At 51.6% G+C, this 68,421-nt stretch overlaps 4 protein-coding genes across 5 annotated transcripts; 2 read left to right on the plus strand and 2 right to left on the minus strand.

The window, feature by feature from the left end:
• Positions 1–1,610: 1,610 nt before the first annotated feature.
• CIAPIN1 (cytokine induced apoptosis inhibitor 1) lies at positions 1,611–16,985 on the minus strand. 2 transcript variants are annotated; one of them, XM_045806860.2, is made up of 9 exons: positions 16,844–16,985; positions 12,235–12,417; positions 11,420–11,572; positions 10,047–10,123; positions 8,440–8,608; positions 6,988–7,061; positions 6,072–6,187; positions 3,085–3,166; positions 1,611–2,571 (listed from the first exon to the last, which is right to left on the minus strand). In XM_045806860.2, exons 2-9 carry the CDS (start codon positions 12,389–12,391, stop codon positions 2,461–2,463), a joined length of 939 nt encoding a protein of 312 aa, XP_045662816.2. In that variant the 5' UTR covers positions 12,392–12,417; positions 16,844–16,985; the 3' UTR covers positions 1,611–2,460. The 2 variants fall into 2 exon arrangements, with proteins under 2 accessions (XP_045662816.2, XP_087726585.1); XM_087870459.1 differs by lacking the exon at positions 16,844–16,985 and adding an exon at positions 14,962–15,168.
• On the plus strand, positions 16,954–29,440 carry COQ9 (coenzyme Q9). Its single transcript, XM_045806858.2, has 9 exons — positions 16,954–17,087; positions 19,635–19,803; positions 20,910–21,045; positions 24,446–24,588; positions 24,872–24,956; positions 26,452–26,556; positions 27,905–28,060; positions 28,374–28,427; positions 28,748–29,440. The coding sequence occupies exons 1-9, from the start codon at positions 17,009–17,011 to the stop codon at positions 28,781–28,783; spliced, it is 963 nt and encodes a 320-aa protein (XP_045662814.2). The 5' UTR covers positions 16,954–17,008; the 3' UTR covers positions 28,784–29,440.
• Positions 29,441–31,073: 1,633 nt separating this feature from the next.
• POLR2C (RNA polymerase II subunit C) lies at positions 31,074–43,781 on the plus strand. The gene is made up of 9 exons (XM_045806861.2): positions 31,074–31,236; positions 31,423–31,472; positions 34,130–34,198; positions 34,345–34,397; positions 41,161–41,289; positions 41,720–41,771; positions 41,995–42,163; positions 42,295–42,369; positions 42,802–43,781. The coding sequence occupies exons 1-9, from the start codon at positions 31,151–31,153 to the stop codon at positions 42,944–42,946; spliced, it is 828 nt and encodes a 275-aa protein (XP_045662817.1). The 5' UTR covers positions 31,074–31,150; the 3' UTR covers positions 42,947–43,781.
• A 321-nt stretch (positions 43,782–44,102) lies between these two features.
• DOK4 (docking protein 4) lies at positions 44,103–51,851 on the minus strand. The gene is made up of 9 exons (XM_045806859.2): positions 51,759–51,851; positions 50,967–51,201; positions 47,419–47,526; positions 47,146–47,260; positions 46,746–46,865; positions 46,458–46,647; positions 45,616–45,754; positions 45,318–45,441; positions 44,103–45,202 (listed from the first exon to the last, which is right to left on the minus strand). The coding sequence occupies exons 2-9, from the start codon at positions 51,030–51,032 to the stop codon at positions 45,084–45,086; spliced, it is 981 nt and encodes a 326-aa protein (XP_045662815.2). The 5' UTR covers positions 51,033–51,201; positions 51,759–51,851; the 3' UTR covers positions 44,103–45,083.
• Between the last annotated feature and the right edge of the window lie 16,570 nt (positions 51,852–68,421).

A 68,421-nucleotide genomic window follows, 5' to 3' on the forward strand; every position in this document is an offset into this window, starting at 1 on the left:
GCTCATGAGGCTTCTCTGTGGGATTCTTCCTTCAGCCCCACTCTGCGTGCTGGAACCCCATGACAACCGAGAAAAGTGTGGTTTGCTCTGCTGTCCATCCCACTTTGGGCTTTAGAGTGACTTCAGGAAGAGAGGGAAGTTCTAAGCAAAAGACCTTATTGTGTTTAAAAAAAAAAACTAAGACTCTCCAGCCCTATCTCGGACTGGTGACTGACCCAGGACGGCCAAGGGCATCAGTCACGTGTAACTTTAAAGGTCCTCAGCTGGTGGCAGGTCACTTTCTGTCTCGCCCAGTGTTCTCAAATGTAAATTGAGGCTGCAGTCAGTGACCTGAGACTGTTTTTGGCTCTACAACCTCCCCTCAGAAATGCTGTCTTCCACAGTCACAGGGCGTGAAGACGAGCGGTCCCCTCCGGTGTCTGCTCGCTGTGCCGAGCTCCGAGGACAGATGTGTGCCACCGACTGGCAAGGCCTCTCTCCGGCCTGCTGGCCCAGCGCTGAGCCCTCATGGCGGTGGCCCGGCAGCTGCCAGCACGGGACCTTCAACTATGACAGGACATAGTGTCATCCTTTTGGCCAGCAGTGACAGGAATGCAGAACAAGAATCCATTCAGCAAGGACTGGTTGCATTTGCCCTGGGCTCTGCTAAACCCAACGCAGGAAGCTCTTTGGTTCAGAATCTCTTGTCCTCAACCTGAAGGTTAGAGACTTTTGTCCTTCACCTTATTGGTTATAAATATTAATGTGAAATCTAGTCTGGGGCTGAATTAGTTTGCTCTTGTGGCCTAACAGATACCCAGATCTAGGGGCTTCAGACCATACACATTTACCCTTGCGGATTCTGTGGGTCAGGACTCCAGCCAAAGCGAGGCTGGGCCCCCGGCCCAGGGTCTCCCAGCTGCAGGGCTGAGGGCCTTCTTCTCCCGGCTTGCTGGCAGGGGCTGTTCTCAGCTCCAGGAGGCCCCTCCAGGACCTTCTCTCCACGTGGCAGCTTTAGAAGGCCAGCAGAGAAACCCTTGGTTCTCCAGTTCTTTTAAAGGACCACCTGATGAGGGCAGCCCACCCAGGGTAAGCTCCCTTTTAACTGGAGGTCCATCAGGGACTTGAATTACATCTGCCAAATCCTTTTACTTTTGCCACCTGACATAACCTAATCCCAGCGGTGATGTCCCGTCATACTCACAGGCCCTGCTCAAACTCAGGGGCAGGGGATGATAACGAGGGGTTGGCCCTGGGGGTCATCTTAGAACCCTGCTGACCACAGGGGCTTTGAAGTCTTAGCCACACCCAGAAAGCCCACCAGCAGGGACCAAGATAAGCAAAAGCCGACTTAGAGAATCAAGTCTCAAGGACAAATACCAATGAACACTTCCATTTACTGGTAAAATATACCAATCCTGGTCTCTCTCTCTCTTTGTAAGTAATCTCTATGCCCCACATGGCGCTCAAGCTCAGAACCCCGAGATCAAGGGTCACGTGTTCTACTGACTGAGCCAGCCAGGCACGCCCTTCCCACCCAAATCCTGGTCTCTTAAATCCATACAATCTCTCCCAACTGCTTGGCAAGATCAATTCCAAGTCTGTGAGTGAGAAACAAACAGAATGAGAGGTCCCCTGGTCAGAGAGATTTATTGTTGGTTCAGATTTCTGTCCTGCTTTCCTTTAAATTCTTATCAACCTGGCCTCTTCTCAGGTAGGTGGAGAGAGGCGCTGATCCTTAGGTGTAGGACTGGCCCCACTGGTGTGACACCAGGTCTCTTCAACAAAGAAAGTTTTGTGGTCCAAGCCGCACTCAGATGGCTGCGTCGGACGTCACACACACAAACCTGCCGCTCTCCACAGTGGGTACGCTGAAGGTCACAACTTTAATAACTGGATGAACAGGAACCACGAGACAGGTATAATACAGCAGAACAGGGGTGCGGTGGGACGGAAGGGACAGAGGGACACGAAGTATGATCACGGCAACCAATGGGTGATTCCTTTGATGCCCTTAGGAGGCCGTGAGACACGCGACTCACGTTACCAACCGCTGCCGTGTTGAGGAGACTGCCGCCTCTGGAAGACAGCTCGTGGCACTAGTGCTGAGCTGGAAGTGGGGTGGGGGCCCTCTCTGTCACAGAACGCTAGTACTCCAGGGTGTCTGGGCTCCGAGTGACGGGTCAGCACTGTGATGCTGGCAGAGCGGCCTCTTCAGGACGTGCTCCCTCACACGAGGTGGAGAAACAGGTCCCCCCACTGGGGAGGAACCAGGGCCCGTGACACTTAGGTCTTTGGATAGCAGCACCGCACACCACTGCACCCCAGAGCCCGCTGCACTGCGTGGCCCGAGCACACTCCCTGCAAATGGATTTCAAGCAGAGAGCGAGCAAGTGCAGAGGAGGGGCGAGGAGCCGCAGTGGTGGGATGGGAGGGGTGGAGGTGGCCGGAGGAGCAGATGTGCGCCGCGGCGGGTCCCTCCTAGGCATCACTGAGGTTGCTGGGGCTCAGGAGCACCTGCTCCCCAGGTTTGAAGGCTGGCATCCCGAGGTAGGGGCAGCTGGCACAGCGGAAAGCGTCGCCCAGGTAGCACTGTCGAGAGAAGAGCCGATCACACAGGGAAGCTGGGTGTCCGTGCGTCCCAGATACACGGGCAAGAGAGGGACCCCTCGGTTCGTAACATGGCCACGGTGGCCTGATGGAAATGGTTGGGTGCATATGTGGGTCCAACCGAAACCCAAATACGAAGAGGTTTTAAGAGCTCTGGTTTTATGAAAAACAGTGGTCTCAAGAAGTCCCTTAGGAGGCCGTGTTTCTATATTCTCAGCCATTCAAATCATAGCGAGCTCAGCCAAATGTCTGAATGGCATCAGGCCACTACGTGGAAGGACAGGGCCAAAAATAAAGGACAGGAGCCCCCCCCCCCCCCAGGCACAAGCACACTAACCCCCTCTCAGGGGATGACCTCTCTCCTACATACACATTCTCACATATTTGCCCATTATTAAAAAATTTGGGCAGTAACCGGAGCTAGTGTCTGTTGGGCTCAGGATGAGGCCCAGTCCCACCGGGGGTTTTGTATTGAGTAATGATCCAGATATTTACATTTCCACAGGCTGACTTGGGCTGGGAGCTCGCCTGATCCCTTGACTTCTCTTTTTCCAGTTCTTCTGCGAGGCCACAGGTGCTGGGGGAAAATCAAGAGCTTGTGAGTGAGATGTGCCATCACCCAGGCGCTCCAAGTCCTTGGCAGAGTGCAAACGTGCTCTGAAACTGCTCCCTTTATACCAGGACGGCTTAACTCAAACACCCGCGGGGCCAGGCTGACAAGGTAAGCGCGCGAGGCTGTTAGGGAGACAGAGTGGTGGGCAACGGGAGACCCGGGGGGAGATGCCCTGTCTACACAGGCTGGCCACTCCTCGGCTTCAGCTGGGTAATGCTGTGGGGACAAGCAGACCCCACGTTAACCGTTTTCCGAAGCTAAGGACAGAAAAAATTTCGATTTTTACTTGAAATCTGATTTGTGAATGCTGGCAACCTTCATACTTAAAAAAACACTCGTGATTCAGCAAGCCCACACACCACCGGTTAACTTTTCACCACCCTTTCCGTCCATAAAATGAATGCAAAAATACCAACACTGAGGTTTCCAGGTTACGAGGACAGACTGAATGCAGGCGTCTACTTTACTTTCTCTCGAGGTCCCACCGAAACTTCAGGAAAGACCTAACCCGCAAAGACAGGGACTGTGGGAAGGGAGACAGCGGCAATTCAGCGCTGGAAACCGCAGCAGAGGGAGGGAAAGAGGTGACTCCGACTGAGGGGAGCCAAAGTCCGAGCAGGCGGTGAGGTAGCCACCGCCGAGCAGGCTGACTCTCCACCCACATCACACCCCAAAACCTCCAGAAGGAAGAGGTGGCACTGGAAAAACCCTTCTCTGAAAAATCTAACCACCCCAAAGGGAAAAAAGACCCAAAGATGCTGACTTTGCAGTGTCCCCCACAGGCCCATTCAGGCTCCCCTCACTAAGCATGGTCAACGAATCCCAGCGCTAAGCTCAGGGCTCCCAGCTTTCTGTCCTCCCCTCTTAATCATAGAGACGATGGAGCTTCCTGGGAGGTAGAAGTCCTCCTAAAAGAAAAAAGCAAGTTAGGGGCACCTGGGTGGCTCAGTCAGTGTCTGCCTTCAGCTCCTGGGGTCCTGGGATTGAGCCCCTCGGTGGGCTCCCTGCTCAGTGGGGAGTCTGCTTCTCCCTCTTCCTCTGCCCCTCCCCCTTCATGCTCTTGCGCTCTCTCGCTTGCTCACTCTTCCTATCAATAAAATCTTTAAAAAAAAAAAAAAGAAAGAAAACAGCAAGTTGGAAGAAACAGAGACTATGCAGGGAGGAAGAAAGCCACAAAGAACTCTCACGAACCTCAAGGGAAAAGAGAAGAGATCACACCCGCAAAATAAAAAGAGGGTGCCAACCAAAAAAAAAAAAAAATCATGGAAATTAAAAACACGACAGTAGAAATAAAGTAACTCACAGAAATTTTGGAGGATAAACCTCCAGAAATTTCCCAGAAAGTAGAGCATAAAGAAATAAAGAAAATGATAGGGCCAATTAAAGAGGCCCAACGTCTGAGAACAGGCCACAGACAGAAAAAGCAAAGAGAGAAGACAAAACTCACATACAAAATTCAAGAATATTTCCCACGACTACGGGTATGACTTCTAGACTGAAAAGTGGCATCGAGTGGCTAGTGAAAAAGATACGAACAGACCTGTATTCAAGACATATTATAAAATGATACCAGGGATAAAGAAGATTCTACAAACTTCCAAAATGGGACAAGAGGTCTTACAGAAAGGATCAAGAAACAGAATGGCCTCAGATACCTTCATCACAATCACTGGAAAAAAGACAGAAATGTCTTCAAAATCATGTAAGAAAATTATTTCCAACCTAGATTTCTATACCCAAATGACCAATCATTTATGAGAATAGAAAAAAGACCATTTAGCCATACAAAGTCTGAAAACAAACCTAAAACACAAAACCTGCCTCTCAAGTCACCTTTCTAAAGCAGCTACTGGAGAATGGACTCCACCAAAGTGCGAGAGAAAACCAAGAAAGCAGCTGGGGCTACAAGAGCCAGAAGAGCTAATGTAAGTCAGGAGGGGGGCCCTGAGTGGAACAGTGGGGGGGGGGACCCCCAGATCTCAGCTCTGCCGTGGACAGAGTCACATGAGCGCACTGGAGCAGGGGCCCGGGAGACAGATGGGCTTACAGCTGCCACTGTCACAAATCAAGCCACCGTCATACCATTCCTTGTCCCTGAGCACAGGCAGACCAGCCCAGACCCTGTCCCTGGCTTATCTTGACCACGTGCTGCTAACACTCAGCTTTCCTGTCCCTCCCCGCCCTGCTGATCTGCTGAGGACACGGCTGCTCTGCAGACCTCCCGGGGGGCTTATAGCAGAACAGCCCGAGCAGCTCACACCCTCTGACCACACTTCTGCTGGCCACCCAGTTACCGCGTCACACTACAGCCCTGCCTGGTGTTCCCTCTGCGCATGCCCTGGGTGTCCCAGAGCTCTCCCACGACTCTCCCCGCTGACTTCCCGGAAGGGAATCTGGGAGATCCTCAAAGAGCTCAGCCCAGAAGGCCCTGCTGACCTTAACTTTCACTGGGAGGCTTCACGGATGCAGGGTACTGACCTTTCCTTGCCTCACCAGCTTTGGGCCTCCTACTCCGTTCTTCACAACTCAAGAATTTATCATTTGGAGCTTCAAACTAAGTGGTAAACCATCAAATAAGCCAAAAAGGATTAACACGAACTTGGGAGGATGGTAACCTTCGTGGGGAAAGGGAGCAAGATGCTGCCAAGGAAGCATGGAGAGGTGACGTCTGAGATACTAGTCATGTTTCTGATTCTTAACCTGGGTCATCAGTACACAGCTGTTCATTTCTATTAGTCTTTAAAGCATACCTGATGAATATACATTTCACAATAAAATAAATAGTTCAATAATAGTCAAGTACTATGATTCCTTGAGACTCAGAAGCCATTAGAAGCAGCCCACAGACTCTGCTTATGCTAACACTTACCAGTTCTTGCAGGCTTTCCTCTTTTTCCCTTCTCCACATGAAGGAGCCCGCAGGGAAGCTGGATCCGGCTTCTTAAAATCTTCTGGATCCAGCAGCTCGTCTGAGTCAATAAGATCCTAGAGAGCGTTCGAAGAAGTTAGTGACACGGTCACGGTCTCTGCTGCCAGAAGGCTGAGTAAAGGGCTGTGGTAGCGGGTTTCTACGGCCCAGGTAGAGAGGGTACCCACTGACCTACTCTGGGCTGATAATCACATTCAAGCCGACCACCACCGTGAACTATGTCCACACAAGATGCACTAGGTTGTGAGGGGCCTGGGAAGGAATTTACGACGTGTAGAGAATGTGAGAGAGTGTGTGGTGGGGGAGGGAGCAGGAAGAACAAAAAGAGAGGTGTTGTATCTATTAATCCGCATATATGAAGAGCTGTCATGTGAAAAAGGGAATAAAATATTTTCTGTATAATTCCAGAGAGAAAGGCAAATAACGATATGTACATTTGTGTAATTCTTGGATAAACATGTGGACAGTTCATCTGTAGATTTTATGAGGACATGAACCCTAACCTGTTTTGCTATCACTGTAACTTCAGCAATTGCAGAAACGAAGAGCTGTGTAACAGACAGTATTGATCAAAGATGGACAAGTACTGCTTTTAAGACAGTGTGCAATGACTTGCCCACACCAAGGAGCCAGTAACATATTTTAGCTGACAAACTCTTTTCAGGCTCACACATGCCCACCAGAATCTTTAACATATCACAGGAAGTGAGAACGAGAAAATCTGTGGGGAAAAGCAATGCCAAAAAAATGTTAAAATGCCACCGATGCAGAGTTTCCTTCTAAATCAAAACTGCCAGCCCCAGGCAGAGCCGCGACGCCGCACAGGAAGGAGTCCACGGACCGCAGGCCGACTCACCACGCTCTCGTCCTCCATGTCGTTGGCGGACAGGGTCCAGAGCTTGGCCGCGGCAGGGTCCACGGCAGGCTTCACTGCGTCCGAGCAATAAAAGAAAAAGAGCTCGGTCAAAGCAGTGGAAACAAACCACAGGCCTGTGTGCGTGCTTTCTCCCGAGGCTCTGTGGGGAGCACACGGATGGGCAGTCAGGACGCTTGGGTCCGCGGCCCTGCTCCACCGCTGGGAGGAGGCATGGCCTGGGGCCCGTCGCTTCGCAGACAGACGCCAGGATCTCGAAGCCCCTGCTCTGCGGCAGATCCTGAGCTAAGTGGCTCATATGCGCTGTGTGATTAAGTCCTGCTAAGCCCCTTTTAAGGTGATAGGTGCCGTCCGAACTTCACAGATGAGGAAACGGGCTCCGACGCTTAGCCACAGCGACAGAGCCACACACGGGAGTCTGTCCGCCGTGCTCGACCTCCCCCACACTGCTCTGTCCTCATCTTAGTTTCCGTCCCTAGAAGCGGGGGCCGGTCGTCCTCCCTAGACCTACTGCGGGAGAGCGCAAGACTAAGTGGGAAAGTGGGCCACAGCTTCTGCCTCATGTGAACCTGTCACGGACAAGAAAACCGGCCCGGAGCCAGGGACAGCGGGTGACACAAACCAGAGGCCGACGCGACCCTCACCCCTCCCGACCCTGTCTGTGCAGGGAAGGCCCTGAGAGCTGAGCCCAGAGTCAGCATGGGCGGGCCCTCGGACGGGCCTTGGGGCCCAGCGCATCCTTGAAGGTCACCGTTGCCCGTGGAGGCTCAGACCGTCCCCCGGGCAAACTGCTCCTCCGAGCCCTTCCTGCCCATTCCGGAAGCATGAACCCAAAGGCTGGGATTCCAGCGGATTTCTTCAAGAGTGCAGCCGGCCAGCCAAGGCAGAGCAGTGTGAATGCACCTGCACATTCTGCCGGTTTCTCTCAATCCAGGCGTCAGGAAACAGTGATGAGGGGCAGGGGTGGCAAAGGGCAGGTGCAACTTTCTGAGAAGATATATTTTTACAAGTAGCTTAAGCTCCTCAAAGTAAGAAAAGCTGACTTTACTGGCACAGAAAGGACATCAGGGCAGAGGGGCAGGCCACTCTTACCAACCACGACCACCACTGGGAGATCTCCTGAGGACGAATGTCGTTAATTCTGGGGCATGGAAAGCTAAACCATGTGGCTCAGGCCTCTAGAGTCTGGGGGCTTCAGTGTCTTCCGGTGCAGGAGGGGCTGAGCGAGGTTAACAGCTATGCGTTATTTCACATTTGGATCTGAATATGCCCGGGACAACAGAACTTAAACATTCTTCCATTTGGAAATGACAGAAATGAAGGAAGGACTAATCCTCTGGAGACATCACCGCCTCTATCTAGGTCTCTGGTTCAATGTCAAAGATGTCCTTCTAGGCCCACCTGGACAGAATGATGTCCCCGGGCCAGTCTTACCTGGAGGAGAAGTCTTCTTGGCAAGAGAAAGCTTCAGCTGACTAGAGGAACCCACTTCAAAGTTGGGTTTTTTGCCTGTGACGTACAGAGAGAGCAAGCTGTCGCTTTGGTAATCCAGGTGTTCGTGGACAGACTGAATCTCTTCGGGGCTCAAGGACTCCCGCTGCAGCTACAATTCAAGACATCAAAAGCACACACTCTTTACACAAAATGATGTGGTACTATGTCCACCTACACAGGCGAAAAATACTCGTTTCTGTGTTATTAAGCATCTAACAGCAGGGGATGACAGATGTCACCTCGTGCCTCACGGTCAGTTTCTCGGTGATCTGTACCCTAGAGTATCCTTTGGTCTATGTGCTTACTTTGAGCCAAGCCTCTGGAAAGTTTTAAAATGTTTACCAAATCGCTGTCTCTGAGGTGCCGGGCACCGTGCAGTCATTCCGCGGGTTGAAGTGATGACGAATGCCCAGCGGAGTCAGACGCGAACAGCACTAAGCCTACAGCAGGGAAGCACGCCCGCGATAAACAGCGGAATGAGGGCGAGAAAACCAGAGGGAGGGAAAGATTTTCTCGAGAAGAAGTAGCAGACGCTAAAGGTAGAAAAAAAATGGGGGAGTGCGACCTCTGTGTCCAACAACTACCGAATGGTTAAATAAACCGCAGCCCCCATAGCTCTCAATGTAGTTACGTCGTTAAGAAGAGCGAGGGGCGATGCGCTGAGGGGGATGACGTGGAAGATACTGAAAGGTGGGAGAAAATGCTACTGACTGAACAACGGATACATACGACCTCATTTACCTTAAAAAAGTATCTGTCAGTCTCTCTCCCTGTCTCTCTCTCTCTCACATACACACACCGGTAAATACAGAAAAGGGTCTGAGCAGCCACACACAAAAAATGTGCTGGTGGTTTCCTCTGGGGGAGGGAAGTGTGAGGAAGGCCTGGAATGTCACTTTCTAATTCTATGTTCTTCAGTATTAATTGAATTTGTATGAGCATTCTCTTAGATTAAAAAATGGAAAACCCTACACGAAAATGAAAAATAAGAAAGAGTGGGCATAAAGAAACTGAGGCCCTAGGTCATGCTGCAGATCAGTGGTATAACATTTATCATGGCGTCGCGCTTACCTCTCACACACGGAAGTTTCAACATCAAAGAAGGAGGCAGAAATAGAAACACCTCTGTTTAATCTAAATATTTTTACTGAATTGTCAGAAATGGGATCGTCTCTCCCAAGCCACTCCAGCCTCCACCAAGTATCTGAGAACGATTCAGCTGCCCACGTTTTACCTGGGCCTAAGATCTGTGTCAGTAAGGGACCTGTGTGGCTCTCTCCCTGCCACCGCGGGCAGCACCACTACCCCAGTACCAAGACCACAACGTACCCCAACCCCCTGGGCCCCAGCGGAGTCTCTTCAAAGGAGAGTTGTTCCAGAGGTTCTGTCCTTTGAGGCACCCCGTATCCTACACACAAAGCTCTTCCCGGTGCACCTCACCTTCAGGGCGCTCCTCCCCCGATTCTCTCTAGATGGACGGACAGAGATCCTGGGTGTCGTCACCCGAGCTTTCAATTCCCAGCAAAGAAGGTGGCCGACCAACATACCTCTTTCACTTCCACGAGACCAGAAAGAGTCAGGGCCGAGCACAGCTTAGAGGTCGTCCTCACTCTGCTGTTGTTAACTGCCAAGAGGAAAACCCCAATTAGTGGCTTTATGGGTCAAAGCAGGAAAAATCATAAAGGCTCCATCCTGTTTGGGTCAGGCAGCCATAAAACAGTAATGGTGATGGTATTTTAATTTGACAGATCCCTTCGGTTGTTGAAAGTGCTCTCACCTATGCCCTTAAGCGTCATGTAATAATTCCATTGTTACTGTTCCGTATCACTCCGGGCTCCTTGGAAGGACCTTCCCGGGGTTGTCGGACACTGAGTGAGAAGGAAGGTGAGGCACTAACTGTAAAGCACACGAGTGTTCTCTCTGCACTGTTTGGACAGAGAGATGCTAGGTGCGGCCGCCCACGGCCCACGCTCCCAACGCAGAACGCTGGTGTCCGCGGTCCACATGACCCCCTTTACGCATTTCAAAATACTTTCATTTTCTGACTGTATTTACAGATCAAGTCATCACATATGGATGGAAAAGGTTACAAGTTCAGAATGGCCTGGCTCTTTGGCAGCTTCACCATCGAGCAAAAAAGAGGTTTTCATTTCCTGGATCCCACCCTCAGTTTCACATGATTCAGTAATTACGACTCATCACTCTCAGACTTCCAGACGTCTAACTTTTTATTTTGAAGTCACTATAGATGCACAGGAAGTTTACAAAAGAAGGACCCTTCGCCCCCTTCTCCCCATGGGAACACCTTGCACAAGTGCGGCACGCTAGGAAGACCAGGGAACGGTCACCGAGGGTCCACAGGGCTACCGAGACCTCACCGGTTTCACAGGCACTTGTGTGTGTGTGCACGGCTGCGTGTGAGCATTCCCACAGTCATGAGGAGCCCTCCTGTGACCGCTTTCCAGCCTCGCGCACCTCCCGCCTTCCCCTCCGAACAATCATCAGTGTGGCCCCCCTAGAACTCCGTTATTCCCAGAATGTTATATGCACAGCATCACGCAGCATGCATGCCTTTGGGACTGGCTGTTTTCTCCTCGGCATGATCCAAGTTGTTGCACCAATGAGTGGCTCGTTCCGTTTCCTTGTGACGGTTTTCCGCGGTACAGATGTAACACAGTTGAACCATCCGGCCCGTTAAAGGACCCAGCCAGGTTCCGCTAGGCAGTTTCCTTCTATTTTACTACCTACCGGGTGGGTCAAAGATCACATTCCCTCAGATGCGTTGCTTCAGATTTTTACGATCATTTACCACCAAGGAGGAGGACCTCCGAATGGCAGCTCCTGCTCCGAGAGATGCAGCGAACACACCTGAAGATTCGAGGCTGTTAAATTCCAATCTTCCAAACGAAGATTTCCTTACCTACAGCTGTCTCTACTGGCTCCCTCAGAAAAAGACATCCGCCAGGCCGCAGGATCCGAGCCATCTCAGCCAAAATCTCAGCGCTGTGCAGAGCCGTACTGCCAGGAACTACACCCGACAGAATGACGTCAAAGCTAGATTCTTTGTGGGCAGCTGAAAAGGAGGCAGATTCTGGTCAGCAATCACCCAGGCCCCAGAAGCAATCTGCCCAGCCCTTCCCAAGACCCCGGAGAGGCTCTGGGGCTGGCCTGGAAAGAAGGAAGAGCTACCCGTCCAGGAAATGCTATTACACCACCGTACTAGCAAGACGGGCAATGAAGCTGCTGCTGTCCCTCGGTCTTCTTCATTCCATATCCTTTTACACGTTCAGGAAAAGAAGTATAAAAGAACGATGGCTGAAGAGTACGCTTTTTAAAAAAATGTGGACTATCAGGGCGCCTGGGTGGCTCAGTCGGTTAAGCGGCTGCCTTCGGCTTGGGTCATGATCTCAGGGTCCTGGGATCGAGCCCCGCATCGGGCTCCCTGCTCCATGGGGAGTCTGCTTCTCCCTCAGCCGCTCCCCCTGCTTGTCCTCACTCTTTCTTTCAAATAAATAAAGTCTTTAAAAAAATGTGGACTATCTAATAAGAAATAACATACTTATATAAATCGACTACACTCTTAGGTCCACTGTGTCTCAACTGAAAGACAACAGGGTGTCTGCCCACTGCCGTCGTGCGCCACCCAGAACAAAAACTCAGATATCAAGGAACCATGTTCCTTGCACTCCCATCAACCCCCGCAGCCCTGTAAAGACAACGTGGGTAGGTACTTACATTGCAACAGCTGGTTGATGTTTTCCACAGACACTTGGCCCTCATCACCAGTTAATGTTTGAAGCTTATCCACCAGATCTTTCAGAGCCTCCAAGGGGGATGACTTATCCCAGACCACAGCCACAGACTGGCCAGCTGAGATCCCAAAATCTGCCATTCCTGCCTTGCTGATGGACCTAAAACCTACAGGCCAGAGAAGAGCCAGGACTGAGCAGAGACATGAGGTACCAGCAAACACGATTAGAATCACCACCTAATTCCGACCCCCCCACCACGGCATGCTGACCACATTAGGACATCTTCCTGTGGACACTAGAGGGACTGAAATAATGATCCCATTATTATCTCAAGGATCCGTAACCCCCACGTTCTCAAACGAGGCAGGCTGCTTCCTTGAAGAGAGTCCTGACTTGGCAATCAAGTAAGGAGGCTGAAGGAGAAAGATTATTTCTGCTTTGATTGGGACAACTCAGCTTGAACAGAATATAAAACACACAGGACATTAACTAGGCAAAAGTATGACTCAGCAAAGAAGACAAATAAATTGGCAGACATGATGCAACCATGAGCTTAATGTTTTTTTAAGAAAGAGACAACATATTTAAACTTGGTGAATTGGATAGTGATATTTTCCCTCTCAGCAAAATATGGAAATTCAATCCCATTGAATCTGCAATGATCAATAGTATTACCCAGGCTGTTCGAAGCACCTTACATACATTATCCCAACTGAACCTCAGCACAACCTTAAACTCGGTATTATTCCCATTTTACAGACAGAAAACCGAAGCCATTGGCTTTGCCAGGTCACACAACTAGTAAATGTGGGATAAAGCAAGACCTAGAATTTGAGTCCGAATCCATGTGACTGTAAAGCTCAGGCTTTTAACCTACGGAGATCCCTCGCCCACCGCCACCACCATGGGTCAACTTTCTCTTCCACTTGATACAGAGAGGGGTATAGAATGTGCTCACGATGCAATCAGGTCAGGCGATAGCATTCTGCTTAGCTCCTCCTTTCTTTCTTCAGCATTAATGTCATTAAGTTCCCGACTCACAATAGCTCTAATAAATGGCACAAAGGCAGGAGCCATGGTAGGTCAAGCAGGGGTCAGTGTTGTGCTGAACACGTCCATCTTTGGCAGGAGTTGCTAACCCTGGCACGAGGATGCCACCAGATACTCTGGGGCTGAATTTAAGCCATGTCTGTTACCCCCTTCCTTCTTCAAAAATATTCACTTCAGATGACTGGCTTCTCTGCCTACAGAAGATGGTCAAGTTAGCTAGTCATCCTTAAATACTATCGTACTTTGATTTTGTCACTCAATTGCTAAAGAAGTTTCCTTTCTAGAGAGAAACCAAAACTCATTTTTCTGGAAACAGGTCCTCCATGATCTGGCTCCGTCTATATTTCCCACCTCTCCAAAGTGAATCCGTCCTTGTTCTATGAAAAACCTCCGCCTTTTTTGCTTCAATCATACCTTTTATCTATTTGCTTCCATGTAGGATGCCCACTCTTTTATTATCCTGACCTGACTTCAAGCCCCAGTGAAAGGATACCAAGTGTTATCATATAAGCAGGACTCCTTAGTCACTGGATTGTTTTTAAATCCTGAAAAAGCACACAATCAAGAACTGAAACTTTTAAGCTTTTAACTCTCACATGACGTTGCAGGAGAACTCCCACAAATCTTTAAGGTAAGCAACTTGGGATCGATGTCCCATTTAAGAACCAGCCAGGGAAGACAGGAATATGGATTGCTGGGCATTAAGTTATAAGAAATAAAGGACTGGTTTCTAGAATATTGGTACAGGTTCTCCCCTGGGACAACAGAAAGGGACAAGCTCCCTGCCCACCACCACCAACTACAACCTCGCACTGGACTCACAGAAAAACCATCATTAAAGAAAGAAGGAGCAAAAGGTTACTTGTTAGCCAGAGAAAAACAAAATGCCAGGTGTCTAGACCTTTCTGGCAACTTGCTGGAGGCCGTCTTATCGAGCACACATTTTGAATACAGATGAAACGGGGTACCGTCTACCACTGGATCCTCTACTTAGGAACTCCATGACCACGGGTCAGTTATTAGCCTCTCTCTTTTCTTATCAATAAAGTAGGAATAATCATCTCATGTTTTGCCAGGCTGCTGTAAAAATGAGATAAAAATATGCAAAAGCACTCAGCAGGGCCTGGCACACAGTGCTCAACGAAATAATGTTCTGAGGGAACTCCGAGTTCTTGGATGGCCAGTTTATTTGCCTTTGCTTCAAAGAGTCCCTATAAAACCTATTCTTTCTCCTAAGCCATGCCTGCTGAGGACTCCCTAGGGAGAGATGTGAAGCTTCTTTTTCACTGTTAGAATTACAGTGTAAGAGCTGCACTTGATGACATCAGAGACACCACTCCCGTGGGACTGTGTCAGTACATTACAAGAATGTAAAATGCCTTGTGTCCCACATCCCCCCAAACTAATCTTCTACGGCGAGAGGAAGCTCATAAAATGCACTTATTAAACATTAACCCTCAAAACACAGACAGCCACCACTCGCGGTCGGCATCTTCTGAATAAAACGGGAGACAGGGCTCTTCTAAGTATCTAAAAGCCAAAGGATGCTACTGTTCACCATCGGAGTTCTGTGTTGTTGGCAGTCTGTCTTTTTAAAAAACAAAGGAAAAAGACGTCTGGCGCCTGAGGGACAGAGTTAGAAGTGTGACTCAGAGCCTACTTTCACATATAAAAAGAGGAGAAGTTGAAGAAGTCATTGTCACTTCTGGGTCTTGTTTGTTAGCCACCTCTCCGGAGCTCACTGCTGCAGCCACGCGCCCAAGGGAAAGCAGAGGTCTGCACGTATCTTCTGGAGAGGCATTTGTTTATTTCTCAAGTACCCAATAAACATCAAATCGTAGGCAGTTGGCTCCTCTTCACGATGAAGGGGGCCAAAAGAAAAAAAAAATAAGATTGAAATTTGCGTATCAGTTCAAACCAAGGATCAAATCTTTTTGAGTCAGGTACATAAAAAGAATTCTGAGAATACTGAACGTTATCAGAAAAGAAAATTTTAACTGACTCGAGCACACATAGAAAAAAAGGTGATAATCAACAAGGAAACAAAAAACTCAAAGAAAAAGAAATGGAAGACTGTCTCCAGGCAATTAGGTGTGTGTGTCAAGAATTGAGGGTTTCAGGAAGGATACCCCAGAGCTAGAATTTCCACAGGAAAGGCTCATTTGAAGATGGGCGGATAGAACTCAAAAAACAAAACCTCATGGGCAGATCAATAGTGTTTTAATGAAATCCAGAGATGTGGATCTGGAATTTTAACATTTGGGGAGTAGGTTTGGCTTAGGAGGGCTTCCCCCACACCAAGGAAGAAGAGGGCAAGATGTTTTGAAAAGACTACAGTTGATAAGGGTTGTGCAAAACAGATACAAAGACAAGGGTCTAACTGCAAACACAAAATTTACGGAATGACATGCTTAGCTCCTGACATCAGTTCTCCCTAATCCCAAAATCATTTAGTTCTCCCTATTAATATGGAAGCCTTCCCTGATGACAGATACCACAGTGAGGCACTCTGCATTTACACTTCAGTTTAGTGCCTAGTCCGTGACCTCCCTGAGTCACTCAGAGATTAGCACTCAATGTCAGAATGAACAACACCGGCCTTTCTCAAACTTCAGATCCTACAAATCCTAGATGGTTCTTTTGATCTGGCAAGTTCGGGAAATTTTCAATTAAACTGTTAAGAAGAAAACAGGCCCCAAATGAAGTCACTTGTGCTAAGCCCACATTAGCACCAAACAGAAACTAATACCTAACCTAACTGCAGTTTCAACCTTCTCCGGGAACATAATCTTAAGAGATCAGTCTGGAATTTTCTGGTCAGCCTTAGTAAGGTAACTGCCTAACAGACCCCGTCTGTCCCCCAAAGGAAGGTGACCTTGCCTGAAATAATCCTTTTCTTCCCTTTATGACTTCCCCGTCTCACCCCCCTCTGCCTTTAAAAAACCCTTTTTTTACTGTAGCTCTTTGGCGCTCCTCTCTACTTAGGTGGGATGCTTCCCAATTCATGTAGTTCAGTAAAGCCAACTAGATCTTTAAAAGTTAGCCGGTTAAATGTTTGTTATTTAACAACACCAACTCCACACTTTGGAGGTTCTGGCAAGTCACTGGCTCAAAATTACAACCTGAGGGTTCAGGTACCCCCAGAGACCGAGACTTCAGCTCCCCTAGTGTTTGAGACAAGGGGCTGAGGCCCAAGGTCACAACGGCTGGGTGTTAGCAGAAGCAGATCTCAGACCCCGGTCGTGAAGGCTCTACCCACTCAGCGAGCCGTCTCCAGGGCTTCAGATCGATTCCGGCAGCGCGGGAGACGAGGCAGCCCGGGAAGGGCAAGAAGCCACAGCGCCAGGAGCCCGGGACACGCAGGGCCGACCAGTCCCCTACATCGGCTTTCCCCGGCAAAAGCCGGCCGTGCTCCCTAGGGAGGTGGTCATGGTTCGGTGCCCACCGAGGGACGGGGCTGGGAATAGGAAACAAGAGGCTCTAGGGACAAGGGTGGGACGGTTGGGCAGATCGGGCTCCTGGGCCGCATGCACAACGCTCACCTGCCTCCCGGGGCTCGCTCCCGGCTTCTCCGGTGCCGCCGGCTTCCCACCTCGCGCCTCTCGCGAGAAGAGGAGGCCGCGGGACCGCGGGCAGGGCGGAAGTGGCCTCGCGGAGCTCCTGGGGGTGCTCGTCGCGTCACAGTCGGCGGCGTGCCCGCTTCTAAGATGGCGGCGGCGGTGGCTTCGGTGTCCGGCGCGCTCGGCAGGGCGGGCTGGAGGCTCCTGCAGCTACGGTGCCTGCCCGGTGAGGGGGCGACCGAGCCGGGGAGCGGGGAGGAGGAGGGAGGGGGCAAGAAGCCGACTGGGCTGGGTGCGGGGCGGAAGAGGCCGTCGTGGCGTTCCGCGAGCAAGGTGACGTGAAGGGCATTGGCGCGGAGCCGCCGTCGTCCTGGACTCTGAGGGGCCGCCTGGCTGATTTCTGCCTCCATTCTCGAAATGTGATGGGCAAAGAGTAGCGGAGCAGGGCCTGTCACTCCCATTTAATGGAGCCCCAGAGAGAGCTGTGGGTGCCCAAGGTCACACAGCTGGGCAGTTGCAGACTGGTAGACCCGGACCGAGCCTTTTAATAACTCTGTTGCCAAGGCCCTGGGCAGGGCCACTCTGGGGACGGAGTTGGAAACAGCCACAGAGAGCTCCTAAGACAGTTATTTCCTCACCACTTCAATAATTCTATGATTATTCCCACAACAGAGTCCGTGTCTTCGTTTGTACATCCGAGTTCTTAAACTATAGAGGTCTACTTTAGAAGAGGTTACTTTATGTTGCTACTATAAATGGAAAACCAGTGTCAGCATACGTAAATAGAATGAACACATTGATGCATTAACATAAATATATAATTGATGAAATAATAAATAATTTCCTGCATTTCATCAGAAATCTTCTTGTGAACCTCAGTGGTTCCACAGTCGTGCTTTGGGACCTCTCCTATCCTTTTCAAAGTTCTAAGAGTATTCCATTTTTTTGGTACGAATACTAAAATATTGGTATTTTTACACAAACTGTTCTGTGTTTAGGTTCATTGTTCCCTGAGTTAGTACATAGATAAAGAAAGAAAGAAAGATCTTTTGTTTTTATACAAAACTCCGAACTATATGCGTTTAGTTAAAGTAATGCCTATGACCCAGCAGAGCGACTCCTAGGTATGTACCCAAGAGAAATGAAAGCATATGTCCACCAAAAGGTTTGGAGAAGTACATTTATAGGAACTTTATTCATGATAGACAAGGCTGAAACAACCCCGGTGCTCATCAACAGAATAGTGTTTAATGAAATACTACTCAGCAATAAGAAATAACAATCAATTTCTGCAAAACTACGAATCTGCCTAAAAAAGAGTGTGCAAAAAAAGTTTTACACAAAAGATATACTGTATGATTCTATTTAGATGAAATTCTAGGACAGACTAAACTAGGATGAAAATTTCACAACAGTGTTAGTGGGGAGTGACTGGGAAAGAGCATGAGGGAACTTTCTGGGGTGCTAATCTCTAGCTAGGGGTTCGAGTTGTGCAAGTGTATACCTTTGTTAAATCTCAGAATTGGCACAGATAAGATTTGTGCACTTAATTGTATATAACTGTCACCTCAATAAAAGAACAGTAAATAAATATTGGACTCTGGTTAATGGTATGCATGTCAGAATGTGTAGAGTGGAAGAATACTGGGAGTTGCTACAAATGCATCAAAAATAAGCTGGATTAAAAAAAATAAGCTAGAGGGGCGCCTGGGTGGCACAGCGGTTAAGCGTCTGCCTTCGGCTCAGGGCGTGGTCCCGGCGTTATGGGATCGAGCCCCACATCAGGCTCCTCTGCTATGAGCCTGCTTCTTCCTCTCCCACTCCCCCTGCTTGTGTTCCCTCTCTCGCTGGCTGTCTCTATCTCGGTCCAATAAATAAATAAAAATCTTAAAAAAAAAATAAGCTGGATTGATGCATGAAAAGCTGATAGATCTGTAAACCTAGGTGGATGTACAGGTGTTCATGTCATAGTTCTTTCAACTTGTATGAATTTTTTTATGATGGGGTACCTGGGTGGCTTAGTCGTTTGAGCATCTGACTCTTGATCTCAGCTCAGGTCTGTCTTTCTTTTCTTTTCTTTTTAATATTTTATTTATTTATTTGAGAGAGAGAGAGGGAGAACACAAAGGGAGAGTGAGAGAGAGAGAGAAGCAGATTCCCTGTTGAGCAGAGAGCAAAGTGGGACTCAATCCCAGGACCCTGGGATCATGACCTGAGCTGAAGGCGGATGCTTAACTGACTGAGCCACCCAGGCCTCTCAGCCCAGGTCTTGATCTCAGGGTCGTGAGTTCGAGCCATGCAGGACCCGTCTGAAGATACCATATAAACGCTGGGAGTCAGTACTCAGACCTTCTAATTTCTAGTCCAGTGCTCTTGCTATGATATAAATATATAACATTTTCAGATCACTTTCACATTTTGATTGGGCTTCACAACACTCCCATTGAGCAAACAGATTATTACTCTTAATTTGCATATTTAAAAATCATGCTCATTGGGGTGTAGTGGTTTGTCCATTAACACAGTTAACAAATGATAGCAGCTGGCCTAGGAGCCAGGTCTTCTGTTACCTGGCTCATGATTTTGCCACCACATCACATCACAAGGTTGCCAACTTACCCAAAATTTTTGTTTGGGACTCAGCAGTTGGATAAGTGGCTCTGGAGTAGACTCAGCCCTACTTTTCCTCTCCCCCATCCCTTGCACCATTCCGGGTTTCAAAGACTCTTCTCTGGTAAGTGTCCCAGACTGACCAGCCCAGTTTTTGTTTCAGTGTCCCGTTGCCAATCAGCTGTGGTGTCATGTGCCTTCCATGCTTCAGTCATGCAGCTAAAGTCTTCAGATGAGCAGAAGCAACGACCTCCCTCATCTTTTTCTCAGCAACGTTCTGAGACACACGAGGCAGAAGAACCTAGTCCAGAATCTTCTCGTTCACCCCCCAGGTATGCACCAGAACCCCCATTCATCTGTTTCTGGCCATTTTGCATGCTTGGGTATATCCGTCCTTCCTTTCCTTCCTCTCTCCTCTTTATCCCCGTTTTCACTTTCCATAATTTTCGAGGCTATCTATGAAAGGAATCTATGGGGTTTTTTTGAAAATTGTGCCTGTTAACTCTAAAATATCTAAACAGTACAAAGAAATTCAGAAAAATAAAGCAAAAATGACCAGAAATCACAAACCCAGAAATAACGGTAATGTTTTTGTGAGTATCCTTTTAGACATTTTTCTAAATATATCCCATGTATAAATCTGTATGTAATAAGTAAGTAATTACACTATACATGCCATTCCAGAACCTGCTTTTTCCCTCAACAATACATTTTTAATGTTTTCTCAGTCTGTATGATTGTAGTGGTTGCATAATATTCCAGTAAATGGCAGTATTATAATTTATTTAACCTATTTTTTACCGATGAATATTTAGATTTCCTTCACTGGTGTAAAAATATAATACGATTCTCTCTCAGCGGTGGGAGTACTGAATCAAAGGATGTGCACATTTAGCATTTTGTTACATACATGGGGCCAAATTACCATCTAGGATGAAGATAAATTTACACTTCCATTACGTGTTTTTCTTCGTAATCCTGCCACTGAGAAGTTCCTCTAGCGCTGGAATTAGGGTGTTCCTGTCATTTTTCTGGTCTCCCAATTAAAGTACTTTTCATTTCAATTCAGCAGATATGTTTTTAGGATCTACTTTGCGCCAGGCCCTGGAGTTAGCATGTGGTACAAATACAGATAAACAGTGTGCTAAGGGCTTAAACAGAGAAATCCAGGGTGCCGTGGGAGCCTTCCCATGACGTGGCCTCGCTCCCTGGATCCCTTCTCTCAGCCACTATATGAGAGGAGAAAGATGATAGCATTTTTGTCCTGTCGGCGTGGAAATAGCAGCACTGGCACAGAAGTAAATGTCTTCCCAGCTTGTGCTCAGAGGCGGCACCGAGCCTCCGGGTTCCGGTCAAGCACATCGCGCCTGTGGGGCCGCAGCGGCGAGACGAGGTGTGCTGGGCGCCGTGGCCATGTCTCTCTTGGTGTGGGGGTCAGGTACACAGATCAGGGCGGCGAGGAGGAGGAGGACCACGAGAGTGAGGAGCAGCTGCAGCACCGCATCCTGACGGCAGCCCTGGACTTCGTGCCTGCGCACGGGTGGACAGCAGAGGCGATCGCGGAAGGAGCCCAGGTGTGTGTGGGACAGGGTGCGCAGCCTGACCGGGACCAGCCGGAGCAGACGGCCTCCCGGCGGCGAGCCCCTCACCGCTACAGGATTTTGCGGGGGGAGGTGGTTTTTTCCCCAATAGGGTGAAATGGCTTTATTTTTTAGCTTGGAAAGATTATACCACGGAGTTGGTTCCTGCGAGCTGGGTTCTAGAGGCAGCCCGTTCGGCAAGCATTGCCAATGATCACAACAACCACATCTCATTGCCCCTAAAATGGCAGTGCTTGTAAGAAGCACCGTTATGTTGGGCATCACTAGAGAAGAAAAAATGCTACTTAGGACACATTTTCAACTGAATAATTCACACTGATTGTTTAAATTGAAAAAATAGGGGGGCATCTGGGTGGCTCAGTCGGTTAAGCACCCGACTGTTGGTTTCGGCTCAGGGCATGATCTCAGGGTCATGAGATTGAGCCCCAGGTTGGGCTCCCCGCTGAGCCAGGAGTGTGCTTGAGATTCTCTCCCTCTCCCTTTGTTCCCCCCAACCCCGCCTCCCCTTCAAATAAATAAATAAATCTTAAAAAAATAAAAAATAGGGGACAGCTGGCTGGCTCAGTTGGTAGAGCATGCGACTCTTGATCTTGGGGTTGTGAGTTTGAGCCCCATGTTGGGTGTCAAGATTACTTCCAAATAAAAATTAAAAAAAAAAATGATAAAATAGGTGCATCTTAGAACTGATGAAATCTGGTGTTTGAAAACTCTCAAGAAGGCACCATTTAAGAGACCAACACACCTGATTTTTCTCAGTACACTCCTCCTGCACTGGGACAGATGGCTGCTTTAGGCTAAGCTGTAGGCTTGTGTTGAGGCTGTGGTGTAGAGAATTGTCAAGCAGAGCCAGACTGCCCTGCGAGAGCTCCGTAAGAACAGAGAGCAAAGGAACTCCAGATTCACTTCTCCCAAGCTTGCAGGAAAGGTGGGATGGAAGGATGAGCATGTTTGAGCACCGGCCAGAAGAACACAGAAACAAGGGTGAGGTAAGGTACAAGAGAAAGTGGCAAAGTCAGAAGTGCAAAGTCCCTTGTTGGTTGAGAACTAAGAGATCCAGAAAATGAGTGGCAGGACTGGTCTTAGGTGGATTAGGGGTGAGGTTGGAGAAGACAGCTGCAAGTTTAGTTTCTAGAATGTTCAGGGAGATCCCTGGAGTCAGCTTCTGTTCTCTGTGAAGTAGGAGCGGTTGTCTCATGAACCTGAACTTGGGAAAGGGTAGGAGGAGACAAGATTTGAGGGTGGCAGAGAATGTTCGGAAGAATCATTACAGGAAGTGGTGGAACAAGTAGAAGACAGAAATATAACAGGATTGTTTGGAAAAATCTTATACTGAATTACTCTATGGGTAACTGGTCTTTTTCACTCTGTATGTCTTCATTCGTGGTGGCTGCATAATACCCATTGTGTTTACTTGGCCTTGATTGATGAACATTGGGGTTGTTTCCAATTTTTTCATATTCTGAACCTATTTGTACAACACATTTAGGTGCATTTGGCGAAGTGGAGTTGCTGTTTCGGGGAGCGTATCCGCCAGGGGACAGAGACCACACCAGTTATTCAGATAGAATTTAATACAAAGAATGGTGAGCTAGGTGGAAAGTTGGTAACCGGGTCACTGGCAGCAGAAGAAGAACCCTCTAGGGTGTTATGGGGCCTGCAGCTGCAGGAAGTGGCTCCCACCTCCAGGGCTAAGGGGACGGAGGGAAAAAGTGGAATTGTTACAACGAGAAGCTCGAAGGAGAGCCCCTGTGGAGGCGGAACTCCCGCTGCCTCTGCTGGCGCTGCTGTCTCTAAGCTCAGAGAGAGGGTCTGGGGCAGGGGAGGGCGGTGGCTGGCCGGAACCAGTCCTGCGGGGGCCGCCAGAGGGGCAGCCCGACTCCGCCGCAGCCACCGGAGGAAGTACGGCGGCCGTGGTGAAGCATGTGGTGAAGCAGTGTGGCTGGGGAGATGCCCACAGGAGCCACTAGCAGACAGGGAAGATGACGGGAAGGGCCAAGTCCCTTCCTCCCTCCATGGAGCCGGGGGTGTGGCTGGTGGAGCTCCAGCCCCTGTGTCAGGAAGCTGAGGGCGGCCTTGGGGCTGAGACAGTAACTCTCTACATCCAGAGAGCATGTGTGTATATATGTATTTAAATATTTGTTTATTTAATCCCTCCACCCAGCATGGGGCTTGAATCCACACCCCCAAGCTCAAGAGTGGCACGCTCTACCCCCTGAGCCAGCTGTGCCCAAGCATGTGTATTTTTGAGGGTCTTGTCGCACACATGGTAGAAGCAGCATAGCCTGGTGGTGAAGAGCTCTGAGCCTCAGTTGCCTTGTCTGTAGAGTGGGGTGAGGATGACGCCCAGCAGCTGGAGCTGCTGCGAGGCCGCGGTGAGATGGTGTGTGTCGTGTGCTTGGCGGAGTGCCTGACACAGCACACGGGCCCCGTTAGTACTGATGCCGCTGTGCGTCTGGTGTGAAGCCTGCCAAATTGCCTTCTGGAAAGGCCGTGTAAACACAGGCACTGTCTCCACTCGCAACACTGGGGATCAGAGTGAATCCTTTTTTTTATTCTCTGCCCTCCGTCCCTGGTGCCGTCAGGGTTCTGTCTCTAGTCGATGCTCAATGACTGCTGTACAGCAAGACTAGCAGAGGGTCTTCATGGCTGTGTGAACTCCTTGACTCATTAGAGAAAATGTTTTTTGGTTTTTGTTTTTTATAACAACTGAGAAGCCTAATTTCCAGGAAATTTAGGTTAGGTGAATTGGCGAGGAAGAGCTGAGTGCTCTTCCCAGCCCCTTTTTTTGTATTAGGGCTCTAGGTTGTAAGTGTCAGAACTCAGTTTTGACTGGCTCAGGCAGGAAAGGGAGCGTTTGGGCTCATTTCATAACAGAAAAGTCTGGAAGCAGCTCGGGCATGGTGTGCTTAGATTGTGCTGCTGGAAATCGTCTGTCCATCCTGTCTGCTTTGCTTTCCTCTCTGTGAGCTTCATTGTCAGCACGGGCTTCCCAGGCAGGACTAAAAACGGTTCAGCAGCCCCGTGGGAAGAGAGCACTTCTTTCCCATCAGCACTAGCAGAAGCCCAGAGGTGGCCTCTCAGGTTCTGGACTGGGTCCTGGGCACGTCCCTGAGCCATGCCACTGGAGTCACCGTGAACTCCACTTATCCCAGCCTGGACCTCATGCTGTACAGTACACCGGGGGGCTTGATGGAGTATGGAGGGACTGCTGGTCAGCTTCACCCAAACCACAGGGACCAGGCGTGAAGAGTAGGGTTAGCCCATTAAGAATCAGTCTGCTGTTACTAGCAAAAGAGGCAGTAGTGAGGAACAGGCAGCGCAGGGCCACTACATCTGTCTACCGCTCTCCTGTTTTCCCTCTCTCCGTTTGTAGTCTCTGGGTCTGTCCAGTGCAGCAGCCAGCATGTTTGGCAATGACGGCAGTGAGCTGATACTGCATTTTGTGACCCAGTGCAATGCTCGGCTCGCTCATGTGCTGGAAGAGGAGCAGAAGCTGGTGCAGCTGGGCCAGGCCGAGTAAGTCCTGTGGCATTATTGCTCAGGGTGCCAGCTAAGGATCGGGGCTGGGGGGGTGGGGCTCAGGCCCCACCAACTGCCCCAGGAGGCCAATCTAAGCAGAGCCGAAAGAGAGGAGCATGGAGCAGCCCTGCTGCTTGGATGGGCCTCGAACACAGCTGCATCTGTGACAGGCCAGCAGCAGGAGCTGGTGGGACGCCCCTCCCTAGAACCGAGTAAGCGGGTATAGCACTGAGACCATGCCTTTGACCCGAGACACACTGTTTTCTTTTCCCTTTTCCAGGAAGAAGAAGACAGACCAGTTCCTAAGGGACGCAGTGGAAACCAGACTGAGAATGCTGATCCCGTACATTGAGCACTGGCCCCGGGTACAGAGTCCATATCTAGGCTGCAGGGCAACAACGTATTCATGGTCTTAGTTCTCAGCGCCTAGCCCTCAGAGGATCTTGCACATTCTGCAGAAATTAGCTTGTTAATCTGCACAGGCCCAGGGAGTCTCAGTGCGCTCGGTGGAGCTAGGGAGCGCAGCCTGGGGAGTGCCAGAGGGAGGACAGAGCCACCTGGGTTTCAGTTCCTAGAAAGGTGAGTGGCCCAGGGAACTAGGTCACATCTGTGTTGGGTCCCAGTGGCCGGAGTGTGCCACCAGCTCTTCAGTGAGGAGGAATCCGTCACGGAGACTAGAAAATGAGAGGTGTTTTTTGGCTATCGCCATTAACAGGCCTAAGGTGTTCTGGATGTCAGAGGAGTGGGATGTTTTTGCCAGCTGTCCATGTGGTGCTTGAGAATTGGGAGTATTCATTCCAAAGGCTTTTTATCCCCTTTTTGGAAGCTTCTTTTTTCTGGTTTCCAAGCATGTCACCGTGTGGGTCATTCTCTTAGTTAAGAAAATGGAGTCTAAGCGCATCAGGCATGAGAGGACATCGGAGATGGTCTCGTGACCCCATGCACCGGGATACCACTGAGTGTGTAGTGTCAGTCAGTCAGTGGACAGGCACTGGAACACCTGCGGTGCGTCTCACCCCAGGCTGCGTGTGCGGGGAGTATAGCGAGCAAAGTCCCGTCCCTGCCTGTGCCTGCCACACTTGTTCTTCAGACCTCTGGCCTTGACTCAGTCCACCTTGCAGTTAAAGCAGTGGAAGTGCGTGTATTGGGCCCCAGCTGCCTTCCAATTCAGCACGTTTTCTTCTGGGCTCCTTCAGTAAGAAAACTTTCCAGCCAATCCAGGGCGTCTGACCAGCTCCCACAGGCCACAGCCAGTGGATTTTTGAGTTTGTAAGGTGACAAGACCTTGTCCTCTCACGGGTGTGTCTGTTAAGGAAGCAGCTCTGGGTGGTGCCACTGCTTGTGTGAGTTGAAGGATTTTTGGTTTCAGGTACCAGAAATCAACTTGAATTAAGCAAAACACCAGGGAGGAATTTATTATGAGGCTACGGTGGGGCATTGAGGGCAGGAATGCTGCTGGGCCCTGGGAATGGCCTGGGATTTGGACCGAGAAACCACCCCCGACCCTTCTCCCATCTCTGCCTCTTCCTCTGTGTTACAGAACAGGGTGCCCTCCCCCATCCTTGCTCTCAGTACTGTTAGACCAGGCTAGACCCTCTGGCTGCCAGTCTTCCCAAGTCCACATGCTGGGGATGGAGAAGCTGAATGGGCCAGCTGAGGGTAGGATCTGCCCCTGGCTCCCATCAGCTGTACCAGCATTGTTAGTTGCCAGGAGCTCACACCAGCGAGGGGGCGATAGCGGGCATCAGCAGGAGAGCTGGGCAGGCCCTTCTACACACCACCGCGGAGGGCTGAGGTGCCGTCCGCCGTGCGCTGTTGTTCCTGTGTGCGGTACCTATTTCTCCGTCCTTCTCTCCTCAGGCCCTCAGCATCCTCATGCTCCCTCACAACATCCCATCCAGCCTCAGCCTGATCACCAGTATGGTGGATGACATGTGGCACTACGCTGGGGACCAGTCCACTGACGTGAGTGTTTTCTGCAAACACAGGGTACCGGGAAGAGCTTGGGTTAAGTGTTTCTTGGGGAAGTTTGTGAAAGTTCTTTGATCACAGATCCCTTCAGGGGGCCTGCAGTGCCATCCTTGTCTTGGGAAGGAGAGGCGAGGGGTGGGGAAGGTCCCTCAACAAGCCACAGTGGGAGCCAGGTCCTCACTCAAGGGCCAGCACTCTAGCACAAATAGGCAGTTGTTCCCTCTGACCTCTAGTGGTGATGGCTGCCATTTTATAGGCATTTCCCCCTGGTCTCCTAAGATTCAGATTCTGCAGTGGGCTTTCTCAGCGTGTGTCTTTTATGAGACTGATTTTTAAAAAGGGGGGGCGCCTGGATGGCTCAGTTGGTTACGTGTCCGACTCTTGATTTCACCTTGGGTCTTGATCTCAGGGTCATGAGTTTGAGCTCCATGCTGGGCATGGAGCCTAATTCAAAAAAAAAAAAAAAACAAAAAACCGCCATGGAGCCACCCGTTGCTTTGAAAAGGAACTCCCTCCCCCCAGCCCGCTTTGGCCTGCTTTGCTAAGAGATGAATAAGCCTTTAAACAGGCACCAGGAAAGAATCTGACTTGTTAATGCTATCATTATTTCTGGTAGGAAATTAAAAAATAAAAAGTATACCTTCATAAAAGAAATTAATTTGTGATGGTGCTTTGTGGAATCCAGGCTGGGGAGGCAAAGAGATTCCCCTGCCCCAGTTCTAACAAAGGACTTTAATAAGCTTCCCCCGTGTGGGAGTACAACCACCAACAGAGTTGGTGAGAAAGTGAAATTAGAAAGCTGAGAAATTAAAGGAATAAAACACAAAGCAGCTGAGCTCGTGCTCCGACGAGCAGTTTGCTGGGCCAGCCCGAGTGGCTGAGGGACCGGAACCGGCAGCTGGTCCCAGGTGTTCTGATCTGTCCGTGGTCCTGTCTCCACCCTCATGTGACTAATGAACACACCACAGCATGCTCATAACTGGCTGACCATAGAGCCTCTCCAGAGTTTAGGTGGCCTAAGACTTAGTCTTTTCGCCAGCAGTTTCAAAATGGACTGGATGTGGCGAAATCATCTGGGATGCTTATCAGACATCCAGATTCCTTGCACTTTTTCAGACCCCCTGACTCTAAGCTCTAAGAGGTTGGGTCCAGGATCTTGCATTTTAATCTCCCAGGTAATTTTGATGCCCAGCCAAGTTTGAGAACAGTAATGTTATCCAGGGGGGACAAATGTATCTTTGGGGGAAAGAGATCAGGAGGGAGCCTATGTGTGCCTGTGGCTTTGGGTAGGAACCACCCCAGACTTCTCCCAGTCTACCTTCCTGCGTGGGTTTCTTTGCAGTTTAACTGGTATACACGCCGAGCTGTGCTGGCTGGCATCTACAACACGACAGAGCTGGTGATGATGCAGGACTCCTCCCCAGACTATGAGGACACTTGGCGCTTCCTGGAAAACCGGATTAATGATGCAATGAACATGGGCCACACTGCCAAGCAGGTAGTCGGGGCTTCCCCTTCGGGAAGCCACCTCATTAGGCACACCACCTTCCTCAGGCCACAGCTGGTCACCAGTCTGTTCTCTTGTTCCCCTTTGGCCTCAGAGGACAGTCCTGAGGACCTGCCTAGGGAGTCTGGCTGGCTTTTCCTCATACCAGCCCTTCCCTAAAAGCCACATGTGGCCCATTTGTGGTCGTGTCCATAGGCTCTTCCTCCAGTCCCTAGGGTCCTCATGAGGGGACCGATTGTCCTGCCTGTTTCACCTTTGAGCTTGTGTTGGGGGCTTAAGAGAACCTGACCCTGACTCCTTCTAGGTGAAGTCTACTGGAGAGGCACTGGTGCAGGGACTCATGGGTGCAGCAGTGACGGTGAGTACTGTCCCGCTCATACCTGCCCTCCTCCCGGTCCACTCCTGCCCTGTGATCCTTACAGCATATGTCAAGGATCCCAAAAGCTTTAAACCAGAAAGCTGCTAATAAGACTGACTGTGGTTCAGCCCCAGTCTCTGATCCCAAATTCCCTACCTCTTTTTTTTGCTGCCATTAAAAAACATTGCTGACTTGGGGCCCCTGGCATGTCAGATCTGTGGGTCTTAGCCATGCCTGCCACCTTGAAAATCCCAGTCTTTCCCATTGGAGTCCTAGGGACAGGACAAGGCCTCATCATTCCCTTTTCTTCCCTGTATCAGCTCAAGAACTTGACAGGTCTAAACCAGCGCCGGTGAGTGGGACTGGGTGTGAGCTAGAGTGCCCAGAAGAAAAGCTGCAGATACATTGAAAGGGCTTTGGAAAATATGAAGTGCCGTCCATGGAACAGGGTGTTAATGAGAAAACACTGAAGGACTCCTTAGTCACTATGACAGCCACCTGGAAACCACAGAGCACTCGATACAGCTGTAGCCTACAATCGGGCCACCTCTTCGGTTCCAAATACCAGGCCAGGCCTCCTGATGCCTTTCTGCATTGCAGCTGTGTGATTGAAAAATGAAGCTCTCATCCAAGCCTTCGAGCCACATAAACCCAGCACGTCCCTGTCATGGTCTCACGGATGCCTTGATCATGTCTTAACCTTCCTAGAGTGTTCTCTGGGGCTCCCAAATCAGTCAGGGTGTGGAGCCATGACAAGGTGGCCGTCCACCCCCAGCACGGCCCGGACTTGTGCGCACAGGTGTTCCTCGCACCCCTCCCCTCTCTGGCATCCTGAGATGCTGCACCTGGGATCTCCTCAGAAAGCTGCCTCACCTAAGACCGGTGTCCCTGGACAGCGGTGCTCAGCCTGTCCAGAGGCGGGAACTCAGGCCTGTTGTCGCATTACACCAGCACGCGTGGCAGGGTTATTAGTGAACTTTAGAGTAAAAATAGTAATAAATATGTTTGAAGCAGTTGCGTGTTGGCAGTTAGTTTCTATCTGGGCTATAGCAGGTATCCAGGACCCCAGAGGGAGACAGCAGTGATGCGGGGAGGGCTTGAGCCTGGCAACCAGGAGACCTGGGCTCTGGTCCTCGTGGGGCCTACTGCTAGTGGGTGGTCACAGCAGCTCTGCCTCCCTGGGCCCATGCTTCCCTTCTGGAAGTGTGGGTGACAGTGGCCTTCCCCGCACCATTAGCTCCCTTGGGTGCTATTTTGTATCACTGATCATTTCAGCGATCTTTAGCATTAATAATTTTCTCTGTCTACGCTGGCTGGGCTCCCTTTGTTAACTCTGTTTTAGTCTTCTCGAGCTACTATAACAAAATACCGTAGACGGGGACTTAACATTTGTTTCTCACAGGTCTGGAGGCTGGGAAGTCCAAGAGCAAGGTGCCGGCCAGTTCCTGATGAAGTCTTTCTGTCTTGCCACCTTTTCTCTATGTTCTAACAGGGCAGAGAGAGAGAGAGCTCCAGTGTCTCCTCCTGTTCTTATAAGGGCACTCTTCTACCCTCCTGACCTCCCAGAGACTCCATCTCCAAACACCACACTGGGCATTGGGCTTCGACATTTGAGAGGAACACAGTTCAGTCCAGAGCATCTGTCTTCTGCGTTGCCATGTCCGACCTAAGTTGATGGGGTATTGCTGGGGGAAAGTCACCAGCTAATAGGTGTTTCCAATCTTTTGGCCTTCCACCCACCCCTTTCTGCACCTCTTTAATTCTTTGTATCATGACTCCCTGTCAAGTCCCCTACACTAGCTATTCCAAATTTCATTCCGTTCCTTCCTTCATAGCATCCCTCTCACACTCAACAAACAACCTTAATCCTTAATTTCCTGAGATGACACAGGCTGTGAAGCACAGGCCCCCTCAGTGCCCTCTCTGTCTCAGGAAGAGGGTCGACCTGAGCTAAGGCAAACTCTTTATCTCCTCTCTTACTCTTCCGCTCTGTAAATGTAGCTCTTGCTAAGTTCTATTTTAGAGCCTCTTCTCTGTTACCAGCAGCTGCCCATTCAGACCTTTCTCTGGGCTGGTGGGGGGGGGGGGGCTTTGGTAATCTCTATTGAGTATCCACCCTATGAGGGGCACACTTCCAGACATGCAGAGATGAAGAGCCCCCACCCACCTGCCACAACCACACAGACTGCAGATGATACGTTGAAATAAAAAGCATTGTATCTTCCTGCAGTTTCAGAAGAGCGCGAGTCAGACTTGGCTGAAGTATACTTACGTTCTTCCATAAATGTGCACGTTTACTTCATTTTCTTAGAGCTATCGTAGTATTCTGTTTCGTATATTCAACCTGGTGTCTGTCAATAGACAATTAGTTCTGTTATCTTTTGCTGTTACAAACGGTGCTGCAGGGAACGCCCCCGAACGTGTAACTTTGCTTACAACTGCAGCCATTTTCGCAGTATGAATTCCTACAAGTGTTATCGTTGAGTCGAGGGCGTGCACGGGTTTTGCCAGTTCCCGCCTCCCCAGATGGTTGAACCCGGTGCACTTCAAGCAGCTGGGGGTGTAAAACGGGGCCCCGAGCGGCGGCGGCCTCCGGGCGGCAGGTGGCGCTGTGCCCGCGTGTCTGCGGAAGCGGCGCGGGCCGCGCTGACCCACTTCCGGCGGCGGCGGCGGCGGTGGCGCAGCGGAGCTGAACTCCGGGAGTTGGCGGGCCGTGGGGCACGATGCCGTATGCCAACCAGCCCACCGTGCGGATCACGGAGCTCACCGACGAGAATGTCAAGTTCATCATTGAGAACACGGACCTGGCGTAAGGCCCCTGAGGGAGGAGGCTGGCGACTGTGGAACGCGGGGGGTTGGCGCCCGGGCCGGGCGGGGGGTCGCGTCTTTCCAGGGCTGGGCCCCCGTGGCGGGGCTTCCGCTTCGGGAATCGGGGGCGCGGGGCGTCGGCGTCGAGGCTGCGGCGCCGTCACGCCTCTTGGTTTTCATCCCTCAGGGTGGCCAACTCTATACGGAGGGTCTTCATCGCCGAGGTACCCATAATAGGTAAGTGAAACCCGCCTGTCGTGGCCAGCCCCCTCTGCACTCCTTGGGGCTCCTCGTCTTAGCGCTTGGTTAGGCCGGGGTGGGGTGTCCTGGGGGTGCTCTGAGAAGTCAGCAGTGCCGTGTCCTTGGCCCAGGGCCGCTAGGGTCCGCTCTTACATATGCGTCGGTGAGGAGCATAGGTTTGGGAGTCTGCCTATTTGGGTTTGAAAACTGTTTTCACTTACTGTCCCTGTGAAAGTTGGGTAAGTTTTTCACCTGTGTGCTGCGGTTTTCTCTGTAACATTGGGACATTAATAGTACTTACAGAGTGATGGCCAGAATTAAGTGAGGGAATTTCTATTAAATGCCTTGTGTTCGGTACCAGTAGGTGTCTTTTTATGAATCCTTTCCTTTAGCAGCACTCAAGGGAACATGTAAGTGCCAGGCAGTGTGCTAGGAACCGGAATGCTGAGCTGCATAGTGCAGGGTTCTTACCCTTATGGAGCAGCCAGTGACGTTGCAGGGCAAAGGCGAATGCGCAGGTAACAGTACTGCAGGATAGGCGTGGATCAGTAAGTAGTTGTTGGAGTTTAGAGGAAGGAGGATATGCTCTGGTTCCAGCCACCCCGCTGCAGGCATTTTTCACATTTATAAATATATTACAGATATTTTCTTAGTGTCATTTCAAAGTTTGGGTTGCAAAAGGAAGTGTAATTCGTAGCTGCTGCACTCCTAAGGAAATAAGCAGGCCAAGTGATTGGTAAACGAGAGCATTGTAGTTTCCACACTACCATCTCCAGTCACTTCTTCAGCTCAGAGCTTGGAGTGCTGGTCCTCCCCCTCCCTAATCACTCCTTGTCTCTGGGTCTCAGTTTCATCATGAGTAAAGTAAGAAAGTTGTACTTTTTTTTTTTTTTTTAAGATTTTATTTGTTTGTTTGACAGCACACACGGGGAGCGGCAGGCAGAGGGAGAGGGAGAAGCAGGTTCCCCAAGGAGCAGGGAGCCCAATGTGGGGCTTGACCCCAGGACCATGATCTGAGACGAAGGCAGACGCTTTAACGACTGAGCCACCCAGGCGCCCCAGGGAGTTGTACTTTATGAGGCAGCCCTGACATTACAAATCTAAATGCCACTTTCCCCACAAATTCAGTTCTGCAAATAATAATACCTGCTACGGGGCGCCTGGGTGGCTCAGTCGTTAAGCGTCTGCCTTCAGCTCAGGGTGTGATCCGGGGTCCTGGGATCAAGCCCCACATCAGATTCCTCCACTGGGAGCCTGCTTTTTCCTCTCCTACTCCCCCTGCTTGTGTTCCCTCTCTCACTGGCTGTCTCTCTCTGTGTCAAATAAATAAATCTTAAAAAAAAAAAAAAAAGAAAAAACCTTCATTCCAGGCCACATTGGGAATGCAAAAGTTAAGATATTTGAAGATTCCACCCTAAGGATTTTTCAAAGCTGTGAGGTAGAGACGAGATATATATAAATACAGTACAGAGCAAAATATGACAAGTGTAGGGGCGCCTGGGTGGTGCAGTTGGTTAAGCGTCTGACTCTTGCTTTTTGGCTCAGGTCATAATCTTAGGGTTGTGAGATCAAGCCCGGCATCAGGCTCTGCGCTTAGCATGGAATCTTCCTCTGCCCCTCCCGCACTCATTCTCTCTCTCTCTCTCAAAAAATCTTTAGAAATCTATCTATATATATATATGTATATGACACGTGTCTTTAGTCTGGACAGAGTTTTGTGAGGGAGGAACTTGTAGGGAGGGAGTGTTGGTATGTTTATCCTGGAGGTCAAGCAAAGCTTGGTTTGTAGGAGGCTCAGAGGATTTTAACCTGCACAGGAGAGGGTCAGGGCTTGCGGGATTGGGGGGCGGGGTTGGAAGTAAGGAGGCAGAGTCAGAAACACTTGGCTCATGATCCTTCTTTGGTTTGATTTGGGGAAACAATAGAAAACATAGGACAAAGCAGATTGGGTCCTAACTGGTCCTCTTCTGACTTTGTTCCTAGAGTCCATGCCCTTTGTTTGGTGGCTGGCCCTTCGATTTATGATTTGCATGCAGATGTTTATGAATGAATATGTGTTAAATCAAGTGTGTGTGACCATACAGTTCTTACCCTTCTTTTAGCTCATTGCAGGTAAGAATTGGGTTTGATACTTAGTATACCATGCCCATTAAAGGAATTCTCTAAACATTAGTTGATTGATAATAAAATGTTAAATTGGGTAATCTGGTCGTTGCATCATAAAATGAGATGTGGTCTGTCTTTGAGATTTTCCCTAACTTTTAAGTGCCTAAGTAGTTTGTGTTCTTGGATTTGGTGTTGACATGAATAGCAGATGTAAATGCTTCTCACAGAAATATTCAGTTCAAAGAAACGTGTTCCCACTTCCATGGGTATTCTCTAAGTCAGTGTTTTGTGTGGGACAGGGACCCCCCTCCCGTCACATTAAATCTGCCTGCGTAGGGAAGCTGCGGCCTGGGGGGCGGGGGTTGCATGTGGTTCTTGTTAAAATGCAGATCCCTGGTCCGCACTTGAGCTGTGGCATCAGCCTCTGGCCCCCTGGCGCAGGCTTTTGTGATTTAGTAAGCATCAGGTGTAAATCTTGCGAGCCACTGCTGTAAGTCTTTAAGTGAATTTGGTGGCTGAACTGCGTGTCTGCTTTCTTTATTTTGTAGCCATTGACTGGGTTCAAATTGATGCCAATTCCTCAGTCCTTCATGATGAGTTCATTGCTCACAGACTTGGTGAGTGCCAGGTTTTGGAAGGTGAAAGGGAGGGGGCTGTGGCTGGTGTCAGAGGAAGAAGCCTCCTCAGTCCCAAGGGGATTTCTAGGCTCTCCTTCCGGCTTGGCCATTTGGACTTCTTTAAAGTGCTTCTTTGTTTCTTCCAGGACTAATTCCCCTCACTAGTGACGACATTGTGGACAAGCTGCAGTACTCCCGGGTATGCTGTGTGGGTGGAAGGGGGGCGGGGGGCAGGGGAGTTCAGTTCTCAGAGGCATTTTCCCGACCTCTTACTTCCAGCTGTTAGAAAGACAGCATAGAGCTGTTGCCTAGGGCCCAAGCAGACATGGGTCCTCAGTTCTGACAGGCCTTAGATTGATGAGGCTCCAGGGGCATTGGGGAGTCTCTGCAGCCAGCCACTGAAGACGGGGTATACACCAGAAAACCCATTTATACTGAACGGTGGGGGCTGTGCCTTTTCAGACTCTGATCTGTTCAGATTGCTTTCCAGGCTGTGTCTTCCCAGTGAAGGAACCTGGGAGGCTAAAGGGAGTCAACAGAGAATTGGGGGGCATGAGAGTAAGAACAAAGAAAGGGAGTGAGAACTGTCCCCTACAACAGCACCTGAGGGACTAGAAGGCTGGCGTCTGTGCCTCTCCTCGTAGGTGATGCTCATTGAACATGGCCCCTTCTCTAGGGTCATGTTTGTTCTCTGATGATAAGTTAATAGGCCTTGGACTTGGGGGCGAGGTGGAGGATTAGGCTCCCTGCTTCCTTTCCCCAGGGCTGCGTTAGGTAACAGCTTGAGATTCTTCCCTCTTGGTGGCTTTGGATGATCCTGGATCAGCCCATCCTCTGATATCCCCAAGGGCATGTCATTTTTGTGGTAGCTAATTTGATATGTGTGATGAATCTGTCTTTTTTAAAAAGATGTTTAAGCATACAGAAGTGTGGAGCTCATCTGACTAGTACTTTCGCTCCCGTCAAACAACTTGTCATATTCTAACATTTTGCAACATTTGCTTCACATCTCCAGATTTTTGTTTGTAAGAAATGAAACATCAGGGGCGCCTGGGTGGCTCAGTTGGTTAAGCGTCTGCCTTCGGCTCCGGTCGTGATCCCAGGGTCCTGGGATTGAGTCCCGGCGTCATGCTCCCTACTCAGCTAGGAGCTTGCATCTCCCTCTCCTCCCTGCTTGCTATCTCTGTCACTGTCTGTCTCTCTCTCTCAAATAGATCTTTTAAAAAAAAAAAAGTCACAGATAGTGGTGGGGATAGTTGTACAGCCAGTTGAAGAGCAGTTTGGCAGTGTCTTGGGTAAAGATAAGTGTGCCCCAGAACCTAGCAGTTCCAGCCATCAAATTTTTTTCTAGTATTTACTGAACAAAGATGGTATGGATCCCCCTACCCTTTTTTATTTTTATTTTTATTTTTTGGCTTTTTCTCAAAATCCACAGAGAAGTTAAAAACCTCAAATAATAAACAGCTATTTGTTTTTCACCTTTAGTCGCCAGTTGTTAATATTTTGTTACATTAGCTTTATTTTTCCTATCCATGTTATTTTTGCTGAGCCATTTGAAAAAAAGTTGCAGATACCATGACACTTCTCCCCTAACTACTTCAGCACGCTTGTCCTGAGAATAAGGATGTTTTCCCACATCACCGCACCGTCACGCCTAGAGTATTAGCATTCACTTGTCATATTTGAGCACAGTCCTTACCCAGATTTTCCTAGTTGTTCCCTACACGGCCTTTCTTGCCTTTTGCTTGGGGGTCAGTCATTCACCCAAGATTCATGTATGCATTTGGTTGTTCTACCTCTTTAGTCTCTTAAACCTCCGATTCTTTTCCTTTCATTATATATCTATATGTTTGAGGTTGTGTACCTTTTCATATTTTTATTTTCCATTGACATTTTGATTTTTCCATTTTATATTAATAGTTTTGGGGGGGTTTGGTTGTTTCTTATTAACATACAACATATTATTTGTTTCAGGGGTACAGGTCTGTGATTCATCAGTCTTACACAATACTCAGCTCTCCCCACAACACATACCCTCCCTGATGTCCTTCACCCAGCCACCCCATCCCTCCCACCCCTTTCCACTCCAGCAACTCTGTTTCCTGAGATTAAGAGTCTCTTATGGTTTGTCTCCCTCGTCTTCTTTTTTTTTTTTTTCCTCTCTTCCCCTGTGCTCCCCTGCCTTATTTCTCAAATTCCACATATCAGTGAGATCATATGGTAATTGTCTTTCTCTGATTGACTTATTTTGCTTAGCATAATATCCTCTAGTTCTGTCCATGTTGTTGCAAATGGCAAGATTTCATTTTTGATGACTGCATAATATTCCATTGTGTGTATATGTGTGTGTGTGTGTGTGTGTGTGTGTGTGTGTGTGTGTGTGTGTGTATACACAATATACCACATCTTCTTTATCCATTCATCTGTTGATGGACCTCTGGGCTCTTTCCATAATTTGGCTATTGTGGATGTTGCTGCTCTAAACATTGGGGGTGCAGGTGCCCCTTCGGATCACTACATTTGTATCTTTGGGGTAAATACCCAGTAGTGCAGTTGCTGGGTCGTAGGGTAGCTCTATTTTCAACTTTTTGAGGAACCTCCGTACTGTTTTCCAGAGTGGCTGCACCAGTTTGCATTCTCACCAACAGTGAAAGAGGGTTCCCCTTTCTCTACATCCTCGCCAGCATCTGTCGTTTCCTGACTTGTTAATTTTAGCCGTTCTGACAGGTGTGAGGTGGTATCTCACTGTGGTTTTGATTTGTATTTCCCTGATGCCAAGTGACGTTGAGCAGTTTTTCATGTGTCTGTTGGCCATTTGGATGTCGTCTTTGCAGAATGTCTGTTCATGTCTTCTGCCCATTTCTTGACTGGATTATTTGTTCCTTGGGTGTTGCGTTTGATAAGTTCTGTATAGATTTTGGATACTAGCCCTTTATCTGGTATGTCATTTGCAAATATCTTCTCCCATTTTGTCGGTTGTCTTTTGGTTTTGTTGACTGTTCCCTTTGCTGCGCAAAGCTTTTTATCTTGATGAAGTCCCAATAGTTCATTTTTGCTCTTGCTTCCCTTGCCTTTGGCGATGTGTCTAGGAAGAAGTTGCTGCAGCTGAGGTCGAAGAGCTTGCTGCCTGTGTTCTCAAGGATTTTGATGGATTCCTGTCTCACAGTTAGGTCTTTCATCCATTTTGAGTCTATTTTTGGGTATGGTATAAGGAAATGGTCCAGTTTCATTCTTCTGCATGTGGCTGTCCAATTTTCCCAACACCGTTTGTTGAAGAGACTTTTTTGCATTGGATATTCTGTCCTACTTTGTCGAAGATCAGTTGACCATAGCGTTGAGAGTCCATTTCTGGGTTCTGTATTCTTTTCCATTGATCTGTTTTTGTGCCAGTACCATACCATCTTGATGATTATAGCTTTGTAATAGAGCTTGAAGTCCAGAATTATGATGCCACCAGCTTTGGTTTTCTTTTTCAACATTCCTCTGGCTATTCGGGGTCTGTTCTGGTTCCATACAAGTTTTAGGTTTATTTGTTTCATTTCTGTGAAAAAAGTTGATGGTATTTTGATAGGGATTGCATTGAATGTGTAGATTGCTCTAGGTAGCATAGACATTTTAACGGTATTTATTCTTCCAACCCGTGAGCATGGAATGTTTTTCCATTTCTTTGTGTCTTCTTCAGTTTCTTTCATGAGTATTCTATAGTTTTTTGAGTACAGATTCTTTGCCTCTGTTTAGATTTATTCCTAGGTATCTTACGGTTTTGGGTGCAACTGTAAATGGGATCTTCTGTCTTGGTGGAACTGATTTCTGTGCATTGATTTTATATCCTGCCATTTTACTGAATTCCTGTATGAGTTCTGGCAGTTTGGGGGCGGAGTCTTTTGTGTTTTTCACATAAAGTATCTAATCATCTGCTAAGAGTGAGAGTTTGACGACTTTGCCAATTCGGGTTCCTTTTCTTTTTGTTGTCTGAACGCTGAGGTGAGGACTTCTAGTACTATGTTGAGCAGCAGTGGTGAGAGGGGACATCCCTGCCATGTTCCTGACCTTGGGGGAAAAGCTCTCAGTTTTTCCCCATTGTGAATGAGACTCGCTGTGGGTTTTTCATAGATGGCTTTTATGGTATTGAGGTATGTGCCCTCTATCCCTACACTGTGAAGAGTTTTAATCAAGAAAGGATGCTGTAGGGGCGCCTGGGTGGCACAGCGGTTAAGCGTCTGCCTTCGGCTCAGGGCGTGATCCCGGCGTGATGGGATCGAGCCCCACATCAGGCTTCTCCGCTATGAGCCTGCTGCTTCTTCTCCCACTCCCCCTGCTTGTGTTCCCTCTCTCGCTGGCTGTCTCTATCTCTGTCAAATAAATAAATAAAATCTTAAAAAAAAGAAAAAAAAAAGGATGCTGTACTTTGTCAAATGCTTTTTCTGCATCTATGGAGAATATCATATGGTCCTTGTCCGTTCTTTTATTAATGTAGTGTATCACATTGATTTGTGGGTGTTGAGCCAGCCTTGCAGCCCAGGAATAAATCCCACTTGGTCGTGGGGAATAATCCTTTTAATGTACTGTTGGATCCCATTGGCTAGTATTTTGTTGAGAATTTTTGCATCCATATTCATCAGGGATATTGGTCTGTAATTCTCCTTTTTGGTGGGGTCTTTGGTTTTGGGATCAAGGTAATGCTGGCCTCATAAAATGAGTTTGGAAGTTTTCCTTCCATTTCTATTTTTTGGGAACAGTTTCAGAATAGGTATTAATTCTTGTTTAAGTGTTTGGTAGATTTCCTCTGGGAAGCCATCTGGCCTGGGCTCTTGTTTGTTGGGATTTTTTTGATTACCGTTTCAGTTTCCTTCCTGGTTATGGGTCTGTTCAGGTTTTGTATTTCTTCCTAGTGCAGTTTTGGTAGTTCTAGGAACTCTGTAGGAAAGCATCCATTTTTTCCAGATTGTCTAATTTGTTGGCATATAGTTGCTCATAATATGTTCTTATAATTGTATTTCTTCGGTGTTGGTTGTGCTCTCCCCTTTTTCATTCATGATTTTGAGTCCTTTCTCTTTTCTTTTTGAAAAGTCTGGCCAGGGGTTTATTCAAAGAACCAGCTCCTAGTTTCGTTGGTCTGTTCTTTTGGTTTCTATTTCATTGATTCCTGCTCTAATCTTTATTAATTCTCTTCTCCTGCTGGGTTCAGGCTTTATTTGCTGCTCTTTCTCCAGCTGCTTTAGGTGTAGGGTTAGGGTGTGTATTGGAGACCTTTCTTGTTTCTTGAGAAAGGCTTGTAGTGCTATGTACTTCCCTCTTAGGACCGCCTTTGCTGCATCCCAAAGATTTTGAACAGTTGTGTTTTCATTTTCATTTGTTTCCTTGAATTTTTTAAAATTCTTCTTTAATTTCCTGCTTGACCCATTCTTCAGTAGGATGCTCTTTAGCCTCCAAGTATTTGAGTTCTTTCCAACTTTCCTCTTGTGATAGAGTTCGAGTTCCAAAGCGTTATGGTCCAACAATATGCAGGGAATGATTCCAGTCTTTTGGTACTGGTTGAGACCTGATTCGTGACCCAGGATGTGATCTATTCTGGAGAATGTTCCATGTGCACTAGAGAAGAATGTGTATTCTGGGGCTTTAGGATGGAATGCTCCGAATATATCTGTGAAGTCCCATCTGGTTCAGTGTGTCATTTAAACCCCTTATGTCCTTGTTGAGCTTTTGCTTAAATGATCTGACCATTTCAGTGAGGGGGGTGTTAAAGTCCCCTACTATTACTGTATTATTGTCAATGTGTTTCTTTGATTTTGTTATTAATTGGTTTATGTAATTGGCTGGTTCCATGTTGGGGCATAAATATTTACAATTGTTAGATCTTGTTGAATAGACCCTTTAAGTATAATATAGTGTCCTTTCTCATCTCTTATTACAGTCTTTGGTTTAAAATCTAATTTGTGTGATATAAGGATTGTCACTCCAGCTTTCTTTTGATGTCCATTAGCTTGATTTAAAAAGGGGGGGGGGTGGAAAAACATTTAAGTTATTTTTACACCCAGTGTGGAGCTCAGACTTACAACCCTGAATTCAAGAGTTGCATGCTCCACGGACTGAGCCAGCCAGGCGCCCCCTTCCATTTCATATTTCTGCTAAAGCAGAAAGGTTGCCTTCCTGCCTCACCTGTGTATGAGTGGAGACTATCCAGGTGTGGCCCCTCGTTCTTCCTCCTCATCTCAAAAACATCAGAAGGTTAGATTTTCGTGCTGGTGTGAGGGGGAGAACAGTGTGCTTGGTTACATTCCAGTAACTCTTTTTGCCTGAAGTTACGCTGTAGCAGGTGGTCCCTACCAGAGGAATGGGTTGTCTCCAGCATCAGTTGCTTAAAGAATTATTGATAATTATTGAAGCCGAGTGATGGTTACATGGTAGCCACCCCTTATACTTGCTGTGCTCTTGTGAATGTATGAAATTTTCCATAATGGAAATAGTTTGTTAGTTTTTAAGAAAAGGTTAGTAGTCTAGAACTTGAAAGGTACTTTTTTGTGTTGTGCCCTCGGTCATTTTATTTTAAATGATGGTGAGCTTCCCGAGCTTGTCCATTTAGTTCAGGGGAAGCTGCCCTATAAAGCACGAAAGCATCATTCTCGTACTCGACGCCTTGGTTCTCTGCAGCAGAGCAGCCTGAGGGCCAGGGTGCGATGTTAGCACTGCTTCTCCCAGCAGTGTGGCTGGGCAGCTGGCAGAAGTGGGAGGAGAACGTGGGTGCCAGTGAGTATGGGGGTGTCTACACTGGGAAACGCCTGCACTGAGCAGCCTGTGAGGACGGTGTACCGGATGGACCCGGCCCCCCGCCCCCCCCCCAGCGCCTAGAGCCCGTGGCCGTGTTACAGATGGGAGAAGTGGAAGGAACAGGTCTGAGAACGAGGGAGCTCAGGAGCCGCCACCTCTCCCTGGACTTATTCCTGCTTCTCTTCCTCCCTCAGGACTGCACGTGCGAGGAGTTCTGCCCCGAGTGCTCGGTGGAGTTCACCCTTGACGTGCGGTGCAATGAAGACCAAACTCGTCACGTCACGTCTCGAGACCTCATCTCCAACAGCCCCCGGGTCATTCCAGTCAGTATCTCACCACATTGTCCTTACCCAGGACCTTCGTCGTCACCCTTTTAGCTCAAAGTGGGCCAGACTCGGGTGGTTTGTTATAAGATGCGGATTTTCCTTGCGTTATCTTCTGCCCTCCTCTCAGTCTGGTGCCTAAAAAGTGCTAATAATTCTGGACACTAGCCAGGGTGGACAGGAGCACTGTTGGTGCTGTGTGCCTGTCCTTTGTCACCCAAGGACCTTTTTAAAGGCCACGGTACATTTTGGCTGAGAAGGCTGACCCTGTGCCTCGAGGTGGGGGTCGGAGTCCAGCTGCAGCACAGGTCGGTCCCAGTAGGCGTCTCTTCCCCCTCATCCCAGACATCCTGTCCCTGGTTTGGCAGGTGCTGGAAGAGGTAACTGGGGAGACGAGCAGCTAATACATTCCCGTTTGGGCTCCCTACAGGTGACCTCCCGGAACCGAGATAATGACCCCAATGACTACGTGGAGCAGGACGGTAAGGGGCTGGAGGGCGTGTGTGGATGTCTACCCAAACTGTCGTTTCGCAGGCCAGCGCAGAGGCGGAGATCCGACATAGCCTCTCATGCTGCTTGGTCTCCTTGTCAGCTGACCCTTGAGCTGTTTGTCCAGATTGTGTGGTCTTCCAGTGGCATTCCAGGCCAAAATTCAGGGGACTGGGTCTCTCCTGGCCCTTGACTGACTTCTGCCTCTCCCTGCAGACATCCTCATTGTCAAGCTGAGGAAAGGCCAGGAGCTAAGACTTCGAGCCTATGCCAAAAAGGGCTTTGGCAAGGAGCATGCCAAGTGGAACCCTACTGCAGGGGTGGCTTTTGAATATGATCCTGACAATGCCCTGAGGCACACAGTGTATCCCAAGCCCGAGGAATGGTATGTTCTTGTCGGGAGTAAAGGCAGGCCTGTAGGCTGGGTTGTGTGGACATGGCTCCGAGGGAGCGGGGTGGGGGCAGGCTCACTGGACAGCAGCAGTAGCCACCTGTGCTCCGTGTATTTGTCTTCAGGCCAAAGAGTGAGTACTCCGAGCTGGATGAAGATGAGTCCCAGGCTCCCTATGACCCCAACGGCAAGCCAGAGAGGTAAGACCCTCATCCGGCACCTGAAGGTGAAGCGTGGAAGAACATAGGGTTTTGGTGCAGGCCCTGAGTTGGGGAGACCCTTCCCTTGTGTCCCAGTGCCCGTGAGCTGAGGAAGGATGGAGAACTGTGGAGCCCATACATCCCAGGGCAGATTATCCTCCCCCTAGTCTTTGGGGGACAGAGGAGCCCTCCAGTTAGCCACTGTGCTCCTACTCTGATATTCAACCCCCCAGAGAAGGGGACCAGCCCAGAGCTAGAAAGTCTTCTGATGGTGAACATCAAGCTTTTGAGGGGGCTGTGGCCTCTTTGAAGTCCTATAATGTGCAGTAGGACCGCTGTTAGTAAGAGGTAGGGAGAGAGCATGATCCAGGGCTGAAGCTCGGCCTAGCCAGCCTGCCTCATGGAGGGCTCTCACCCGACTCTTCCTCTTAGGTTTTACTACAACGTGGAGTCCTGTGGCTCTCTGCGTCCTGAAACAATTGTCCTCTCAGCCCTCTCTGGATTAAAGAAGAAGCTGAGTGATTTACAGACCCAGTTAAGCCACGAGATCCAGAGTGATGTCCTAACCATAAACTAAGGGCAGCTTACCTGTTCCAGCAAGAAAAGGGGTGGTGGTGGGGGGGTCAAGGCCAGCAGCTGGCTCTCCGGTCTCTCCAGAGACTCTCGTAGCTTCTGGGGTCTGGACGTTGTCCAGGCTTCTTGGCAAGCCTCAGTACCCCTAGGCAGGTAGTTCAGGGGAAGAGTCGTCCCCTCCCAGCCTTGCTCCATTGAAGACAGATGGCCGGGGTACCACTGGTATCTGAGGCAGGACAGTTTACTAGACATTTAGCATCCCTGGTCCTACCCCCTGATTGCCAGTAGCACCCCCAGAACCACCCTTCCAGCCCATTTCCTAATGTGCCTGGGCAAGGTCTTCTGCTGAGAACTGCACAGTTGGACTCCTCTTCTGGTCATTTTTGGCCAGAAGTTGGTTTTCACAGTTCTACCTTGGTCTTCTGGTGTTTGAGTACTAGAACCCTCATTCAGGTTGCCTACAAACCCTTCTGGCTCCTGCCCAGAGCCAGCCTACTGGCACTTCACTGAAATCCCGGAGTGTCCCTAATTTGAGAACCCTTAGAAAATAGTGTTAGATTCTGGCTGCCCCCCACCCCAGATAAACCCCGTATTTCAAACTTCACTGCCAGTGGCCTGATTATTTTTTAGGGACTGGGGAGCAAGGGCCTTGATGAAGGTCTGGCCTTGACCCCTTCGCCCTTAAGAGGTAGAATCATGCCTGGAGCAGTTAATTAGGCAGTCTGCTAGGAGATACCAGGAGAGAACCAGAGACCTGCTATAGAAAGGAAGGGATATTTATTAACAGTTGTCTTTTTAAAAGTTTTTATTTTTGGCAATAAAGAGCACAACATAATCTCCTTCATGCGTCATCGTGCCACTAACTTGAGCCAGCCCAGCCTTGCCTCCCTCTCCAAGGCCTTTGGCCCCAGGCTCCCTTCTTCAGTCTAGTTTATTCCTCTGAGTGGTCATTTCCTGGGTCGGGTTTGGAGCCAAGCTGGCTGTGGCCCCCTCCCCGGATCCTCCTGCCACAACTTGAATAGTGGTTATTTACAACAAGGTCTGTTCCCACAAATCAGAACCCTAAAGTATTAAAAAACAAAAAACCCACACACGCAACCAAAGGTTTGACGGGAGTAGAAAGATAGCCCTTCTGCAAGGTAGTCAGTAAACACCAGCGCTAGAAAATCAACTGCTTTAATGGCATTTCAGCAGGGAGCCTCAGCACCATGTGGGGAGAGGGAAATGGGGAGGGCTCGGTTTCTGAGTGCTTTTGGCTGGCCAGAGGGTAGCCACACTGGGCAGAGGGGCTCCCTCTGCTGGGCCATCACCTACCCTCGGTCAGTGAGGGGGCAGCAGGGGTGCCCCCCACAGCAGTCCTGCTGCAGCCAGCCCACCCGCCCGGCCGGCCCTGGGGCAGTATAGGAGCTCGGCGCGGGCCACCCTCCGCCTGGCTGAGGGAGCCAGCACCCCTGCCCCTGGGGTATCTTCTCAGCCTACTAAGCAGGAAGGAGCCTGGGCAAAAATTACATTTTAAAACCAGATTTTCACCTGAGGTGTCAACCAGATGTCACCTTTGCTTGAAACTCCCAAGTGCAAGGCTGCCAAGGGGCACGGCAGAAGCTCAGACCCTGCCCGTGCCACTTGAGGCCCAGAGGAAAGGAGAAGCCGCCTGCTGTCCTAGTCCCTGGGCTGCGGGGAGAGCCAGCCATCCCAGCGCCAGCCTCGAGTTCTGTCTGCTGCCTCCGGCCCTGGCAGCGCCAGCAGGTCCGGGCAGCAGGAGGGCTGTCCCACGGAGGACAGGGAACAGCTGCCCTCATGTTCAACAACAGCCTTGACTGGGACCTGGTCATGGGATTAAAAAATGTGTATGTGGTGTCGGGGAGGGAGAGGGGAAATCTCATTAATATAGGATATGTCATAAGCCATATATATTAAGATCATTAACAGTAATAGTCCCGCAGTGGCTCCAGCCCCTCACACATGCTCTGGTGGCGTGGCCAGCCCCGTGCCTTGGTCCAGCCTCACGCTCGGGGGCAAGGAAGGGACAGCTCGCGCCGTTTCTCCAGGCTCTGGGCCAGCAGCCCCCGAGGCTATGCACGGTACGCTGCAGGTGGCCCTGCAACAGGCCACCCCGTGGTCGTTGCTGGGCAGCAGCCCTGTCACTGGGCTGGGGTCTTGGCCTCACTGCTGTCCCCCTGGCTGGGCTTTGGCGTTAGCAGGATGAATCGGTTGAGGAGGTCTGTTTCTGAGCTGGCCTGGGCTGCCCCGTATCCCTCACCTGTGGACACAGAGGCAGGCTCAGGCTGCGGGTGCAGGTCAGAGGACCCCTGCCCAGAAGGCCTCGTCCTCCACAGGGCCTTGTGGCTGGGGAGCGGGGCACTGCAGGGACTCACCGGCATAGCTGGAGGCCTCGGCAATATTCTGGGAGCCCGTGATGTGGTGCCAGTAGGCGCTGCGGGGCAGCATGGTGGTGGGCGTGCAGGGGTACGAGTAATGTTCCGTGTCCTTGTTCAGCAGCTGTGGGGTGGAGGGGAGGGGTCCCTCCGGTTAGCTCGGGGCCGTGGCTTCCTCCCAGCCATCAGCCCAACACCCTGCCCGCCCAGCTAGAGACCGCTGGCGTACTCAGGCGCTCGGCCCGCCCACCCCCTGGCCTCCCCGGTAGCCCAGCCTGGCCGATGCCCAGAACCTCACCCGCACGTTCTTCTCCATCTCCAGCAGGACACGCTTGTGTTGCTCAGCAATGGCCAGGGTGGCACTGTGGACCCGCTGGTAAATCTGTTCCCCTTCCTGAGTCTGGAAGGTGTAGAGCCCTTCCCCAGCATCGCACATCCTAGGGGCACAAGAGGCACGGAGGGCACGGTGGTGGGGACTGCACCATACGTGTTTGGTCGAGCGCCCTGGCGTCATACGCTGGCTGCACCCGGGGCTCCCGGGGAACAGACGGGGCTGTGTGTGCAGCCCAAACGTGCCTGGCCGTTTCCATGTACCAGCGAGCTCAATGCTTTGCAAGACCCGGCCCACTCAGTCTTCTCTCCCGCCCCTCTGGTCTGCGCACCGCTATGGCTTCCTCTGTTCCGAGTTTTCTCAAACCATTTTGCAGATGAGGAAAACAGGCGCACAGGTGCTCAGTAACGGAAGCCGGCTTACACAGAGGATCACACAGAATGTAAGTCCAGGCCCGCTGGCTCCAGAGTTCAAACTATAGGTTACCCAGTCCTCACCGTAATTCTACGAGGGTGGGTACTTTTATGATCCCCTATTTGACAGTGAAGAAACGAAGCCTCGGTCCACAGACAGAGCTCTGAGCACCAGCGCCCACTCTGACGTGAACCTTAGCAGCCTGGCTTTGGTCAGCAGCTGCGCTTGGCCTGCCTGGCATGAGCGTGGAGGTCCTCATCCGTAAAACGGGACTCTTCCATTCCCTTCTGGGTTTCTATGCTGACAGACAACTAAAGCTCCCAGCACCGTGCCTGACGGGGGCAGCCAACAACATGACCACAGTGGGTCAGGGTAGGGAGGCGAGAGGGTCCTACCGGCCAGCCTCGAAGGTAAAGCGTGTGGCATCCCGGCCGTAGCGACGCAGCGAGCAGAGGGGCCACGAGACGAGCTTCACGCGGGGGTTGTGTATGTCCCAGAGGTAGATGTTCTCGTGGGTGATCTGCAGCTTGCACTCGCCGTACACGTCCAGGTTGGGACAGGGCAACAGGAAGACGTTGAAGCGGTCTGGAGTGGGAGGGAAGGAGCGGGCCGGAGCCTTTCCAGGGGAGGACTCTCCTCCCCCTCCCCTCTCCTCCCAGCCCCTTGACAGCATCCGGCCTCACCTGTCTGCTCACACTGCACTCCTGGGGCCAGGAGGTCCGGCTCTCCCAGACTGATGTCATTGAGTCGTGAACCCAGACACTCCACAGACAGCGTCTTGTACCATTCCTCCGCCTCCAGCTCTAGAGAAAGTGGTACCTCATGCCAGCCCAGGGTCCCCCACAACCCACCCTATCTGCCTCAGCCTGAAGGATCCCGCCATGCAAGGCAGGGAGGGCAAGGCCAGTGGATTCTGCCTGCTAGTCCCACCTCACCCTGGGGACCTGCTCCCTCAAAGGCGCCCCTGCCTTCACCCCCACACATCATACCCAGCCAGGGCTGGTCCTGCTTTGACTCCTCCCAACTGGACCATATGTGGCCCCAGGGGAGGCTGGACGGAAGCCTGCAGCCCCAGCTCCTCACCTGAGTCGCAGGTGAAGGTACGTGCCGAGTCGTCAGTGAATATGATGGCCACCGCCTGCCTCTTGGTCTCCTTGGGGAGCCGCGTGACACACTTGACGTTGCTGATCTCGGTCACCTGGGACAGCACCCACAGGGGACTGAGCCAGCTGGAGCGCCTCCCTCTGCATCCCCCCCCCAGGTGTGTCACCCCCAGGAGGGGGCTCTCAGACCTCGGGCCTCGGCAAATCCTCACTGCTTACAAGACTAGGGGAGCTAGGGCCCAGACCCCCTAACCTTGGGGCAGCCTCGGAGGCACACTGACTTCTCATCCGGATACTTCTCCAGCCGCTGGGGCCCCTTGCTGGAAGACTTCCGGAACACCAGCCAGCACCGCCGGTAGATCTGTGGGGCGAGACGGCGGGGGGCGTGAGGCCTCCCGGGACCACTCCCACCCAACATGGCCCTGAAGTTACCCTTGTCCACCGCAGGGGGCGGTGCTACACAGCTGTCCCCCAGACCCAGCCCAGGAGAAAACCCGGGGACGGCGGACCCCAGCAGACGCCCCCTCCCCAAACTGAGAAAGCAGGCAGGTCTTCGCTGGCTCCGAAAGGCTGTTCCACAGAGTGCTGGGACTCCCCGCGTGCCGTGCTCTGCTCTGAGCTGGATGTAAACAGCATTTAGTGAGCGCCTCCCGCTTGTCCTGAGCACTCTGCACGGCTAACCTCAGGGTCACTCCTGAGGTGGGCTTATCAACTGCACTTTACAGATAGGGAAACTGAGGCACAAGAAGTTGTCACAGCTGATAAATGGTGGGGCCTGTATTTTCAAAAGGCTGGCTAGGCCCAGAGCTGACACCTGGAGCCCACTGCATAAACGTTCTGTCCAGGACTCGGCCGTGCCAGCCACAACGGAGGGAGTGTCCTAGCGACAGGGATCAGACCCTTGCCCAGGCTCGCAGCCTGCACATCACCCCAGCACTTGTTCTCACAGCCGGCGGAGGGCTCTGGATGCAGACCGTACCTACCCCTCTCGTCTCTGGCCACCCTCTCTCCCTTCTCTGACGCCCTGGAGTGTAAGGGGCCAGGATTAGTTCCCTGTTCCAGTTGGGAAACCAGAGGCATCTTAGAAGTAAAGGGGCAGAGCCAAGAACCTGGGGTTACCCCGGAGCACAGTGCCTTCCCAGGCAAGGTTCCCTCCTGTCCAAGCACTGCCGGTGACCCTGTGCCTAAAAGCACCTAAATTCTCTGCAGCTTCCTGCACTCTTCCTGACAGGCAAGGAGCCGGGGTGCCGGGAAACGACCATGCTCCAGGGCTGGGGGGCAAACTGGCTTGTCAAACCCCTGGTGGGGGGGTGGTCTAGCCACCTGCTCAGGCTGCTGACTCTTCCTTCCCCGCCCCCTCCTCCATCCCAGGCTTGCTCCCAGCCCAGAGTCTGGCTGGGATGCACCCACTCGGTCAGCGAGCACTCCAGAAGCCTGGCAGAGCCCATTCCCAAGGAATCTCCGGTTCACCCGCTCACCGTAGGGAGCCTGAGGGGTGCCAGAGCGGAGGAAGCAAGGGGGCCGCAGCGCCTCCACGCCCGCTCTGCCATGCAGGCACCAGGTCCTGGGCAGGGAGGGCCCCAGGCCTGGTGGGCCTAGTCGGTCCCCAAGCCAAGAAGCCACTCAGAAGCAGGCCATTAATGGCTCCCATCTGGGACTTCAGGAGGCATCTCTGCCCCTGTACCCGTGGCCCTGGCTCCACCCCTGGCCTGTCCACCTCAACAGCAGCCTCAGCTCTCCGCTGGGGAGCTCCTTTAAGACGGGACTGTATATTTTACTCAGAAATCTTCCCTCCCATCCTGGCAACGTTGTTAGCACAGCTCTGCTGAACGAGTGAATGACCATCCTAAGAGCCACGCATGAGCGGATGGAGGAGTGAGTGAAGGCAGCAACCCGGACGTGCCCTGCCAGCTTGGGGTCAGGGCAGAAGGCCCAGGGGCCTGAGCACCCCCGTTGCCTGGTTACACACACACACACACACACACACACACACACACACACACACACACACACACACACACAGGGAGCCACTGCGCTGCAAGAGCCCTCCTTCCCCACTTCTCATGGTCTTTGATCACCGCCTCAGAACCAGAAACACTCCCGCTCTGCTACAGCTCTGCTGGAGGAAGGCCCTGGCGGGTAGAAGGGTCTGCTCCCCATCTCTCTCAGCCCCTCCCAGCTCACCTTTGTGAGCTGAGACAAGAAGGGCAGCCCTGGGACAAGAATGGCTGGGTGACTGAGCCCCTCACATCAGACCTGCAGGGGGAAGCTGAATCCCCCGGGGAAGGCCTCCCAGCCCCTCCTCTGCCTGTGCCCACCTGTAGGCCACCTGGTTCCCAGGTCTCCTCCTGGCACAGGTCCGTTACTGAGGCCAAGTGGCTGCCTCAAGGGGCTTGCCTTTCTGGTAAGCTCTGCCCTGCACAGTTGGCCCAGGTGGCCCCTGGGGACCGGCTAGACCCAAGCGCACAGGAATGAGGAGCCATACTAGAAGCTGGGCCCCTACTCCCTTGCCCCCTCCCCCCGCCCCCCTCAGCTTCAGCTTCTCCCCTTGTTCTGTGCTCCAAGTGGACTCCATCCCTCTCTCCGCACAGCAGCAAGGTGGCTGATGCCCACCAGGGCCGGTGTGCTGGGCTGGAACCCAGGCTGGGATACAAATTCAAATCCAGCTAAGCCTCCTGATATGCGCACAGCTCCGCCGCTGCACTCCGCCTGGACAGAACAACCCCACAGGGGCCACAGGGCCACAGAAGGGGAGGAGGGGCAAGAACCACCCCTCTCCAAGGCCAGCCCCGTTCAGGCTGGTATCCAGGCAGGGAAGCCATATCAGAGCCCTATTCCTCCCCCACCCCACTCAGGCTGAGCCAGGAGCCTTGAGCAGTCTGATCCCACCCCACCCCCATCAGAGCAATGGGGGAGGGGAGGAAGAGAGAGACAGGAGACCCCGGGGAAACACAGACTCGGGCCACGGAGGGTTCCCTTCCCCCCCCGGAGAGGGTGCGGCCACCAAGACCCCTCACTGGGGGTGGGGGAGGGTCAGCAGGGGAATGGAGGCAGCTCTTGGACAGCCTCACCAAGATCATTAAGTTGGTCCCTGAAGCCCCTGCTCAGGCCCTCTGGGGAGGCGGCGGAGGCCGTCCTCACCAGGAGCCGGTGGGAGGTGGGTCTGAGGCCTCATCCCCTCAGACCGCTGAGCCCCCAGTTGTGGGCCAAGCAACCCCACAAGCGCCACCGCCAACAACTCGGAGGAAAGCAGCCTGTCCCAGAGCCACAGACCATCCTGCCCTAAGTTCCATTCATAAACCACATAAATACCAGCTTCTGCGCCCTCCGCGCCCTCCCACCACTGCCCTGCCCCACGGCCGAGCGCTCCCCTTTCCCAGCACTTCCCGGGCAGTGAAAGCAGTAACCAAAATAAATACACAAGGAGCCGCACACGGAGAGCCACGGGCAGCTGGGGGGACGAGGGACTTAAAAGAAAAGAGGCCAGGAGAGGGGAGGGGAGAAGCGGGGAGGCGAGGAGGCCGCGGCCAGGGGGCGGCGAGGGGAAGCGAGAGGTGGGTCCCCGGCTGCGCCGGGGCCCCGCAGCGCCAGCCGCTCCCGCCGCCGGCCGGGCCACAACTTCAACAATGGCAGGGGCCCCGCGGCCGGGACGGCGACCGGCTGGGGCGGGGGCGCAGGCGGCACATGCCGGGCGGCCGCCGGCCACAAGCCTCGAGCCCGTGGGAGCGCGACGCCGGCCCCACGGGCACCCGCGCCCCGGCCCCCCGGGCTCCCGGCCAGGCCCCCCGCGCGGCGGCTCACCCCCAGCTTCCTGCTCTTCATCTTCACGTAGCCTTGCTTGACGATGTCATTGAAATTGGTCGCCATGGTCTCCCCCCACCCGGGCTCCGGGGCGCCGCCGGGCCGGGCTGCCCAGGTGGCCGGGGGTTCGGATCCTCCTATCACCTGTTCCAGACGCTCCGTCGGCGGGGCCGGCGGCCACTCCTCACCTCGCCTGCCTCAGCATTGTTCTAGCAGCTCCTCGGCCCGGCGCCTGCTGCAAATAAAAATGACAGGGAGATTAGACAGTGACATCTTTCTCTTCCCCTGGCTGTCTCGCTCTTTTTTCCTTCCTCTTGCCACACTCCTCCCTCCCTGCCTCCGCCCGCCCTCCTTCCTTCCCTTCCCTCCCCACCCCGGGACGGCAGAACCATTCAGGAAAACCGAGGTGGAGGCAGCGGCGAGGAAAATGGTCCAGCCCAGTCCCCTCCCTCAAGGCTGGGGCTGGAGGTTAACCCCTTCTTGGGAGGACGGGCGCCGGCTCCCACTGTGGAGCCGGGGACACAGGGAGGTGGCCCGGGAGCTGCGGTCCCGTCCCATCTCCCGTTACGACTCTGGAGCGGACTTAGGGTGCCCAGCCCAGGGCCAGGCCCCCTCCCATGCCCAGGAACCTCAAGGGAGAGCCTTCCAAGACAGAGGAGGTGGGGATTCCCAGGAAATGGCATGGAGTCCGGGGTCTGAGTGAACCCCACACTCTCCAAGGTTCATTCAGGACAATTTGCCTTGTCAGGTTCAGCAGACCCCCGAGTCCCTCTGCCCCACACCATTCTATACCTGCTTCTCTCCAGCCCCAGGAGGGAGGCCGCAAATCAAGCCCGCCCAGGCCCTCCTCCCGGCCCCTGGAACTCCAGCAGCTCTCGGGTGCTGCTTCCTGGGTGGGAGGGCAGAGTCCGGCAGGGCGGGCCCCCAGATAAGCCTGAGGAATGTGCTGGGCCGGCTGGAGGTGGCCACTGTGGAAGCAGTCACCTCGGCATGGCCCTGTGCTAGGAAAACGGGCTGCCCTGCGCGGGCCATGCGGCGCCCCACGCCCTGAGCATGGGCAGGGGTTAATTACAGAGAGAACCAGCAATCACCTGGCCCTGGGCTTGAGGACACTGCCAGAGAGCTGTGAGGAGCACCAAGGGGAAGTCAGTATGGAGGGGGAAACGGGGATGCCAGCAGGGCCTCTCAGAAGCAGACAGATAAACACAGAGCTAAGACGCAGACTAGGGGAGGCGGGGGTATCTCAGCAAGGACGCAGTCCAACACACCCATTCTACAGATGGGGAAAAGAAGGTTGCCTGGAAAGGATAAGCAGCATGGCTAAGGTCACACAGCAAATCTAGGGCCCAGCCAACAATGAATGAGAAGTTTCAGAGCGGGTGATGGAGGCAGACCCAGGGAGGTGGGAATGTCCTGCGGCCATCTCTGGCTGCCCACCAGCACGCCCCTCTGCCCGCTCTGCCATCCAGGCTCAGCAGCAGGGCTCTGCCGGCAACATTCCCCCCCCCCCCGCCCCGCCATGTCTCCAGGACTGCTAGGTGGGAATGGAGCAGCATTTCTGGGGTCAGCTGGGCATCTGTGCTGCCACGATGAAGCCCTAGGGCCGGCATGCTGCTGGATCTGCCAGCAACGTGGCACTAATTACTCTCCTGGAGGACTGGCTGTTGAGTCCCTAACAAGGAACAGATGGGCCTACCCCAGTGGGCACGCACAAACAAGGGGAGGGGCGGAGAGGGTAATGCTCCCCTAGCCTGCTTGCACCTGACGGCCTCCTCAGCACACCCTCAGCTGCCTCCCTGCCCACTCACTTCCTCTATCCCAGCCCCCTGGCATCCAAGAGCCTCCCAGATGGGACACCCAAGGGCTCTGCTTCCCACTTGTAAAGTCTGGTCTAGGGTTCCCTCCCCAGGACTGACCCCAAACAGCCCTGCCATACCTGGGCTCTGGCGGCAGAGACGGGTAAGTTTTCCCAGCTCTGCCGCTCCTGCCTGCCCATGGGGCTGCCTTGCCCCCACAGCAAGGACCACCTCCGTAAAACTCCCCTCCAAGATGACAGCAGGCTGGCCACTGGCCACAAGTCCTCGGGGTTTACTCAAGGCACTCAGGAATGTGAATCTAGCAGCCTGGCGGCTCTGGTCACCCACTTCACTTTTCTGTGCCTCAGTTTCCCCATCAGTAAAAAAATGAGAATAAATCCACCTACTTTAAAAGAGGAAATATATTCATGGGCACCTATCTGCCCACTTAGGACCCAGAGCTTCTGCCTTGAAAACTAAGGCCTATTTTCATTTCAAATGCTGTGAAACCACCATAACCAAGCCTTCCACCTGCCCAGTGCAGGCCTCTTGCCAAGACTCCACCGGCCGGCTACCTTCCCAAGCGACCGTGACGCCAAGCTCTCGAGAGCACCACTGCCGTGTCTGTCTGTCCACAGGCCCACGCCCCAAGCCTCACAGAAATAAACCAGCAGAGCAGTCTTCCACGGGAAGCCCGGGCAGCAAAGGGCTTGGCAGCTCCCCTGGCCACACTCAGTCCCTCATGGAGTTTGCAAGACCAAGAGCCTGCCGGGGACTCAAAGTGGTACAGCAAAGGGAAGTGAGAGGGGGAAAGGCCAACAGGTGGACCCACAAATCTGATGGGCAGTGGGATCAGGTGGGGGGAGTACCAGCACAAACACAGCCCCGAGGGCCTGCACTGCGTGCAGCTGGAGAGGGGACCCACGCGGGCTCAAGGCATGTGGCACGGTATTGCTCTGAAGGCCAGGAACAGGGCTGAGGCCACTTTCCCCATCACTGTTGAGCTACCACCTGCCCTGTCTTGCACAGCCCGCCCGCAGCTGGGAAGAATGCCCCACTCATTCAAGGCCTGAGGTCTCGGGCCTGGGAGCTCAGCTCCGAACACCCAGAAAAGCTCAGCAGAGTGCCCAGCAGCCCCCTCAGTCCTGCAGGGGGGAGAACGGCCCCCCATTCTTCCTCCCAGCTTGGCATCAACATGGCCGCCCAACCAGAAATGGGACCCACCCTGAGCCGGGCCACTAAGGGCTCCTGTACATAGAGAGCCAGGCTCCCAGGCCCCTTTCCCCAGCTCTCCCCAGGAAGGGCAGATGTCCTGGGGGACAGGGAGACTCCCTGGTGCCCAGCAGAGGGGCTGGGACAGGCCCACCTGCCCCCCAGGGCAGCCGAAGCCCCCCCTCCCTGCACCTGGATTCTGCCTGGAGCCTTTGGCTCCAGAACAGACGCTACTTGCTGCTGTTGGCAACCAATGGCTGAGCAGGAGAGGCCGCCTGCCTGGCTGGGCCTCCCCACCCCATGACAGATAGGATCTTATCAGGGCTTCAGGGACAGCCCTACCTGTTGTCTGGCTGTCTCACCCCCTGGCAAAGATCCTATCGGCAGGATTCTCTCTGGCACCAGGGGCATTTCCCATCACCTGTACTCAGGCCTCGCTCCCCCCCCCCCCGTGTGATTCTTATCAAGGGCCAGGAGAGGATTCCCCCTTCCCAGCCTTTGCCTCCAGCCCTGCAAATCCCCTCGAAGGGAACCACCACCTCTACACTGCAGGTCTCAGCCAAGCCAGCGGCCGAGACAGATCTGGACAGAGAGAAACAGGGGGAGGAGGGAGCGTCTGGAAGCCACGGGGTCCTGGGCCCTTCAGTCAGGACAGACATGCTATGTTGACACACCGCGCCACTCTGCTCTCTCCTGGTCCCTCGCCCAACCCTCTGGCCTCATCTCCCCCCTGCTACGTAAGCACAGCCTCCTTCTATCTGTTCCTCAACGTGCCTAAATCCTTCCCACGCAGGACCCCTGCACTTGCTGTTCGGCGCCTGCAACACGGTTCCCTCAGACGGGCCAAGGTTCATTCTACCGCTTCGTTCAGGTCTCAGTTCAAATGTCACCTCCTCTGAAAGGCCTTCCCTGACCACTCTGGCCAAAGAAGCCATGCCAGTCAGTCTCCACCCACTTCACTGTCTTCATCACACACATCACTATAGGATTGTCTCGTTTCTTCATCTCTTCCTTTACCACTTGGCCACTTTCCGTCTCCCAGAACACTCTAGAACATCAGTGCCTTCTCTGTCTAGTTAACAGCTTCATCCCAGTGCACACACTGGTGCCGAGCGAAGAGTAAGTGCTCCATAGTTGGGGACTGAAAGCATAATTCTCTCCAGGACTTGTACTCCTCACCCCTTCTCCCACCACCAGCCATATTCACCTGGCAGGACCCAGCTCAACTTCCCGAGGCCTGTAAGTAGCGCTGGGCTCCCACTTCCCTGGGTCCCAGGGCTTTGGCAGGGCTGTCATGGCCAGCAAACTGTTGTTCCTGGAGAACCAGCTGGGCCCCAGACCCAGTTCAGTTCAAAGCTGCCTCGGGGGAGAGAGTACTGCTGACACTGTGCCCAGGCCTGGCCAGGCTGCCCCACCTTGGTCAGGGTTGTAGGGTGCCCTGCCCAGGAAGAAAGAGCGAAAAGGAGCCAGCACCCAAGCACAGAGAGGCAAGCAACTGGGTAGGAGGGTGCACAGCTCCTGACAACCCATCCTGGAAGGGGGGCAGAAATGGCCTGTGCTTGAGCCCCATCTCTCCGCAAGGGGCAAGAAAAGAGACTGCACTAAACAAGACCAGCCTCCAACCGCTGCCATGAATCCTGCTGGGCCGAGTCTCACTGCCCTTGACTTGCAGACCCCTAAACCCCAAATGCTCCATCCCAGAATCCTGGCAACTGCGGTGCCCCCACAGCTTGCGACTGGCCTGCACAGAGGCCCCGCTCTGCCCACATCACCCAGGTGCTCAGCCTCTGCTCACCCCTCTTTGCAGTGACAGAAAGCATTTAACTGGAAGCAGGGCCTTGGGGGCGGTGGACAGTCCCCCAGGGCCAGGGGAGGAAGGTTCAAGGAGAGGGGAGCTGGCATGAGTTTAAGTTGTAGGATAGCAACGATTTGCAGGTGGGGGTGGGCAGTAGGCAGCTGGGGTAGAGAAGTCTCTTGGAATTTGGGGGAGCTGATAGAGGGCAGGCCATGGGGAGCAGGAAAGTGGGGAGGAGGATGGGGGCTGCGATGGGCTGGGATATGCCCCTTGGGGATGGCAGGCCCAGAGCAGAGAGCACAGGAGCCTGAGCTTCTCCCACGGCTGGTGTGGGGCAGGGGTGAGGGCAGGCCCCGACCTGGGCTCCCCTGGAGAGGAGCGCTGGGGTAGGTGGAGCTCGGGGAGAGTTTCGGGGTCCCGGGGGGCTTTTGCGGGCGAGTCCCCAAGGGCCCCTCCGCCGACAGGGTAGGTAGGTCCTATGGGCTTGGCGAGTTCTCCGGCTCGAGTCGCCGAGGGTCTCGCGGGCTCGGGCGCGGCCTGGGGCCCCCTCCCCGCTCGCGCCCCCCAAGTTACCTGGGCGCCAAGGCCCGGGCCCGGGGCGCTTGCTCGGCGGGCGGCGGGCCAGGCTCATGCCCACGTCACGGTGCGGCCGGCGGGGGCAGCGGGGCGGCGGTGGCGCCGGGCTCCGGGCGGGGAGCGCGAGGGAGGCGCGGCCACCGGGCTGGGCTCCGGCAGGGACTCGACTGCGCTGCCCCCGCCGCCGGGGTCCCGCCCCGCCCGGCCCGAGGCCCGCCCCCGCCGTATTCCTCCGAGCCGCGGGACACCGGCTTCCGCCCCGGCCCTCACCCCCCGCCCCAGCTCGCCCTCCGTAACCCGCCCAGCCCCACCGCCCCTCCCTGGGTCCCCAATCCCAGCCTCCTGTCGCCTCCCAGCCCCCGAACAATGAACCCTAGAACAGCTCCCAGCCCCCAAATCTCAACCCCCAATTCCTTCAGGAATCACGCGCGCGCGCACACACCCATTGCTCCCCTTTTTCCAATAGGACTCCCAGGTCCGTCCAAGCCCAGCCTCCCTGAAACCTCCTCAGCGGTCCCCCCACCCTCCAACACACACTCGGGTAGCCGCAACAGCACCTCTACCCCGGGGGTCCGCTCCCCTAGCTGTCTGCCAGCCTCTCCCTCCCCTGGCCTCCACTCCATCCTCAAAACACCCAGTACTGCCAGTCTCCGTCCGCTTGAGACATCGGCCTTAAGTCCAAACCCCATTCCTCTCTGTCACCCCCCAGCACACGCGCTCACCTCCTGCCCCTCCGGCCTGTAGTGCAGGTGCCTTGTGCCTGGCCTGCCCGAATCTCAAGCCACAGGCCACCTCAGCTGCGGGGCAGGGATGGGGACGTTCCCAGGGAACTTCCTGGGGAGGGAAGGTCTCACCCCTCTGGTTTTCAGGTCTGCACCCGCGTACACCAGTGGTTCTCAAAGTGTGCTCCCTGGGCCAGAAGGGTCATCCCAGCATTGCTCTGAAGCGTATTAGATACGCAAATCCCCTGCCCCACCCCAGATGAAATCAGACTCCGGGAGCAGCGCCCAGAAATCTGTGTTTTCTCAAGCTCCTAGGTGATTCTGATGCACGCTCTCCACCGCATTGGACCAAACAGACAACAAAACAGAAGGGCAAGCTCTCAGGTCCCCTCCCCCCTCGGAGCTTTGTACCATCACTTTGCTATTGCTCAATAAAGCTTGCTTTGCTGCCCACCAAAAAACAAAAACACAACGCAAAATCAAACCCAAAACAACCAACCAACAACAACAAAAACGAAACAAAAGGCCGCACCTGGACAACAGAAACCTCGAGAAACGAGAAACGAAAACGCCTCCAAGTCCAAGCCTTGTCCAGGTGTCCTCAGAGATGGGCCTAAGGCATGGAGGGACCAAGACCCACAGCCCTCTCCCACAGCGTCCATGCCCCTGCCTCCAAGACACTGGGTCTCAGCCTTGCCCAGGCTTGCCTAGGGAGCGTCTTAGGGGGCTGCTTCCCTTTCTCTGAACATTTCCCTGGGTAGTCATTGTGGTGCCCGGGACCCCCAAGGGTGCCCCCAGGACCCCCAGCAGCCTCCCACCCTGGGCCTGAGCTAACCAGCCCTACGTGGCCAGGGGAGGAAGCAGCTGCACTGGTCCCTGCTGGCCAAGCCTGCCTGGGTCTCGACCTTCCGAACTCCCCACGCATCTCCCGAACTTGACCTACCTGCTCTGCCTCAAAGCCCAGCCTATAGAGCCCCCAGCACTTGATCCATTATAGCAAACTGTTTTCGACAGAAACCTCTGCAGGACTTTTGGCCAACAACAACAACCACAACAAAGCATCTTCTCGGAGTGCCTGGGTGGCTCAGTCAGTTAGGCGTCCCACTATTGATTTCAGCTTGGGTCATGATCTCAGGGTCCTGGGAGCCAGCCCTGCATGTAGCTCCGTGCTCAGCGGGGAGTCTGCTTGAAGTTCCCTCTCCCCCTCTCCCGCAGCCCCTCCCCCTGCTCGCTCGCATATGTGCATGCACACACACTCTCTCTCTCTGTCTAAATAAATAAATAACTTTTAAAAAAAAAGCATCTTCTCTGGAGTGGGGTTTCACAAATATCTTCCTTCTCTATGTTCATCATTTTCACCCAATCCACTCTCTGTGTGCACTATTGTCACCTAAAGGTTTTTTAATTAAACATTTTATTTTGAGATAGTTGAAGAGTCACATGAAATTGTAAGCTACAGTACAGAGAGCTCCACGTCCTTTACCCAGTTTCCTTCAACGGTGACATCTGTGCTGGGGCACAATGTCAAACCCGGATACTGACGCTGAAACAGTCAGGATATGGACGGTTTCCATCACCACCAAGATTTATCTGTGCTGTTTTTCTTTATAGCCACACCCACTGCCCTCCCACTCTCACCCCTCCTTCACCCTGGCAACTACCAATCTGTTCTCTATTTCTATACTTTGGTCATTTCCAGAATGTTAGAAGATTAGAATCATGGGATCCCATTAGTATGGGATCTTTGGGGAATGGCTTTTTTGCATGCAGCGTAATTCTTTGGCAATTCATCCAAGTCGCTGTTGCGTGTATCAATAGTGTGTTCCTTCCACTGCCAAGTAGTATTCCATGATAGGGATGTACCACAATTTGTTTATTCATACACCCACTGAAAGACGTTTGGGTGGTTTCCAGTTTGGGGCCATTATGAATAAAGCTGCTATAAACCGTTCATGTACAGGTTTTTGTGTGAACATAAGTCTTTATTGCTCTGGGATAAATGCCTAGGAGTGCAATTACTGGGTCATATGGTAAATGGGTTTAGTTAAAAAAAAAAAAAAAAAAAAAGCCTGCCAAACTGTTTTCCAGAATGGCTATACCATTTTACATTCCCACCACCGAAGTATGAATGATTCCGTTTCTGCACACCCTTGCCAGCCTTTATGGTCGTCGCTACGTCTCTTTTTTTAAAATTTTTTTAAAGCCATTCTGTAAGTGTGTCGTGATATCATTACAGTTTAAATTTGCATTTTCCTAACGGTGGATGCTGTTGAACATCTTTTCACGTGCTAATTTGCCATCTGTGTGCCATCGTCTTCAGTGAAATGTTTCTTCATGTCTTTTGTCCATGTTCTAGTTTGATTATTTGCTTTTTTGTTGTTGAGTTTTGAGAGTTCTTTATATATTCTAGATACTAGTCCTTTCTCAGATGTGTGTTTTACAAATATTTTCTCCCAGTCTGTAGCTTGTCTTTTCATCCGCTTAACAAGATCTTTCGCAAAGCAAAATTTTAAAATTTCAATGAAGTCCAAATTATCAACTTTCCCTTCGATGGATTGTGCTTTTGGTGTCAAGTCTAAGAACTCTTTGCCTGGCCCTTGTTCCTAAAGATTCTCTCCTATGTTTTTTTTTTTTTTTTAAAGATTTTATTTATTTATTTGACAGAGATAGACAGCCAGTGAGAGAGGGAACACAGCAGGGGAGTGGGAGAGGAAGAAGCAGGCTCATAGCGGAGGAGCCCGATGTGGGACTCGATCCCGGTACGCTGGGATCACGCCCTGAGCCGAAGGCAGACGCTTTAACGACTGCGCTACCCAGGCGCCCCTCTCTCCTATGTTTTATTCTAAAAGTTCAATAGTTTCATGTTTTATGGATAAGACTGCTATCCATCTTCTGTTAAATTTTGAAGGAGGTACAAGACATAGGTTGATGTTGTTTTCCCCAATGGCCTGTGATGTCCAATGGTTCCAGCACCATTGTGAGATTTTCTACATAATCATGTCATCTGCATGTAGAGACACTTTTCTTTCTTTCTTTCCTCTCTGTATGTCTTTTACTTCCTTTTCTTACCTTATTGCTTTGGCTAGAATTTTCAACACTGTGTGGACTAAGAGTAGAGAGACCTGATATCCTTTCCTTGCTCTTGATCTTAGGGGAAAAGCGTTCAGTTTCTTGCATCAAGAGGGCAATGTATGAGGCATATAAATATCGATTGGATATTTGGTGATGGTGTCGTCGAGTTCTTCTATTTCCTTGCTGATTCTCTATCTAGTTGTTCCATCAATAGTTGAGAGAAGGCTATGGATGTCTTCAACTATTATTGTGGATTTGTCCATTTCTCTTCAGTTCTATCGGGTTTTTTTTTTTTAAGATTTTATTTATTTGAGAGAGTGAGAGAACCACACCAGATGGTGTGATAAATTTTGCTTTAACTGTCAAACATAGTTTAGAAAACTCAAGAAGAGGGGCGCCTGGGTAGCGCAGTCATTAAAGCATCTGCCTTCGGCTCAGGGCGTGATCCTGGCGTTATGGGATCGAGCCCCACATCAGGCTCCTCTGCTGGGAGCCTGCTTCTTCCTCTCCCACTCCCCCTGCTGTATTCCCTCTCTCGCTGGCTGTCTCTCTGTCACATAAATAAATAAATCTTTAAAAAAAAAAAGAAAGAAAGAAAACTCAAGAAGAAAAAGAAAGATGATTGTATTTGCCCATATTTTTGCTTCCCTTTCATCCCTCTAAATGCCCTCTGATGTCCTTTCATCCCTCTTAATGTTCTAAGGCTCCTTCCTTTATTGTTTTCTTTCTGTTTAGAGAATCCCCTTTAGTAATTTTTTTTTAGGGTTGATATAAATTTTCTTAGTTTTCCTTTATCTGAAAATGTCTAGATTTTCCCTTACTCCTGAAGAACACTGCCAATGGGTACAGGATTCTAGGTTAACAGTTCTTTTCTTTCAGCACTTAAAAATTATTTTGCCCCTTCCTTCTGGCCTCCATGGTTTGTGATGAGAAATCTATTGTCATTCCAATTGTTTTCCCCTTATATGTAAGGTGTTGTTTTCTTCTGGCTGCCTTCAAGATTTTTTTCCTTCATCTTTAGCTTTCATAAGTTTAATTTTGTTGTATCTCAGAGTGGCTTTATTTGGATTGTCCTCTTCGGCATTCATTCAGCTTCTTGAATCTGTAGGTTTATATCCTTTACTAAATTTGAGAAGTTTTCGGCCATTATCTTCAAGTACTTTTTTAGACCTGCCCTCTTTCTCCTCTCCTTCTGGGACTCTGATGAAACAAATTTTTATTTATTTATATATTTTTAAGATTTTATGTATTTATTTGACAGAGAGAGAGAGAGCACAGCAGGGGGAGCAGCAGGCAGAGGGAGAGGGAGAAGCAGGCTCGCCAAGCAAGGAGCCCAATGTGGGGCTCGGTACTAGGACCCTGGGATCATGACCTGAGCCAAAGGCAGAGGCTTAACCACTGAGCCACCCAGGTGCCCCTGATGAAACAAGTATTAAATTTTTTGTTAATAATCCCACAAGTCCCTGAGGCTCTGTTCCTTTTTATTTTTTTTTTCAGTCTATTTTCTCTCTGTCGTTCAAATTGAGCAATTTCTATTGTTCCATCTTCCAGTTCACTGGTTCTTTCCTCTGTCTCCTTTATCCTGCTGTTGAGCCCACCCACTGAGTGTTTTATTTCAGTGGTTGTACTTTTCAATTCTAAAATTTCCATTTAGCTTTCTTTACACCTTCTGTTTGTTTGCCGAGACTCATTTTTTCATTTGTTTCAAGTGTATTTGTAATTGTTCGTTGAATCTTTTTTTTTTTAATCATGGATACTTTGAAACTTTATCAGAGAATTCTAACATCTCTATCATCTCAGTGTGATATTTCTTGGTTGTCTTTTTTTTTAAGATTATTTATTTGAGAGAGAGAGAGAGAATGAGCAGGAGGAGGGGCAGAGGGAGACGGAGAAGATCTCAAGGAGACTCCCCACTGAGTGCAGAGCCCGACACAGGGCTTGACCTCATGACCCTGGGGATCATGCCCCGAGCCAAAACCAAGAGCTGGGTGCTCAACCAACTGAGCCACCCAGGTGCCCCTTGGTTGTCTTTTTGTGTTCATTTGTGATCATTCTGATTCTTGGTATTAGTGGTGTTTTGAACTGGTGCTCTCTGATTCTGCTCCAGCAGGGGATGGGAGTGTGGGGGGTAGCCAGCACCTGGTTACAGCCAAGTGGACATAGAAGTCTAGATTCTCTACTTGGCCTCTGTTGACAAGTGGGAGGGCAGTGCTCCTCATTCTTGTTGGGTAGGGTTGTTCTCGACTGACGTCACAGTGGGGGTGGCCTCACTGCCACTGGGCAGTGGTGAAAGTCCTGACTTTCCACTAGACTTCCTCTGATATCATCCCAGAGAAGAGGGAAAGGGGTGCCTCATTATTGCCAGGTCAAGTGGAAGCTGAGGCCCCCCATGTGGTCTCCACTGACATGGCAGCAGGGGTGCCTCACTGTGGGTTGGGGACGCCTGCTGAGGGCGGAAGTCTAGGCTCCCCATTGAGCCTTTGCTGGTGTGGGTGAGGATGGGGCCACAATTTTTTTCTGTGGTTTTTGGCTGGCGTAGATAGTTATCATCTAAAAGTTTTCTGTCTTGCCAGGACGCCCCTTTCCAGGCTGGATAGGGCAGGCTTTTGTCAGAGCTTTCTTTTGGTTTGTGCCCACTGGCATCTCCCGGGGGCTGACTTCTTCAGCATCAAGAGGGCAATGTATGAGGCAGAGCGAAAATCCAGGGAGCTCACCACTGTGTTCTTGCTCGGGCCCCACCTTCCCTAGCCTGTCTGCCTTCTCCTTGCTGCTTTTCAGTCTTCTTGTATTTGTTTTACATATACGTTCCAGGGTTTTTAATTGTACTTAGTGGGAGGAATAGAGAAAAGTGGGACTACTTTATCTTTCCAGAAGCAAAAAAGTGCCAACTCATTGAAGAAAAAGAGACCAGGATGCCTGTGTGGCTCAGTCGGTTAAGCATCTGCCTTCAGCTCATGTCCTGGGATTGGGCTCCTTGCTCAGTGGGGAGCCTGCTTCTCCCTCTGCCTGCTGCTCCCTCTCCCCTGCTCGTGCTTTCTCACTGTGTCTCTCAAATGGATAAATAAAATGTTTAAAAAAACAACAACCCATGAACACCACCCCTGCTCTGCCCTTGAACTAAGTAATACTATTCATCGAACCACAGATTAGATGAGTGCCAGTTTATATGAATATAATTATACATGTGTGTGTGCTTATATATACACACATACAGACATATATATAACGTACTATGTATGTATAGATAGAGTATTATATGCCTATTAAAGCTTTATTGAAGTGTAATTGAGTTACAATAAACTGCACATATTTATTTATTTATTTATTTATTTTATTTTTTTTAAGATTTTATTTATTTATTTGACAGAGATAGAGACAGCCAGAGAGAGAGGGAACACAAGCAGGGGGAGTGGGAGAGGAAGAAGCAGGTTCATAGCAGAGGAGCCTGATGTGGGACTCGATCCCAGAACGCCGGGATCATGCCCTGAGCCGAAGGCAGACGCTTAACCACTGTGCCACCCAGGCACCCCAAACTGCACATATTTAAAATGCACAGTGTGATGCCTTTCGATATAGGCATTCTTATCGGCACAACCAAGATAGTGAACATATTTGTCTTTCCAGTTCCTTCCTCCCTCTCATTCCTCCTCTGCCATCCCTCACCCCCATCAGTCCCCAGGCAATCAGCAGTTTGCTTCCTGCTGCTAGATATTAGTTTGCATTTTCTGCTAATTTTATAGATCCACACATATGGCAAAATACAACAGGAATAAAAAGAACACACTCGGGAGAGCGGCAAGGACACGGGTGAATCTCAAAATGATTATGCCGAGGGGCACCTGGGTGGCTCAGTCGGTTAAGTGTCCGGCTCGTGATCTCAGCTCAGGTCATGATCTCAGGGTCGTGAGTTGGAGCCCCTCGTTGGGCTCTACACTGGGTGTGGAGCCTACTTAAAAAAAAAACAACAAGGGGCACCTGGGTGGCTCAGTCGTTAAGCGTCTGCCTTCGGCTCAGGGCGTGATCCCAGCGTTCTGGGATCGAGCCCCACATCGGGCTCCTCCGCTGGAAGCCTGCTTCTTCCTCTCCCTCTCCCCCTGCTTGTGTTCCCTCTCTCGCTGGCTGTCTCTCTCTCTGTCAAATAAAAAAGATAACAATCTTTAAAAAAAAAGCAAATTAAATAATTATGCTGAAAGCGAAAGACGTATCACAATATAACATTATCACATGTATCACAATATAACATTATAATAGATTATATTCTATATTCTATATAGATTATAAAACACACACACACACACACACACACACACACACGTCACATCTCAAAATATGGAACTGCATTACCCACGTGCTATCCAAAATCAAGTATTTGCAAACCACTACCCTCTGAACAATGTTTCTAAGATCCGGTTTCCAAAGAACTCAGAAGTAGCACCCAGGAGGTGTTGGCTCAACCCCTGGGTGTAGGTGCGGAGAGGGGTGGCTGGGGTGCTGTGGGTCTTGGGGAAAAGCCTAAAATGGAGCCTGGAGGCCCCTGCGCAAATCCTTTCCCTTCCCAGAACCTCATGTCTTCATGTTTAAAATCCACTTCATGAGTGAACGCCTGCCCCGCTCCGTCCTCCAGCGCCGACCAGGGGAGGTCAGGTGAGGTTGGTGCCAAGTGGGCGCAGCCCTCGGGCTCACGGCTGGGGGCTCCAGCCCGGTTCCGTCTGGCTGGACGCTGGGCCTGGGGCCGGGGCAGGGCTGGGCAGCATCCCGGCCTCCCGCTGTGTTTGCTTTAGAGCTCCTTCAGACCCAAGCCTGCTGAGCTAAAAGACTGCTCGGCCCCACCAGGCAGACGGAGTTTAATTTCTGATTTTCAATTCTGCAGCCAACAGTCCTTCTAGGTTGGGAGACCAGCTTTGCTTCTCGCCTGAGCTTTCTCAGGCTTTCAGTTGCTGGGCCGATCCGTCTGGGAGGGAACGAACTGGAGCGGCTACGACGGAGAGCGAGAGGGCTGCCGCTCTGGCTCTTCTCCGGGGCTGCAGATGGCCAAGCCCAGGAGCTGCGATGGCAACACTGGCCATGCCCAGGCCCTTCCCTCCTTCTCGAGCTCCCCTGCTGCTCCCGGGCTGGGAGGGAACAGCAAAGCCCAATCAGCAACTCTTGTCGGGATAAGCCGCCTGGGGACACGGAAGCAGTGGATAAGGGACAAGGGCTTGGCTCTGTGAACTCAGCTCTGTGCCTCTGTTTCCCTCTGGCTATGGAGGGGGAGGGGTTGCAGCCCCGACGTGGCCTGCTGAGGGGCTGCACTCAGAAGGGCAGGAGGGCTCCAGGCGGAGAAGGGCAGTGGCTTAGACATGTGGGCTCTGGGACCAACCACTTGGTTCAGGCCGTGCTTTCACTGCCGGGTAACTTCCCTAGCTCCTCTGTGCCTCGGTTTTGTCATCTGTAAAGTGGGGGTGATCCAGTCTGAGGAAATACATACGAAGCCGTTGGAATGGGCTCCTGCACCAGGGTGCTCCCCCGATGGGTCAGTCCTCATCTACACTAGTTGTTCATTGTCACTTGTTCGTTCCTGAAATTTCCTGAAGTGGCCACGTGTGAGTTTTTCAGTTAAAAAAAACTGTTTAAGGGGCACCCAAGTGGTTCAGTGGGTTAGGCGTCCGACTCTTGATTTCAGCTCCGGTCCTGATCTCAGGGGGGTGCGATCCAGCCCCAAGTGGGGCTCTGCGCTCAGCGTGGAGTCTTCTTGTCCCTCTTCTGCTCCTCCCGCTGCATGCACGCTCTCGCTCTCCTTCTTGTTCAAATAAATCAATAATAAATCTTCAAGAAAAAAACCTGTGTTTTAAGTACAAACTCTGTTAGTTGGAGATAAGTGACGTGACGGCTCCCCACCCTTCGCCGGGGCTGGTCGGGGTGCAGGTGTGGGCGCCGCGCTCCGGAAGGCCTCGTGCACTGGATTCTGCTCACCGCCCCGAGCTGAGGACGATCGGCCTGACCCAGGCGTCCAGCCACGAGCGCACAGGACGGGGGGAGCCCTCACAGGCATTGAAAATCCTGACGATCCCAGCTCTGCTGCAAGACCCTTCACTTCTGGAGCCTCAAGTTCCTCCTCCAGAGACGGGAACAATGAAGGCGACACAGAAGGTGACGTAGAATACTGTCTGTGGAAGTATCTGCCCGGTGCCCGTGCACAGAATGGAAGGGCGGCTTCGTCACGCGTCACTATTTTAAATCGTTTATAGAACACTCTGACCTTAGGCCCTCAGGCCTGAGATTTTCTCCCAGGAACTGCCCAGCCCTGCTCCCCAGTGGACCCTTTCGGTCCCTCACCCCTGCTCTGGGTTGGCACGTCCCTTGACAGTTTACAAAGTATTTTCGCCCACACTATGACAGGCTAGCCCCAGCCACTCCAGCCCCTTGGCGATTTTTTGCCCGATTCTAGCATCTCCTGTACTATTATTGGCTCCATACTTTTTCTTTAAGTCGGCTCACATTTTTCTATTTGCCTTGTGAACAATCTATATAAATAAAATACCTACAAAATAACACAAATGCATTAAATATATGCTGGCTAGCATTGCCTGCCTGACGAGCTCTTGTTAAAAAGGAGCTGAGCGAGTAGGTCCTAAACCCACACCACCGCTTGTCTGAGACTTTCCCTGGCAACCAGCAGAGGGTGAAGAGGAAAATGAACAGGCCATTGCTTTCTGGCTGTGCGACCCAGGTCAGCTGGGGCTGTTCTGTGGAGTGTGACCCGCATGCATTCTCCCATTGTGCGTGGGGGCGTGAGCCCATGCTTGGGCAAACACCATACCAGCCTATTAAACCTCACAGCAGCCATCCAGAGTATATATACCGCAATCCCCATTTCACAGGGAGAAAAACTGAGGCCCGGTAAATTGAAGATCTGTTCAGGATGACTCAGTCATGTCAGAACTTGAACTGGAGACCGTGCGGTCTCTGTTTCTTGGGGCCTTGACATTACCTAGGAGGATGGGAATCCTTGCCCATGTTGGTCCTCTAGGGGGCCACGTGCAAGTTCCTCACCAGCCCTCCCCACCGAGGACATCCCCAGGCCTGCTCTTGGGGAAAGGGCAGGCTTGACAGAGCCAGTGTCAGAGGAGATGAAAGCTGGAGGCTCGAGGGGTCCCCAGAATCCTGGGCAAACCCGCCACAGTCCTCAGACCGATGACTTCTTTTCAAATGTTGGTAGGAGGCCGGCGTTTGTGGGAACCCTGGCCCCTCTGCAGTCCAGGAGCTCAGAGACCGGGGTCAGTTCACCACTTAAGACCCTCTCCCTCCCCCAGCTTCACAGTGACACAAACCAGCCTCCCCAGGAACCTTCACATCAAAGGGGACTGACCAGGAGGGGGGTGGAGAGGAAGGAGATGGGGCCCTCTTGCTCCCTCAGCTTCCTCTTAAGGAGGCTGGGCCAGGGACAATTTCCGATGGATGTAGAGAGGCTCTCAGGAAGGAGGCAGCGTTCCAGCCCCGCCTCCCAGCGCACCGCCCTGGCTCTGCGGGGGCTGCCTTCCTGAGCGCTCCTGCAATGTGCTAATAGCAGGTCTGACACAGGCAGGTCCCTGGACAGGCCTGGAGCTCGCAATGGAGCGTGGCTGAGCACTTGAGCCAGCCTTCCCCCCTCACTGGTTCATTGACTCATTCAACGAACTTGCGAGCAACTACTCTGTGCCAGGCACAGGGCACAAAAGAGAACAACTTGGCCCCTGAGGAGTTCATGGTCTAGTGACAGTGACAGGCATTGATGGAAGAATTCCGTTATAGCTGCAACCGCGGGAAGGGCAGAGGGGGCGGGGTAATCTGGGGCTAGAAGAGGTACCTACCGGGAGAGCTGACCTGCCTGGGAAGGTGTCCCAAGGCGGTGATGAAAGCAAACGAGTGAGTTCACTAGGTGGAGAGGGGAGGAGGGAGGAGTGTTCTGGGCTGGGGGAAATTCACTTGCAAAGGCCCTGTGGCAGGAGAGATTCTGCTCTGTATGTGACTGTGGGAGGAAGCCAGCGTGGTTGCAACGCAGCGGGAAGAGGGGAAGTATGGTGCTCGGTGAGGCTGACCACACAGAGAGCCTCGAAGGCCGCTTCAAGGGTTTGGTGTTCATCTTAATAGGAATGGGGAATTCATCAAGGGTTTTTAAACAGGGAAGCCGACAGGATCCAATGCGCATTTTGAAAAAGTCCTTCTGGCTCACCTGAGAGACTAGATGGAGGGGCCCAAACGGAATTGGGGGACGCAAGACAGCAAGTGGAGGTGAGTCTTGCAGGGGAGAGGTGGTGCGGCTT

This window comes from Ursus americanus, chromosome 21 (assembly GCF_024610735.1).
Source record: "Ursus americanus isolate L20-20 chromosome 21, mUrsAme1.1.p, whole genome shotgun sequence".
In the NCBI taxonomy this organism is placed as follows: Eukaryota; Metazoa; Chordata; class Mammalia; order Carnivora; family Ursidae; genus Ursus; species Ursus americanus.

Coding starts and splice junctions, on each gene's coding strand:
- CIAPIN1 (XM_087870459.1), bottom strand. CDS start 14,998: ATGACTTCTTCAACTTCTCCTCTTTTTATATGTGAAA. Junction 11,573..12,234: donor CATCAACCAGCTGTTGCAAT/GTAAGTACCTAC, acceptor CCTCCTTTTCAG/CTGCCCACAAAGAATCTAGC. Junction 10,124..11,419: donor GCCAGTAGAGACAGCTGTAG/GTAAGGAAATCT, acceptor TCCTCTTGGCAG/TTAACAACAGCAGAGTGAGG.
- COQ9 (XM_045806858.2), top strand. CDS start 17,009: ATGGCGGCGGCGGTGGCTTCGGTGTCCGGCGCGCTCGGCAGGGCGGGC. Junction 26,557..27,904: donor CTGGGGACCAGTCCACTGAC/GTGAGTGTTTTC, acceptor GTTTCTTTGCAG/TTTAACTGGTATACACGCCG. Junction 28,061..28,373: donor TGGGCCACACTGCCAAGCAG/GTAGTCGGGGCT, acceptor GACTCCTTCTAG/GTGAAGTCTACTGGAGAGGC.
- POLR2C (XM_045806861.2), top strand. CDS start 31,151: ATGCCGTATGCCAACCAGCCCACCGTGCGGATCACGGAGCTCACCGAC. Junction 34,199..34,344: donor GTTCATTGCTCACAGACTTG/GTGAGTGCCAGG, acceptor TGTTTCTTCCAG/GACTAATTCCCCTCACTAGT. Junction 34,398..41,160: donor ACAAGCTGCAGTACTCCCGG/GTATGCTGTGTG, acceptor TTCCTCCCTCAG/GACTGCACGTGCGAGGAGTT.
- DOK4 (XM_045806859.2), bottom strand. CDS start 51,032: ATGGCGACCAATTTCAATGACATCGTCAAGCAAGGCTACGTGAAGATG. Junction 45,442..45,615: donor AGATGGAGAAGAACGTGCGG/GTGAGGTTCTGG, acceptor TCCACCCCACAG/CTGCTGAACAAGGACACGGA. Junction 45,203..45,317: donor CGAGGCCTCCAGCTATGCCG/GTGAGTCCCTGC, acceptor CTGTGTCCACAG/GTGAGGGATACGGGGCAGCC.